This window comes from Pinus tabuliformis, chromosome 8, assembly GCF_031772625.1.
Source record: "Pinus tabuliformis cultivar Carrire ecotype Pingquan chromosome 8, CPIR1, whole genome shotgun sequence".
In the NCBI taxonomy this organism is placed as follows: Eukaryota; Viridiplantae; Streptophyta; class Pinopsida; order Pinales; family Pinaceae; genus Pinus; species Pinus tabuliformis.
In genome coordinates this window covers 1,080,604,692-1,080,676,780 of record NC_142294.1, presented here as the reverse complement: position 1 = coordinate 1,080,676,780, position 72,089 = coordinate 1,080,604,692, and the positions used below count along the sequence as shown (strand labels likewise).

At 35.7% G+C, this 72,089-nt stretch overlaps 2 long non-coding RNA genes across 2 annotated transcripts; one reads left to right on the top strand and one right to left on the bottom strand.

Annotated features, from left to right (window-relative positions):
• Positions 1 to 22,989: 22,989 nt before the first annotated feature.
• LOC149239078 (uncharacterized) lies at positions 22,990 to 24,913 on the bottom strand. Its single transcript, XR_016245429.1, has 3 exons — positions 24,769 to 24,913; positions 24,193 to 24,264; positions 22,990 to 24,062 (listed from the first exon to the last, which is right to left on the bottom strand). It is a non-coding gene; the product is annotated as an uncharacterized LOC149239078 (long non-coding RNA).
• Positions 24,914 to 33,921: 9,008 nt separating this feature from the next.
• On the top strand, positions 33,922 to 49,848 carry LOC149239077 (uncharacterized). The gene is made up of 3 exons (XR_016245428.1): positions 33,922 to 34,229; positions 49,151 to 49,238; positions 49,552 to 49,848. It is a non-coding gene; the product is annotated as an uncharacterized LOC149239077 (long non-coding RNA).
• The last annotated feature ends 22,241 nt before the right edge of the window (positions 49,849 to 72,089 follow it).

Genomic DNA, 72,089 nt, shown 5'->3' with positions numbered 1-72,089 from the left:
CATAAGTTGTAGGTCTGGGGACATGTACATTTCTGATGGTAATTCGACAAAGAAGTTCAATCTGTATCCTCCAGCAAAAGCAATCACAGAAATAGGAGATAATGAGTGGGTTGATGATGAAGATACTATACAACCTGTCTTTACCATTTCTGAGATTAGTGAAGATAGTCAAATTCTGAATACATTAGAAAATTTTGAACCATCTTCAGAATATGACTCTACACAATTTCAGTTGGATTCTGACATAGAGTGTCTTTCATCTAGACAAATGTCTCTTTTCTCTATGGAAGAATTTGGTAGTTCTGCCATTGAGATCTTTCCAGGAAAAACATTAAACATTAACAAAAACTTGGAAAAATCTCAACAGGAAGAGCTAACCAAAGTCTTGCAAAGACATTCTACTGCATTTGCATGGGAGTATACCGATATGAAAGGTATTGATCCTAAGACTTGCATTCATCACATCTACATTGACGGAAACAGTAGACCAATCAGACAACCTCAAAGAAGGATGAATCCAAATCTTAGGGAGATAGTGAAAGAAGAGCTCCAAAAGTTACTCAATGTAAACTTCATTTACCCTATTTCAGATAGCCGGTGGGTTTCCCCTTTGGTTATAGTACATAAAAAGAATGGTAAATGGAGGGTTTGCATTGATTACAAAGAATTGAACAAAGCAACCTTGAAGGACCACTTTCCTTTACCCTTTATTGATCAAGTATTAGATACTCTAGCAGGCAAAAAGTATTTCTCATTCTTGGATGGTTTTAGTGGTTACAATCAAATTCAGGTAGCACCTGAAGATCAGGATAAAACCACATTTACCTGTCTATGGGGGACTTTTGCTTACCGAGTACTTCCTTTTGGGTTATGTAATGCACCCGCAACATTTCAAAGGGCGGTATTAGGAATCTTTTCCGATCTAATTCATGATTGTGTAGAGGTCTATATGGATGATTTTACAGTTTATGGTAACTCATTTGAAGAAGCATTAGAAAATTTGGAAAAAGTCCTTATTAGATGTAAAGAAACAAATCTTTCATTAAGTCATGAAAAATGTTTTATGATGTTTACTGAAGGGATTGTTTTAGGACATCATATTTCAGGAGATGGAATCAAAGTTGATAGATCAAAAGTCGAAGTCATCTCCAAGCTACCTATTCCAAATTGTCAGAAAGATGTTAGAAGTTTTCTTGGGTTTACTGGGTATTATAGAAGATTTATTGAAAACTTCACCAAAATAGCATCTCCACTCTTCAAATTACTTACCAAAGATTGTGAATTCAAGTGGGATCCCGACTGTCAATCTGCATTTGAAACTTTAAAAACTAGAATATCTGAAGCACCCATTTTGAGAGGGCCAAATTGGAAACTCCCTTTCCACATTTCTACAGATGCTTCAGATACAGCTCTAGGAGCTGTGTTGGGTCAAAAGGATTTAGTTCCTTATGCCATTTATTACACCAGTAAAAATTTGACTCCCACTGAGTTAAATTATACTGTGACTGAAAAAGAATTCTTAGCCGTTGTTCATGCAATCAACAAGTTTAGACATTATATAACCGGCTATGAAACTTTTGTCCATACTGATCATTCTGCAATTAGATATCTTATGAACAAACCCGTTACTAATGGCAGAGTTACAAGATGGATTTTACTTTTACAAGAATTCAATATTACTGTGTTAGATAGACCAGGGAAACAAAACACAGTAGCTGATTTCTTGTCTAGAATCCAAAACACTAACGAAGATTCTCCTGTAGAGGATAAGTTTCCAGATGAATACTTGTTTGCAGTAACTACTAAAACCCCTTGGTATGCAGATATTGCTAATTATTTAGTTACAGGGAAGCTTCCTCCACACTTATTTCCTAATGAGAAAAGGAAAATCATTCAGGAGAGTTCACATTATTCATGGATTTCTAATGAATTGTTCAAAACAGGGCCAGATTATATGATCAGAAGATGTGTTCGGGAAGATGAAATGCCTGACATCCTTAAGGCATGTCATGATGAACCATGCGGCGGACACTTTGCTGACAAGAGGACGGCCTATAAAATCCTTTCTTTAGGATATTATTGGCCTTCTCTCTTCAAAGATGCAAAACAATATGTTAGAAGGTGTGACAGCTGCCAAAGAGTTGGGAGACCAACTCCTTCAAATGAAATGCCACTACAGCCACAGGTATGCATCGAACCCTTTGAGAAATGGGCTTTAGATTTCGTTGGACCTATTAATCCACCATCTAAGCAAAAGAAGTATATATTGGTTTGCACTGATTATGTTACTAAGTGGGTAGAAGCCAAGGCATTGCCTTCTGCCACTGAAAATTCAGTTGTTCAATTTCTTTTTGAGGATATTTTTACTCGTTTTGGTGTCCCAAGAGAAATTGTGACAGATCAGGGAAGTCAATTTACATCTAAATTGATGGAAAAGCTGATGGAGGAATACAAAATCAAGCACAGAACATCTACTCCATACCATCCGCAAGCAAATGGTCAAGTGGAATCTACAAATAAAGTTCTTGAAAGCATCATCACCAAGACTGTTCATCTCCACAGAAGAGATTGGGCAGAAAGGCTTCCTGAAGCCTTATGGGCCTATAGAACTACATGGAGGAACACAACAGGACATTCTCCCTATGAACTTGTTTATGGGAAAGAAGTCCTGCTCCCCATTGAGTTCCAAGTCAAGACCTTCAAGATGGCAGTTCAATTGGGGATGAACCTATCAGAAGCCCAAAAGCACAGAATGGACCAGCTAAATGAGCTAGATGAAATAAGACAAGATGCAATTTTAAGGACTGATCTAGTTCAGCACCAAAGAACTAAGTGGCATGATCGACACATCAAAGAAAGAAAGTTTCAGAAGGGAGATTGGGCACTATTGTTTGATTCCAAGTTTAAGGACTTCAAGGGAAAATTTCAAACTCATTGGCTTGGACCATATGAGATTGATGAAGTCTTTAACAATGAAGCAGTTCGAATAAAGACCATTGATGAGCTTCAGACTCCTCTCATTGTGAATGGCCACCGATTGAAAGTCTACCAAAAGCCACTCTCAAAGGAGGAATTTGTTAAAATGTTCCAAGAAGATTTTGCAATGAGGCTGGTGGAGAAGAATTCTTCTTCTCCATCAGCCTAGTCTTTGTTTCTTTCAATTGAAAAAAAAAAAAAAAAAAAAAAAAAAAAAAAAAGAAAAAAAGAAAAAAAAAGGGTCTCTTGTATAAGCCTGAAAACCAATCTTGGATTGGCGGTCTTATGCAGAAAATATAAGGTGAAAATCAGGGGCACCTGACACTTTATATTTTCCAAATAAAAAAAAATCTCTCTCTCTTTCCATCTCATTCGCCATTTCATTCCACTTCATCTCCATTCCATTTCATTTTCATTCCACTTCATTTTCATTTCATTTCATTCATCTCACTCCATTTCATCAATAAAAGTCCCTCTCAGGACTATTTCATTTAGTTAAGTCTTCTCTAACTACTTTTGTATAGACAGAAGGGTGTTGTTTCAGTTTCTGCAGCTGAGAACTGTTTCCGCAGCTCGCACCAGATTCCGCAGCCAGCACACTCTGTCTCCACAGCAGCAGTACTCTGTTTTCAAAAAAAATCACAGTCAGAGGGCAACAAGGATGGAAGGCACCTGAAGGATCAAAAGGCAATCATGGATCAACAACCTTAATCAACAGATGGTAAACCCATAAAGGTATGATCAAAATTTTTCTCCAAACAACCATTTGAATGTCATGTTGTGCATAATTATTAATCGTGGACAGAGTCACTAAATGCAATGATTAAGCAAAGATCATCCCACTTCTCCGCCGTGATCATCCTTCATCCACCTCAGATCCTCATAACGGTCTCATAATCACCCTTAGTTTAAACTCAAATCGAGACTGCGCTTTCATTAATTAGCCGTACGAGGAAGAAGAGACCTATCGTACTACGTCTCTTTTCCACCACGATCTCCGCAGCCAAAAACTGAAACGTGTATGAAAGCCGTCCGACTCCAAGGGATCTGGCCGTTATTTCATTCCCTTATCACTCCATTTTCGCACGCATTTGAACTCATTCCCGTGCTTGTCTTCCACTCCTTTACCTTCACACCATTTCCGCTCTCGTTTTCGCTGTAAACTCCACGGCTTCGTTTCAAACCCCGCAACTCTGTTTTAAACTCCACGTCTCTGTTTTAAACCCCGCAGCTCTGTTTCAAGCTCCACAGTTCCGTTTTCATACTGTATTACCTCGCATTACAGTGCGGCTATTTCACCTACAGCCGTGGTCTATCTATCTTTCCCGTGAGCATCCTCCTTGAGTATCCATATACAGTCAAAGCTTCAGCCGAAGTTGAGATGGGGAAATTGCTTCGAGCTGAGCCTGAAGGTTCAAAGTATCTAGAAGGATACCCACAGACAAAAGAAGCGTTAAAAAAGGCAAAATGGTTGAAGTTCATTCAGAAATTCAAAGGATATGATAAGGAGGTAACAAAAACGTTTGCTCGTTCATTCAATGGAAATACTGTGGAAATAGGAGATCTGAAATTCACAGTCACAGAAAACTCTATAGCAACAGCAACTAATTTACCTGTGGTGGGAGACCGATGGTTCAAGAACAGAGGGGTTGAAGATCAAGAATGGAAAAATATGCTTAAAAATCCAGGTATGGACACTTCAGTTTTCACAAAAGGGATTCCTGTACATGTTATAAAAGAAGAATGGACTGCATTGTTGTTATTAGTTCAAAAATTTATAACATGTGAAGGCCGCTTTGGCACTATGTATATGTACCATGCTAGAATTATGATGAACTTCATGGAGGGCCATGCCATCAATTTGCCCTATTTTCTGTTAAGAAGCCTAACAAAAATGAGTTTTAGTGTCCAAAAGAATATAGGCAATATTGAACCTCACTTGTATCATCATGGGTTCATTAAAATTCTTATAGAGGACCAATTGAAAAACAACAATGATACATGGGAAAAGTTTTTAGTCAGGAATCATTTTCAAGAGGTAACTGAAGCTTCCGCTAGCAGCTCTCCTAGAGTCCCAAAAAGAAGTAGAAGAATAAAAAAGGATGTTGTAGCCCAAGATCCTCCCATTATAGAAACTCAGGAGACTACTCAAGAAGAAGAAGTGGAGAGAGAGAAAACTAAGAAACAGAAAAAGGATAAAGGGAAAGCAGTTGTCCAAGAATCATATTTATCCCCTGAACCTTCAATAGAAGAGGACTATCAAACCTTGGCTGATATACTAGTAGAACTCCAAGCTACTGCCCTCTCAAAGAAGAAACAAAAAGAAAAACAAAGCAGTCAGCAAAAGAGTACTAGTGTACAAGTGAGAAGGAGCAGTAGACTTATAGAAAAGAAGAGTGTGACTAAAGAAAAGCAGTCAGATTTCATTGATTTGGGCACACCTGAAAAGACTCCAATCCAGCTAGATATTGAGCCAAGTCCTCCACGAGAGGAAAGCCCCTTCCAGCAAGAAAGAGAAAGCAGTCTTCAAGAATTTGAATTTAGGCCAAGACAAACACCTGACATTGACCCTGACCAGCAGGAGGCATATAATTATTTGGAGACCTTGGAGCAATCTGTTGCCGGTCCAAGCATTATATTACCTCTTGAGGAACAGGTCCACTCTCTAAAACAAGAGGTATTTGAGCTAGAAATTCTGAACCGGCATGTTAAACAGGAGAATGAAGCATTGAAAGAACAAAGCAAGGTGGACAAGATTGTCCATGACAACACCATGCTTCACCTTGGCCTTTGGCAGAAGAAGAACAGGAAATTGAAGAGAAAATGCAAGAAACTGAGCAGGGCCTTGATCAATTTGAAATTCAAGTGTTTAGTCAGAAAACCAAGGACAATTTTGGCAACAAGGAGAAAGAGGAGAAGGCTGGATGTTTTGGCAGAAGCATCTGAGCAGATGGACTGAAAAACACTAACAAAGTTTTGGTTGCATGAGGACATGCAACATCCTCACAGTGGGGGTATGTTGAGCCTCAGACCTGCACTCCTTTTCACATCCTCTCAGCCTCCTTTTCCATTCATTTCCTTCCTTTATCACTCATTTCCTTCATCAATTTGCTTAAATCATTGTATTATAGGACTTTTACATGGTTTATTAATTATGCTAATGACTGTGTTGTTGGATTAGAATTTTGGTTCAAAACCTGCAGTTTCCGCAGCTGATCCCAGTTTCCGCAGCTGATCCCAGTTTCCGCAGCTGATCCCAGTTTCCACAGCTGATCCCAGTTTCCGCAGCTGTTTTCTTAAACGGCATGATCCAGGTGTCCTCTGGTCAGAAGGGCCACATGGGCAAGTGCGTGGCACCAAGGACATGGTGTGTGTCCTTCCAGCTCAGCCATAACAGTCGTAAACACCCATGGTCAACGAGGGGGCAACTTCGGTCAAACGAAGGTAATTGACGGTGGCACGGCTCTGCGTGTTCGGTTTAGAGCACGTGAAGCACAGCTGGCCTCTTCCTCAACCACGCAGATGATGGGGAACACGAATCCAACCAGAGATTTAATACCCACCTCGACCGTTGCCTAAATCCGTGGACTGTGCTAGATTACGTGTTCTTCACACAACTGTTAGAATAGCGTAGTTTGTGATTAAGTTAGTTTGGTTTTTCTGCTATAAATAAAGCGTATTTGAACGCTGATTAGCTAGCTGCTGTTATGTAATATTGAACCCCACTGTAACTTTTACTTTTGCTACGTAATATATGAGAAGATTGTTCTCCATTTGAGCGTTTAAGTGATCTTTTGAGCCGGCTGGAGTAGGCAGAGGGCCCCTGTTTACTTAAGGCCTGTACAGTGTTTTTCATTTCATGCATTTCTTCTTATCAGCTTTTGTATAATAGTTGTACATAATGCTTTTGTTTGCTATGCTTTGATCATGTACAATAGCTGTATATAATTTTGAGTTCTGTCCATTTATATTTCTGCACTTTTCCATGACTGATCAGTGTGTTTTTGCAGATTGCTTAGGTGCCCGGGACAGTTTCTTTTCTTTCTTTTTCACAGCTAGTGATACTTGTGATCATCTTGTCTAATGGTGCTGACCTTCTTTGTTTGCAGCCTTTATTTCTTTGTTATCATTTCTTTAAAGTTGCATAATTGTTTACTAATCAAGTTGTTTACTTGTTGATGGTCTCTTCTTTATAATTCAATATCTTTATCGAAGACCAAAATATCACTAACACAGGTTGGTTATTTTGTTTAAGACTCACATTGCTAATTCACTCATAACTCTTTCTTATATGATCAATCCATCTAAAGGCAGAAAGGTTAAGGGAAAATTAAGTAGTGTGATTTGTCACTTAGATTGTACATTGCTTGAGATTTCATTGAAGAATTAAAGTAGTTTCTCTTGTTTTAAGTTAATGTAGATGTCATTTTCAACTTCATTTTCTTGCAGCAACATAGACACTGGGCCAAGGTCATTAGTCTTTTATTTGATGCTTTCATTTTTCCTTTAAGAGTAATTTCATTTCAGTTGTTGTTCAAAGCTTTCTTATAGATTACTTTTTGAGCTTTAAGAAATCATCTAGAACTCATCACAATCACACACACCTCACTCACTTTATTTCATTTCCATCACATCACTGTAGGAGAAATAGACTTGAAAACAAACTTAAAAAGTTAAAAACGACAAAAACTTAAGAAATAGTTGCCTAAGTACATACAGTACACATCACTTCATCAGCTTACGAGCCCCGGGTTGACATTTAAAAGTTGCAATTTAGACTTCACTAAATTGACCAAACAACAGCCAGGGGCCGGACGGCCAACAACTTTGCGCAGCGCCGGCTAGGTCAGGGCCGCAGCAAGCCCTAGGTGAAACCAAACCCCTCCCTTATTTTCATCCAAGGGTTGAATGCGATTAAAATATCCTTTTAAGATCGAGAGAGATTCCAAGATTTAATTGTTGTGCACCTTGATAGTCTCCAAAAAAGCCAATCTATCTCCTACAATTGAAGGACCATACACCGTCGTGAGGCTTACAACTTCTTTGGATCCAATATATCAAAATATACTAGTCGCAATTCATGGATTGGCTAACCAGTCTAGAAAAATAACTTCCAACGTATTCTACAAAATTTCCAATCCACCTGCGTTGCCTTGGGCATCAAGTGCCAAAAGTTCGCAACCCCTCCAACATTAAACACTTATTTCACACAATTTTTTCATTGAAAGCTTAGTTTCTTGCATTTTAGGATTTTCAGCCTTGATCCTATCCCGCAAATAACATTGCTTCCCCTTACTATTTAAACCTCTAATGTTCTAGGTTATGATTTTCATTGTGATACTTTTTGAGAAGGATAAAAAAACTTTGAAATCACTGTAGTTTGTCCTGAATTTATTAGCTCATACTTGGTATCTGAAGCAGTTCACGCATCAACTTTATGCCTTTTCACTTTGTATCCTTAACAAGAAACTCTTTACCTTTCTCCTTTGGTGCTTTCCTTGCTTGGATCTCATTACCCCCTTCTGCAATTTGTCGATGTTTATTCTTCCAATCAAGATATGCCTTCGGATAACACTCCTTTTTCTCATTGCATAATTCCACCAAATCTTCCATATGCTAATCATTTAGAAGATTAGCTAAATTCTTTTCAAAATTTACCTTCTATGTTATAATTTCTTCAATACGACGAATATTGAAGAAAAAATCAGTCGTCATTTCCTCGAAGTCCGTGTCTGGTAACTTTCTCTTTTGCACATGTGTCTCACTTGCAAGTTCCGTACCTATTTCTAGCATTTTTACATCATCTAGCAAGGCTTCTCGTTCCTCCATCTCTTTTAGAACCACAAAAGTATTTTTATCTTCCATTGATTTCATAGGCTTAGCACCTCTACCTCGATTAGACCCTATTCTAGAGGAAACCTTTGTAAAACCCTCATTTAAATCCAAACCAAAACCATGTTATTCTTTCTTATGAGCTAAATAATCTCTATATAGATGTCCATGCTCATGACAATGGTGACACGAAAAAGGAATGTGTTCATAATCTAAAGATTGCGTCCAGATTTCCTCTTAGTAGTCAAGGTCAATTGACTCTGACAAAGGATTTGAAATATTCATATGCACATAAAGTCACACATAACACATATTCCTCCCCCGCTTAGTGACCCTTGATACTTTAACAAATTTACCTAATATTGTTCCTATAGCCTCCAAAATTTATGAAATCCAAAAATCCATGGGGAGAGAATAAATTCTTACCCAAACAAGTGTTGCCAAAAACTCTTTCTTATCGGGATTGAAGCATTCTTTTGAGTGCCTCATGTATAGTCCTGCATTATTAAAAAAATAGGGACTGCCCTCAAAAGCCCTTTTTTTATACTTTAGTTTGGAGAAAATCACTGAGAAAAACCTCTTTGCTCTTAACCTCAAATATATTTCTCCTTTAGGTTGCCATTTTTGTTGAATCCACCACTCGAGCTCTTTATCTGTAGGCCATCCTCCAAAAAACTTGCAAATGAAGGCATGGTCCTTTATATGTTGGTGATGAGCTTCCAAACTGTTTGGAGGAATTATGAACTTATGGTTTTCAACCACCTTTGGTATACATTTACTCCACAACCCAACTTGCCACTATACGCCCATAATTGAGAAGTCATTTTTCGTACCACTACCTTCAGGTATATTTGTACGATCAAAATTCTGCTTTAAATTTCCTATCATAGCGTTCTTGAAGCAGGGGCGACCAACCCCCCCACCGGGGTACACATCGTTAATCCTTAAGACCTCACAGAGTGTTAAATTGACCTAAAATCCTTACAAAATCAAGCAGAATCGCAAAACTCCTTAGAAAATTGGTGATGAAACCCTTGACCCAACATCGACTCCCATCCCTCACGTACCTTTTCTGACCCAACACTTTAAATTTGATCTTAATTTTTTTATTCATACAATACACTTCTAATTATACAAATTTATTTATATATTTATAAGAGTTATAATAAAATTTTATTATTTTATTAAAATATAAAAATTAAATATAGAAAAGAAACATATATATATATATATATATATATAGACGCGAAAGATATGAAAGGATTTTATGTCATCTCATGTTCTTGTGGAACTCCTTACATTAGTGAGATGCTGAATAAATCAAAGGATTCATGAGCCACAACCGACATCAAATATGGGAGGACTCGCTCCCGAGCTCTTGCAAAACATGCGGAAAAGACTAAACATCACATCTACATTGAAGAGGCCCATGTCATTGCAGGATTAGTCATTTCCATCACCACAAGTTTAGGGAAGCCATAGAAATCGAAAGAGGCCTAGTATGGGAGGACCCGCTCCTGAGCTCTTGCAGAACATGCATAAAAGACTAAACATCACATCTACATTGAAGAGTCCCATGTCATTGCTAGGATTAGTCATTTCCATCACCACAAGTTTAGGGAAGCCATAAAAATCGAAAGAGGTCTAGTAATCTAAACAAAGACGATGGCTAAAAAATTAACAATTGCTGGGTTCGAACCCTGTCTTCTTAATAATTTACTAATTTATTCTCTCTCTCTCTCTCTCTCTCTCTATATATATATATATATATATATATATATATAGTAACCTTGGTAGGACTACATCTTCAACATGTCCAATATATCACCCCGATTAGGCAGGGAATCGAACTAGTGACTTCACGTCAGGGAGTGCCTTAACAGAATACCCAATCACCTTCTATCCAAGGCCTTGTGGACTCTCTCTTGCTCTCTCTATATATGAATTGCTATTTATTTCTTTCTTTTATTTTTCTTATTTTATAACTTCATTTTAATTTACTTTTATTGTTGGTTGATTTATTTAGTATTTTTTTTTTTTTTCCGAAGGTGGTAAAACCTATCAACTCAGGTGTCAAACCAACAGTGAGGACAGCCATCTCTGGCTGCTATCCGCGAATGCTGGGTTGACTCATCACTGTTAAATAGGAAAACCACGCCACCTGGCATAACCCTGCTGGTGGTCTGTAATCGGGAGCAGGCTCTCACTCCTGCCAGATGCCTCTGGGTCTTGGGCCGTTAACCTGTTTCCTTACGTCCGAGGAAGACGAGCTCTTAGCCAAGCAGAAGCAGTTTTACGGCATACTCCAGGCCGAATTTATTTAGTATTATTATTTTTTTGATATATAAAAAAAATTGGTGTTATTATTTTTATTGGTTGATTTAATAATTTTAGTTTGACTTAATATGATATTATATTATTAAATAATAAATAGATAAAACAAAAATGGTTTTACTTAACAATCAGATTTAACATTTAACATGTGAAATATATTATTAATAAATAATATTTTAACATTTAACATTTTAAATATTTTATTAATAAATAATATTTTTTCAAAATGAACTGTTATATTTTAACGGTTTACAATTAATGGTTCTCTATAATGATTTCCACCCCATTTTTACTTCCCGACCCCATTAAAATGAGAGGAGCACCCCAATTATACAATTATGTGAAATACGAGCAATACCCAGATCGAAATACCAGCAACAACCAATACCAGGTTACCAATCTAAATCAACAACTAAAATAACACCAAACCACAACGGAATACAGACTCACCAAAACATTCATCAAATGTTTGTAGGCACCAAGGAAACACCCAAATAATCTACGGAGTCACAAACCAATATAGAGGTTTCCCAGATCGCAACTCCACGCACGAAGGCCTAACCTTACTTGGCAAGCATGAAGGCGTCAAATAAGTAACCAAGAACATGATAACCAAATATCTAGCCGATATAGAAGATCCAAAATCCTGCCTATCCCAACCCTGATGAACATGAAACATCATAACCATTATCACATAGTAGGAGTAAGGTAAATGTCATGCATGTAGTAAACTTAGATGTGAATATCCATACCAACAAAAGCATTGTATCATTTGCATCAATTTTATTCACAAAGATAGTTTTTTTAGTGTGGTTTTTTTTGAATTAAATGATTCAAAGTGTATTTTCATTTTGTTGTAAAAATATATTGGTTTATTATACTTGCAAAAATAATCAGTCTAGATCCATCTTAATTTTGGATTTATTAAGTGCCCAAAGGGATCAAATTTCTAGAGGTGCAAACTTTTTTTCTTAGTGCAAAAATTGAAAAAAAGTTTGCATCTTGAAAGATTTGATCCCTCACGGAGCATGATAGATTCCCACGAATCTAGGATGGTTTAATTATTAATTTTAATTTTTTTCATTTAATTTTTATTTTTATGTAATTTCACTAAGTCAAAATGTTTTAATTAATTATCTTTTTTTATTTTTTTCATTTTTTAATGTAATTTGACTCGGTAAAAATGTTTAGATAGCATAATATAACATGAGATTGCAACTTCTCTTCCATACTGGGATGCAGAGTGTCTCTCCACCCAAAAATGTGTAACGTCGTCCATTTGTCATCAAAATTGAATTGAAATTTTGCATATTAGATGCCAAATAAAAATGATGAAAAATCTAAAAATAAAAAAAAATTAACTATACAAAACATTTAAATAATGTTGGCTCATAAAAAAATTCAGACGTGAATAAATTTGATTCCTCTTGGTTCATGTTAGATCTGTATTTAAGACGGATCTATGTTGGGATCGAGAGTGAGTTGTGTTGGGTTATGCCTATGGAGGTGGATATTAATAAGTAGGGAATTATTGTTTGTGCATTGATTAGCTTATAGTCTTACTTTTCACAACCATTATCACATAGCAGGAGTAAGGTAAATGTCATGCATGTAGTAAACTGAGATGTGAATATCCATACTAGCAAAAGCAGTGCATCATTTGCATCAATTTCATTCGCATTGATAGTTTTTCATTATGGTTTTTAGAAGTGATTTTCTTTGAACTATATGATTAAAAGTGTATTTTCATTTATAATGTTTGGTTATAAAAATATATTGGTTTATTATACTTGCAAAAATAATGAGTCTAGATCCATCTTAACTTTGGATTTATTAAGCGTCCAAAGGGATCGAATCTCTTGAGGTGCAAACCTCTTTTCCGAGTGCAAAAATTGAAGAAAAGTTTGTATCTCGAAATATTTGATCCCTCTCGGAGCATGATAGATTTTAATGAATCTAGGCTGGTTTAATTATTAATTTTATTTTTTTCATTTAATTTTTATTTTTATGTAATTTCACTAAGTCAAAATGTTTTAATTAATTATATTATATTCTTTTTTTCATTTGTTGTTTGTTTGTTTGTTTGTTTGTTTGTTTTTTTTGTTTGTTTTTTTTGTTTGTTTTTTTTTGTTTTTTTGTTTTTGTTTTTTTGTTTTTGTTTTTGTTTTTTTTTTTTTTTTTTTTTATGTAATTTGGTTGGGTCAAGATGTTTAGATAACATAATATAATAGGAAATTGCAACTGTAACACCCTCCTCCCACACCCCCCCAAGTAACCATGCCAACTGGGGCAAACATGAGACGAAAGGCTACTATGATCAAATTCGACCTCCTAGGTAACCTTAAGGAAGTGGAATCGATGGAACATCACACACAACCATCCAACATCATCAACAAAACCCTCGAGAGACAAGTCAACCACTCAAACAACCTGTCCCTTGGTCCCACTGTTGTTTTGGACAATTTAAGGCTTTGTCGCTCTCATGCTATGGGCAAGGGAGCGACCAGAGACCTAAAGTCACTCTTATAGGCCTGCATACCAGTGACTGTGGACGAAACCTGCTAGTTATGTGCTAACGACTCCAGGATTTGAGCCACTTTTTCAGGCCCAGAGCCCAGACCACTGCCCATAATGGAATGAAAGCTCAAAATTTAGTAAAGTACAAGGAAACAATGATGCAAAAGCTAACAGTTGCTCAAGGCCTTAACTAGACCCCTACTAGCCATGACAAGCATTTCATCAAACATATCATCGACATAAAACCTACTGGTGTAAACAATAGAGTTAAGTGTAGGGATCTCTTACTTATCTGAGAATCGCCATGAATCATTGTTTCTTCATGTCATTTGCTAACTTATCACTTATTAGGTCATAAATACAATATCCATTCAAATACAAGTGAAAACATGCTGAGAGTCAAACATATTTGCTACTATAAAATGAACATATAACCAACATAATAGGAACATAATTATAATAAACATATCAGCCATCAAAATCCATATATACACCAGTACATTTACACATGAAAATCGATAGAATGAATTTCTTATTAATCAATGTAATGAATCGACCGGAGATGAGACTACCGCGTTCCACTCGACATAGATTGGCTGAGCCAAGTCTCTCTTCAGCCAATCACCCCTGTGCCATATTCCAGGCATGAATGTGGGACACAAACCAAAAGAACTCAACCAGGGAATACCGAGGCTAAACCACCTCACCCTTATCAATAGAAACCAGGCTTTATCGTAATCCATCTCGGATCACTATGCCAACATAATGAACACATCATAACAAGCTTTACCGTGATATCCACCTAATCACTAGGCCAAACAAGCATGGATGCCACCAGATTTCTCCACCTACACCGTGAGAAATTTTCTTGTCTCTTAGTCTCTCAGGATTTACCGCAATCCAAACCCAGTTCACTAGGCCCTAAACCGAGACCCACTCTCTAGGCTTTACCACACATCCTATACTCGGGATTACTAGGCCCAATGGAGAGAAAACCACCTCTGGGCTTTACTGTATATCTTGCCATTCACCAGAAAGGATTTCTAGGCCATCCAAGGCAACACAAAATCCGACTTTACCACAACCCACAGTCTGGTTCAAGGGTTACTAGGCCATGTGTTCTATCATTTCGGAGATCTAACTCACTCAACTTTGAATCCATCCGACAATCTAACTCAACCAAACATGAGAACCCCATCACACCATGGCTATCCAGAAATGAGAAGGCTAGGCTGAAAAACGTTGTTACACCTCGAACAACCCATGCCATGATAGAAAAGAACCACATGCATGCCGAATCTAGCAAGGAAAATACACATGCATGTCGATACCTGCATAAATCCTGTTGTAGTTGCTTGATACTGCCTTTCCCTGCTTGATCTTTGCTTCCTCTTACCTTCTTTGCCTTTCTTGCTCCAATGCCAAAGTGCTCCAAGAAAAAAATCTAAGTATCCAAGAGTATGAGAGAGAGATAATAATGAGAATGCTCCAAAACTGAACTGGAAAAAGGTTACGAACTGATCCTCATAAGCCTTTTTATGAATGAGGGCTCTATTTTCTTCATTTTCCTCCTCACATGCAACATGTGACCTTTCACCTCATTTTTCTCCTAATTTCCATTATTTTCGTAAATAATTGTGCCAAAATGTCATTTTGCCTTTCCAAAGCCTTAGCCATTGTATTTGCCAATTTCCTTAGCCATAAACAACCAAATGAACACCCCCCTAGGATGTCTTGCCCAACATTCAGCTTGGAATAAGTGTCCCAGTCACCCATGGTTATTGTTTTTAACATTTATTACATGGAATTTTCACCAGGGTTGTTACAGGAACCAAAATTTCACGCTTATTTAGAAGCAAAATTTTACATGTGTAAAGTTACTAGTGGTTATTACCCACCAAAATTTATGGTACAAGTCCTTGTGCATGAGGAACAATTAATTTATCCACTTTCCATCTCAATTTATTAGTTTGTGACAAAGCAATACTATAGGATTCAATTTACCTATTGACCACTATTAATTTAGCATTCACCAATATAAGTTATAATTTTTTATGCAATTTTTCCCGTAACATAATGTGTGACGGGGATTAAGCGACCCCGAGCACTAATGAGGTAGATGGTTGTTAGGTCCCTATACTACTAGTGTAACCCCTTCTTGTTATTAGTGCAACCCCCTTATTGTATTGTTGTGCCCATGCAGTCCCCATATTGTTATTATTGTGCCCCATAGAAGCCCACTATTGTTATTGTTGTGCCCTTGCATTATTATTGTTATGTCAGTCTTGATTATATTGTGACCCCTTAGACTCCTATATATAGAAATGAGGTCTTACCATTTGTATCATCCAATAATTGTTCATTTATATAATGTAAAGGAGGTTTCCCCCTCAAAGAGGCTTATTTTGAAGTCTTTGATCTATTTATTCTTTTATTTTGTGAGCTGGTTCGTAACATTTGGTATCAGAGCTTTGGATTCTAGGGTTTCGTTGCTTCAAACAGACCATCATGGAATTTTTGCTATAACTTTTTTTCTACATAGTTTCAGAAGTTGAAATTAAAACTCATTTGAGCCGAAAGCTTGATGAACCTCGTGTCAGAATTTCAAATGTTGTGTCACTATATTTTCGAATATATGAGTTGAGGAAGTTAGAGTTTTTGCAGGCTCCAAAATTCCATCTCAAACAGGTCATCCTGACATTTTCACTATAATTTTTTTCTACAAAACTTCAGAAGCAGAAATTAAAACCCATTTGAGATGAAATCGTATTGAATCTTGTGTACAAATTTTAGATCTTGGTTCACTATATTTTCTTATATTGGAGCCAAGGAAGTTAGGGTTTTTGCAGGCTCCCAAATTCCATCTCAAATAGGTGACCTTGATAAAATAGTCATAACTTTCTCTCTGAGCATCAGATTCAAATTTTGTAAAAAGTATTAGAAAGATGACAGACTGTAGTTTGTTGGTTATCATTTTCAGGGCCGAAGGTGGAAATAGTGACACATGGCACTTCATACAAGTTCGCTTTACTGAAACTGTCTATAATTAGGTCATTGTGGGAGATTAGGCATAAATCTTTCTTGGAGAATCCAATCTTGATCATACTTGTGGGGTCGAAAAGAGGACTCAAAGTTCTACCACAGGACTAAATTTCAGAACTTGGAGATCTGAAATTACAGAGTTACAATCATTTCATTATCGAGCTCTTAAAATAAAGAAAAAGAATGACTTGAATTAAGAAAATAGAAACATCTAGTAAGCAAAATTGGATGGATGATTTGAATAATGCGATCGAAGCTAGGATAAATGTCTTTATCTATGGCATGGAAGCTAAGATCAATGGTTTAGAAGAAAAAATTTAAAGCAACATGGAATATTTCAAGAAATACATGGAAGCTTTGAAGGAAGGTGGGACAAAGTTGCTACAAGAAAGACTTCTTGATGGCAAAAAGGGAGTAGAGGAAACTCATGATGAGGAAAAAAGAAATGTTAATCATAATTTCATAGAATCTAACGTTGGATTAAATATCCACGATATTACAAAGATGGATATGAGTAAGTTTGATGGAAGGATCCGGTAACTTGGAAACTATAGATGGAGCAATATATTGATCTACATGATGTGCAACCACCACAAAAGGTACGTATTACAATCTTTATATTTAGAACCAAATAATTTTTTATGGTATAAAGGGAATTTTTCTCGTAAACCACTTATCACCTGGTCAATTTTCACGGAGGAAATGATAGCACATTATCAGGATACAATGAACAACACCGTCTTTAGTCAATTGATAAATCTCAAACAAAAGGGTTCAATGGCAGAGCACATTGAGGACTTCCAAAAATTGAATATAAGAGTAAATGATATTCTAGAGAAGAAGAGGATTGATGTCTTCATAGGGACTTTAAAGGATAACATCCAACACAAGGTTTGTCTTTGGGAACCTGATTCATTGGAGAAGGCATTCAGGTTGGCAAGAAAAATTGAAAAAAAAAAATTATGGCAACAAGGAATCCTACCACTCACAACTGTAAAGATGGAAGTGTTGTCGCTCCTCGATTTCCACAATGTACAAGGTTGACACCACGAAAATTGGAAGAAAAAGGAGAAAAAGAGCTTTGTTATAGTTGTGATAGCAAATACACTAAAGATCATAAGTGTGTTGAGAAGAAATTAATTTACATAGATTGGGAAGAGGAGGAAGAAAATGAACAAGAAATGACAAAAGAAGAGGACATACACTAGGAACCAACCCTAGAGAAATAAGAAATGAATCTGACCATATCATGTAATGCATTGACATGAATTACCACTCCTCAAACTCTCAAGATAGAAGGACATAACAAGAAGAAAAGGTAATAATGTTGATTGATTAGGGTAGTATCCATAATTTTTTCATTGTAAGATAGCCAAGGAATTGAATTGCTTCTTATCTCCAGCACCAGAGTGTCATGTAATGGTTGCAAATGGAGGAACCATAAATTTCTCTGGAAAGTGCCCTAATATCAATCTATCCATAGGAGAATATGTCTTGAATAGTCCAATGCTTTCCATTCCAATGGGTGGTGTTGATGTTGTATTATCTAACGGTTACAATCTTTGGGGATGATAGCTTTCAATTTTCAAGAACTTTTCTTGAATTTTTTTTAGGAAGGAAAGGAAGTTGAATTAAGGGGTATCAGAGGGAAACTAGGAAAGATAATTAACTCTAATAGCATGACAAAGCTTCTAAAGATAGAACAACGGGGCATAATATGTTCACTATAGGTTCAAACATCGAAATCATCTATTTCTCCAGATATCCAAAAATTCTTTGACAATCATTCTAAGGTTCAAGCAGTAGAAAATCACATCAATCATCAACAACAAGTTCTCCAACTCTTAAAGGATAAGCTCACTTTGGCGCATAATCGAATTAAACAACAAGAAAATCAACATCGCACCGAAAGAAGTTTTGATGTAGGCGACTGGGTATTTTTATGTCTACAACCATACAAACAAATGTCCCTCAAGCAAGCTAGGAAGGACAATAAATTATCACCAAAGTACTATGGTCCTTACAAGGTGTTGCAAAAGATTGGTACTATGACATACAAATTGGAGTTTCATGCATCTTCCCAAGTGCACCCAGTTTTCCATGTTTCATGCTTAAAGAAGGTTATAGGTGACAAGCTCCTAGTTCAAACAATATTGCCGAACTTGACGAGGAAGGAAAAATCATATTGGAACCTGAATTAGTCATAGAAATAGAACCTTGACAGCTTTGAAATCGATCAATTTCAAAGTATCTCATCAAGTGGAGGAACTTAACCGCTGAAGATTCTGCATGGTAGGATGAGAATTTTACACAGAAGCATCCAAAACTACTCAAGCGTTGAGGAAAACACTTTTTGAAGGAGAGGGCATGTTAGGTCACTATACTACTGGTGTAGACCCTTATTGTTATTAGTGCAACCCCCTTATTGTATTGTTGTGCCCATGTAGTCCCCATATTCTTATTATTGTGCCTCATGTAAGCCCATTATTGTTATTGTTATGCTCTTACATTATTATTGTTATGTCGGCTTTGATTATATTGTGACCCCTTAGACTCCTATATAAAGAAAGGAGGTCTTGTGAGGCTTATTTTGAAGTCATTGATCTATTTCTTCTTCTATTTTGTGAGCTCGTTGTATAACAATGGTAGAGATTTAACCTCCATAAAGTATTCTAGAATATTTTTAGAATATTCTTAGTAGTATACACAAATCATACGCTGAAATTTATTTCCAAAGTCGTTATGTATTTTTTATCTTTTTATTTAATTTCAATAATAAAAAATGTAATAAACAAATGCCATATGAAATGAGTGATGATTTTTTGGGCATATGGTATTGAGAGTCTTGGTATTGGCCCATGGTATTGTAATAAAGTATATTTATAGATTAAGAGTCTCCATAATAAAGTGAAGGTGAATCTCCATAGTTAAGAATCTTGTTGCATGTTTTTTTTTTAAATGTATATATGTTTAACTTATATATTAATTTGTTTTGTCTAAGGATGATAACTTTGTTATCTGAATCAAATGTTTTTTATTTTGTAAAATCTTGATTTAGAAGTGTTCCAAAAACGTGTCGCAAAATTCTCCCCTAAATAGACATTCTCGTTTTTCATTAATAATAATAATTATTATTTTAAATAAAATTATAATTTAGTTAATTCTTATATTTTTTAAAATTTTAGCAATTTGAGATATATAATGAAATAAGTATTTGGATGTTTATTATAAATTAATGTTTATGAATATTTACGAGCCATTTAACTCATTTATCACATATTTAACTTATATAGTTGCGCTAGTTTATATATACTACTCTGTGATTAATCTAAGATCAAATGTACCACAATGTCCCCATACTTCAAAATCACAATCTTACCTTCATCGTCAATAATAACTTTGACAATAACTTTAACACTAATAATATAATTAATTTTTAATATAATATTTAACATTAATAATATAATTATTTTTTAATATAATATTTAGCATTTCAAATACCAACCAAAAGACTAAAAACCACTTAACAAAAATGCTTTAATCTATAATTAAATCCTAAAGTAAACATAGTACCAAGTAACCAACCAAAAGACTAAAAGCCACTTAACAAAAGTGCTTAAGTCTAAAAGCAAATCTGGGAGTAAGCATGGGAACAAAAATCTATAAATAAACACAATAATTTTACTAATTAAATGAGTAGTTTTTAAGTGTGATTTTTTGGAAAGTTTTCTGGTTTATTTTCCAATTTAATTTGTCTAGAATTTGGTATGGATTCATTGAAATCATAAGTTTGACAAGTAAACTCTTCACAATCTAAAAGCCCCAAGGACTTTTGAGGGTGTTGAATCTATATATATAGTCAAAAAACCAGTTTTAACAACACAAATCAAAATTTGGCCACAATATTTTTCACCAATAAATCTCCTAAAATTTTAAAAAAATCACATCTATAAATTATCCTTAATTAAAAATGTAAATGATATATATATAAATAATAATGTAAAAATTCTCTTAAAAAAATCCATTTTATTTATATTTCCAATATTTGAAAAAATAGCAACTTTAAACTAAATTTATATAAAGATTTTCAACAATTAAAGATTGCATTTAATTACAATAAAGGCCACTTTAACAACCCAGATTTTCCCATTGCATTTAATTCTTTGAAATAAGAATCTTACTTTCATGGTGGCAAAACAACTTTATATAAAGGCATTCATGTCAAAAGATTATTTACTTTCTTTTAAAGTGTGGTTAAATAAATTTGCATTGCATTTTGGATATCCATCCCTTTTTCAGTGTAAATATAAATTGAAATTAACTAGCAATTGTCCCAAAAGGTACAAAGAGAGGCCGATAGGATTATTAAATTGGAATTGTTGAATTTTTATAGAAGAGTTAAGTGTTTTGTGGAAAATCTTATTTTCTTGTACTGAATCATTGTGCAATTACCCTTTTAAACGCTTTTTGTTGTTTGATAAAATAATCAAAATATTGTTTTCAAATTTCCATAGATTTTCTCTTACAGTAAATTTCAAATACAAAATCAAATTACAAAGTATTATTTTGTATGGGGCACAACTCTTCTACATTTTGGTCATTCATGGCGGATATTCCAGACAATAGAAGATAAGCTATGAACAAATTAATGAAGAGCAATGAAGAGCATTTTTTAAAAAGGGAGGGGCTAGTTCCCAATCAGAAGCATCATAGGGTCCTCTTTTTTAATTACAATATATGCATATCAGCCAAGCTGACAGCTGTCACATCAAAGTCAACAAGCTGTCACATCCACATTCGCATAATATGCTGCTGCGCAGCTACACCATGGGGGTCGAACGCGGGCGGGTGCGAAGTACCGACTTCCTCGACTGCTGCGTCATGCACTTGCGTGCAAGAGCAATGAAGAGCATATTATTCATGAGGAAAAGTTGTGTTTGCTTATCCATGGAAAAGAACGAAAATATCTGGAGCTTTGACATTGTTGAGGATCAGACTGTTGTTACAAGATTTCACTCCACAAAGAAAGTTGAAATGTAATTGAAATGTAATATAGAGGCAAGTAAAAGAGGAATTTCCCTCAAATAATCACGATCAGCTCTGGAACCCTATTAAACAATGCATCCTTCTCATGCCCTGAATATAATTAAATAAGAACACAATTTCCTGAAACTCGTGGCATGCTTTTAGGGCTACGCTAATCCCAAGAACTCCACCAGTTCATCAGTTAATCCAATCCTGTAATAATTTACTTCATTAACCTAATTAAATTAGATTAGTGACTACCCACATTGAATCTTTAATTTTTACAATTCACTATTATGCTACTGCATTTCAATGAATTTGAGTTCATGGTCTAAAAATTCTTGCAATATTTGAGTTCATGGTCTAAAAATTCTTGCAATATCAGAGATATGACATCTCTTGTTCGAGTCACATACTTCCGTCATAAATAGACATGCCCAATGGTCTCAATAGATTTTTCATTTCACAGAATTTTGCTTGGGAATTTCCATCAACAGGTTCTTTGGAATTCATACCCCTTGATGATGATGCAACAAATATTCCACTGGCCAAGCCGTCCGCAATTGTTCGCCATCTCTATTACGATGTTCAACTGGTTCCAACAAGCTGAACATCTGTTGGCATCTGCTGGCCAGCTTACAGGTTACTCGTCAATGAAAATCGGCTCCAGATCTACAAATACAGCAGGGGGGACATGCTTTCGACTCTAGTTTTGCTGAAGAAAGTGTTGAAGGCATCATCTCCGCGACCAACGGTCTTCTCACTGGGCATCTGGCCATCAAGATGAATGTACCAAGACACTAGAATAACTAAAACTCACAATCTGTCTAAATTTATAATATGCCCCAGCTCTACACGAATTGTTCCCGTGATATTGTTGGAGGACAGATTTCTGTAAAAGCAGCAACGTTATCCGTTAGTCACATTGAATATGCTTAATGCAATTCAACAACTCATTATGTTATAGGTCAATTTAGAATATGGCCCAGGATTACTTACAGATAAGTTAGCCTTTTAAGTTTTTGAAATTCCAAAGGAATAGTTCCATTCAAACGGTTGCCATGCATATTGCTATAGGACAAAGGACAATGAAGGCATATTGCTATAGGACAAAGGACAATGTAGGACAAAGGACAATGAAGGCACAACATTAACATTGTTAGCCAGTGGGAAATTATGCTCCGCAAATTCATCACATCTCATAGCTTATGCTCTTCTTGACGAAGTTGACTTGGCATTCATTATTCCCAAGTCGACCCACTTCAATGCCTTCGACATTATTGCAAAACCAGTTTCATACCTTCATTATTATCGCCCATTCTTGCATCAACCACTCTCATAGCAGTTGATATTATAATTGTTAGCATTCATTACCCGTATCCTTGTTCACTTACATTGATGGAGGAATAATCTACCGCTCCATAAGCCATTTCGCTCATGGAGTTGTTGATCGGTGCAAAGGCGGTTACAGACTTGACAACTAAAACATATACAAGATTTGATGGCCACGTTAATAAGCACCATCGATTAAGAGAAGTCAGACCACATATCCACACAGCTTAAATGAGGAAGAGAAGCCACATTAGTCCAAAAGATTTTGTAATCATCATGTTTCATAATTTCTAATTTATTGCATCAAGCTCTTAAAGAGAGGGTAGATTTCGAAATGTCAACTATTTTATGCAAAATGAGCAAGTGCCCTGGTAAACGAGGCAACCATTTTCATTGATATGGAATGTGCATTACAAAATGTAATAAATGTTCTAGAACATCAAATAGTAAATGCTTACAACATACTACATTTGGATGCGACAAAGATAAACTTTAGTAAATATAGCTTGACTCTTTGTTTGATTAGTAAAATAATGTATTTTCCTCCCTCCCTTTCAATTGGTGTGTGTTTTCTCGGTGAATATCTACATAAACAAAAACGTCAAACAACACACGGGTTCAGGCACCAAGTATGGCTCTAATGCCAGTGAAAACCAACACCAGAGCAAGGGTGGAATTATATTGTAGGAGCTGTTGTATCTCAAAAAGTATTTATCTAGCTTTAATTGACCACTTGTGGCATTTCTGCAACATTGCATGAGGCTGTGAAGTGCTTCGTGTGAAAAATTTGAGTCACCTTGCTCAGATATGTCCCCTGAGCACTGGAGGAAATGATACTCCTCCAGAATCCAGAGTTTACACATCCTATGCAGTTCTTTGACAAGTAAAGGGCAGCAAAGAGAGTAGAATCCAAAATAGTATTCCCAACCTACATTTTCTTCAAGTTTGGAATCTGAGACAACGTTGAAGGTATAGGCCCCATTAACTGGTTATTCTTCACAATCCTGTAAATTTGATCAATGTGTCAAAAGGAGCTTTCACTCCCTTCTAAGACAGGGCAAAATACAAAAACATCCACAAATTAAGCTAAATTCTTTACAATAGCGAGCAAGTGCAGAATGTTAGGATACTTACAGTTGTTATAGTTGTTTCAACTTCGATATTGAAAAGGGAATGTCTCCATATAAATAATTTAAAGAGACATCTCTGCAGCAACATTGAAGATCAAATCAAGTCAGCGGTTTCTACGAAATATAAACCATGAGAATGATGACTTGTAGATTTGACTAGAGGGACGTTTAGACGCACACAGCAGCTTGGTTCAGCATCAGATATCTTCTCAAAAGAGAGTTGTTTTCAGCGTAATACTTAACAATTATCTATAGTAAAGTAATATATGCATCTTGAACCAGACTACGAGTGTTGCATATGGTGAGATCTGCTTTAACCAACTTGTAGTTGAACAGTCATTTTTGTTTGGACAGATAAACGCTTGAAAAGAGACTTTCCTAGATAGGTGGGGTGAACATTTCTTTAAAGGGATTTTCAAGGGTTTTTCATGAGCCGTTCTGTAACACTCCTAACCGATATAACTACATAGTAAAAAAAAAATTAAAGAACTGAGACCGAGAACAGGAAAAGTTCGAGCTGTACAATACAAAAAGAAAAAGAAAAAGTATGAATGACCGTCAACAGAAAAGAAACGTTCACCTGGTGTAGAACCGAGCCATCCAGGCGCCTAGGAAGGATTTAAACTGCAACAAAACCCCACTGGTTGTCATTCGGCCACATGAAGCGCTCACTGTGTAAAAGAGAAACCAGAGAGCTGAATCCAATGTAAAAGGCAAGGGAGAGACCATTTCCTTTAATGTCACTGCATGCAGAACACTGAATCAACTATGAACAACATATATATTATAAATAGCTGCTCCATTAAGACTATCAGTTTAATTGCAATAAACCCAAAGTGCTTAAAAGTAATATATAGTGAGTGAACTTCTGAATTCACGTACATTGACTCTGAGTTTTTTAGATTTCCAATCACTGGGGAAATTTCTCCTCCGAGGTTCAGATGAGAGAGATTCCTGCACAACACAAACCAGAGCAAATACAAACATATGAGCTTAAAGTAAGCATATAATCAAAACTCAAATAACGACAGACTGCCCAGCAAACATTCTTAATGAGTCCCAATATAACATATTCAGAGTATATGCTCCATCTTACATCAATTCCAGTGGAAAAGTGATATATAAACTTACAATTCAACCTATAAACTTAGTGTGATAAATTTGCATTGCATTTTGGATATCCGCCCCTTTTTCAGTATAAATATAAATTGAAATTAATTATATATATATATATATATATATATATATATATATATATGGAATTTATTTGTCAATTTATTTATAAATATTTAACTAGTATAACTACATTAATATTTTTAATATGGTTGATATAGTTAAAGACTTCATTTATATTTATCATTGATAAATATATAACCAAAAAAATTATTGCAACAAAAATATTATTATTAACTATTACAACAAAAATATTATTATTAACTTTGATTTTACTTAATCTAGTTCTTGATAAAAAAAACAGAGGCGTTGAAGAGTTTCTATCTTTACAACCAAGATATGAGACAATTTTTCTAAAATTAGGTATACTTTAAAAATCCCTAGAAAATTGATGGGCATTCTCACATCAAATTTTTAAATTTATTAAAAGTCAATGCACTCTAACAAACTCTCCAACACACTACATCAGTTGATAAGCATTCAGACGAAGCATAAGCTAAGCATATTCCCTTAAGAATCAATCTCGGCCCTAAATTAAAAAATAAAAGATAAAAATCCACAAATCCTCATCCACCATAAGTTGAAATAAAAAACCTTCAGCTAAAAATACATATAGCTAAATATTAGTTAAGTTGTAAGGTCAATTGTGCAGAATAGGGTTTCTCTTGCATGGATGGGTTTCTTTTGCAAGGATTTGTGCATCCTTGTTCAACAACCGTAAGTGAGGTCATGGGCTAACTTCATTCTCTTAATCGCCCCACTTGATTGATGCTAACCATAGGTGTAGGCTAGGTGGCTCCTACTTTCAACGAGAAGCACCAACAACAGTGCAAACTTGAACTAGTGGCCAAAGCTAAAGCAAGTCCAAAGTTAAGGGCAAATAAACTAAGATTTGCATTTGCTAGCAGGTGATGAGGGTTTAGAGGTAAGTAACTATTTCTAGAAGGTTTTTTCTTTTTCTTTTAAAGGCTCTCTATCCCTAATGGAAATATAGTTCAGTTGTTTGCGATAAATAGAGTTAGGACACACAGTATTTTATTTTATTCTTGAACTCAATGTTCCGTCCAGAGATTTTGTAAGACTGACTTTATTTTGAGTCTAACTCCAAATTTTGTAGGAATAAACCATGAAATATCTATTTGCATATTACCAGAATGGGCACTAAGAGGTTAACCCCTGAGGTTAATTGCCAACAACAACATTGCTTAGTAATGGAAAGAATACCACGACAAATGCTTGACAGTTGAGCAAACACCACTCATACGATTTGAATAAGGTTGCGAGTATTCTTCTAGGTGGGGTTGAAGGCCTTCTCGCATGCTGTACAAAGCAATTGTCCAACACCAGAACATCACCAACTTCCCACGTGATGTCCACACACTCTTCTTGAGTTAAATCCACAAACCTGCCTCCATTATCTCAATATCTCTTCTCTCACTCACAATCTGAATATTGAAAAAAATTGAAGAGAACAAAATGATGGAGCATAGGACTTGCTCTTCTCAGTGTTACAAGTCACTTAAATAAGATTACATTGGAAACATCACTAATAAATGACTCGAGTGAAACTTGACTTAAACTGGACTAAGTGAAAATGAACTAGGACACTTGGAGGGACAGTTTTGACACCTAATAGGTGGTTGGGATTAGATTCTCCAACAGTCCCCCTTAATTACAACCACATAGAAAATTCAATTAAGATACCTGCTGGTCTATGTCAGCTAGGTTTACAATTTAAAAATTGACTTCAACTTTTCTTCTTCTCTTTTTCCAGATCCTATAGCCTCTAAATTGTTTCAACTTTTTCTCTTTGTTGTATCCTTCAAACCTCAGTTTCTTCATTTGTTGGTGCAGGTCTTCCATTCTTCCAGGTTGTCTAAGCATATCTTGGACTTCTTCAAAAAACAACTTGTATGTGGGCTACTACCACATATTATCTTATGTAGTGTTTTTTTCATCATCGATCTGCTACAACATAAGATTATAATAAAATAATGTTTCTTCAGGACTCCAATACCTGAAAATTTCATTAATTTCTTTATCATGCATGATGTCTTCAACATTCGTTTTTGCAACTTCTATGCAAACTTTTCTAGACATGGTGTTGCAAGCCATGCTTTAAGGAAATTTAATTGTTCTTCAACATCATTCTGTGTACCTGCACATTGGAAATCAATATCAGAATTAAAAATATTTGCATAATCACATTGGTTTTGTTCCTTCTGCTCTGTAATGAGAGCTTCCTTTTGTTGCACTTCCAACTCTCCTTCTGCGTTTGTCTCTATTTTCTCTTTGTGGGCTTCCTTTTCTGCCTCTTCCTTAGTCTCTGTTTCTGTCTCTTCGACTTCTTTACTAACTTGTGTTGTTGCAAATAGGTTGTCTTCCACTGACTCAATTAGACTTTTATCACTGGATAACATCATGTCTATATGATGTTCTTGCTACATCACTTGCAACCATTCATCATTAGCCAACAATTCTTCATCAAATTTTACTTCAAAGATATTATTTGTTGGATTCACCATAGTATCAACTGCTCTAATGGTAGTTTCATTGTCATCAACAAGCTCTGTTGCTAGATTCACCAAACTTTCATTAGCAATATATGTTGTTGGATTCACCAAATTTTCATCAAGAAGCTCTGTTGCTGGAATCACCAAATTTTCACAGTGGGGTTCACAAGCATCTATTTGCTCCTTCTCTACTACTTCTACAACTTCTTCACAGACATCATCCACTTGTGGCCGAGCATAGTGGGATTCAACAAACCTTTCATCTGAATGTAGATCTACAGCTATAGATCCAGCTTCATCTTCAACTTCAGTGCTCCTCTTTACACCAAAACATCTCTCAAGAGTATCCCATGCCTCCTTGGTCGTCTTGAGTTCTGAAATCAGGGGAAGAATGTTGTCATGAACATATTCTTTTATGCATTTCAATGCAAAGGCATCTTTTTGCCTCTTCACTTCTAGATATTTGGTCATGTACCTTGACTCTTTCCAGTGAATCACACTCCCAATCCACTTCGTGCCTCACCTTTGTCCTCTCATGCCTTGTGGACTTTTTTTTTTAAATATCATGGGTAACGCTAACACTCGGTGGGACGAGCAGAGTCCGCGTGCTAACTCTTCTGTCGACCTTGTAGGGCAGCGTTAGTGCTCTAATGCACTGTCCATCACAACTAACTTGGATGTAGGGAAATTTGATTAACGCGTTTTCTCCTCTGATTGCTCAGCGTTAGTGCACTAGTTTGACTAATGGAAAGCGTTAATCTCCAAAAAAAAATCTTCAATGCAGATTTCGTAGTAACCTTCGTCTCATAGCTGCTTCACTTTGCTACAATCTATGTAGTGAATCTCTGTTCTTTTTTTGTGAATACACACACATATGAAATGTTGCTCATAATGAGTCTTACACTCTCTTCGCTCACATTTCTGCTCTCTTAAGGAGTCTTATGCAAACTGACCTATCTCTTTTGCTTATCTCAAGGAGTCTCATGCAGGGTAAGCTCTGACACCATGACAAAAATTGAAGAGAACAAAATGATGGAGCATAGGACTTTCTTTTCTCAGTATTACAAAAACATCACTAATAAATGAATCGAGCGAAATTCGACTTAAACAGGACTAAGTGAAACTGAACTAAGACACTTGGAGGGACGGTTTTGACACCTAACATGTGGTCGGGATTAGATTCTCCAACAAATATGTCTTAATAACCTAATCATAAGGCTAAGGATTATATAATTTTTCAAATCTGTTCAACCACTAGTAAAGTAGATATGTTAGAAATGTTTCATTTTCCACCCACGGTCAATTTCACTAACACCGTGACAACGGACGCACGGATATGTTGCTCTAAGTCGCCCCGACATCATCACCCGACACGTTAAGTGACGTGTTATTGGCAGAAAATCCTCTTAATTTGAATTAAGATAGAGACGAAATAGACTGGCCAAATGGTTTTAGTAACAACTTGACTATGTTAGAGGGGCATTTCATAGATTGCGCATACAACCATGCGCACATTCTGCAACATGTTTGTTGTCAATGAATGCATTGACAAGAAACGATTATCGAAAAGTGCCCCTCTGCTCGATTATGGAAAGTTGTCTCTCTGTTCGATTGGGACGTTAATGGAATCTACGTCTCCTGATTTAAATTTAAGTAACTTGCACCTTAATTAATGGAGAGCTTTCTGAAAATCTTGTCCTCACTGGGATCTCACCTTTCATGTAGTTGAGGGCCTTTGAAAGCTTGTCCCCACTGAGATCTCGCCTTTCCTGTAGTTGACACCTCCAAACAAACATGTATCAACAAAGCTGCACCTATATTTAGATGATTCTAATATATTTTATCAAATAAATAATTTTGAAATATTTTTTTTTTTTAATTTAGCACATTGCGTTATTGCAATAATAATAGAATACTTTTTATTTATTCCACATGTTAAATGTTTAGTTTTTGTTTTTGAATAATCAACTCTTCATATTGTTTAGCAGTATTCTTTTTTGAATGTATGATAATATGGTTTTTATCAAAATCTAGTTGGTAAAAGTGATATGATCTATTCAAGCGATCATAATAAAAATATTTTATATATTTTATTATAACCTTTCATTAGATTTTGATTATTTTATGTATTATTAATTTGATTTTTCTTTCAAAATAAATTCTTATTACAAGTTTGCACATCATAGATATATGACCTAATATATGTATATACCTTTTATGGCTGAACTATGGTGTTGAGTAGTCACCATCCCCTCTTCCCCTCTTGCCTGCCTTAACAATTTAAATATTTATGTGATTTCTTCTATTACAATTAGTATAATATTTATTTATGTGATTTTTTATATTATAATTAGTATGATATTTGATAATGGTATTAATAAATATTTATAATAATGATGATGAAATATCAATAATTATTGGATCATCATTGATGGGTTACCTAGATTAGTTTTTAATGATATGGTTAAGATTATATGTATATATTTATTGTTCAACATACTTATACTTATTAATGTTTCAATGTTATGGATATGATGATAATAATTCACATTCTTGATGATGGGAAGGTAGGTGTGGTATTCTTTGATGACTATTAACATGATATATCACATTACAGTGACATGATTCACCTTTGTATTGGATCATAACTTATTACAAGACTTTGAGTTTTTTATATTATTAGTGGGACTTCTATTTCAAAATAGTTTGTTTTTGTTTGTTTGTTTGTTTTATGAAGATTTTATATATCATAATTTAAATGTATGGTTTAATGAATGTATATATATCTTTGATGGTTGAAGCTGAGTAATCCTTATTTACTATTATGTTTATATGAAGATATGTTGATGTTTGAATTATGACGATTAGAAAATGGTGTTTGCATGCATTAATACTTGAGCTCTTAAAATTTTTAGTGATTTACAAGATTATAATTAATACTACAATTTCCTAATGATATCATTAAATATTCTTAACAATGAATAAGAAGCATTGGTAACTATTGACCTAATGATATCATAAAACATTCTTGATAATGATAATGACTAGGAAGTACCGATAACTGTTCAAAGGATTATCCCTTAACGATATGGTTAGGATTATATACACACACACACACACAACATACTTATTCATGTTTGAATTATATTGATATGGATGCTAATTTTTCATATTCTCAATGGTAGGTAGTTGTGATAACTTTTAATGACAATTAGTATGATCTATCACATTTCTATGACATGATTCACCATTGTATGGTGCTTGTATATCGGGATCTCCCATTCACTGCCTTGCTAGAAAGATATTTCAACATATGTATGCACATGTGTTGGATACATTGTCATTGATTAGTTTCATATTATAATCGGCGATGTATTAATATATTAGATACCTTTTATTCATGGTTTCAGATGATGTATATATATGTTAAATAAATTTTCATTGATGGATTTTATATTATGATTGATAATGTGTACATGTGTTTGATAATTTTCTATGAAGTGGTTTCATATTATGATTGAGGATATGTACACATAGTAGGATGCATTTTCATTGGCAGGTCATTTATAGGTTTCATATTGTGATGTGATTATTATAATGATGATAATTGCTATTTTGGATTCACTAACTTATATTATGGTAGGATTATTATAATTATGGTAATTGGTATTTTGGATGGACTAAATCATTATAGTTTGAGACATAGGTGGATGAAAAGGAAAATGCACTCAATGGAAGGGTTCTTGTCTCATTAAAGTTGATTATATAGTCCTAGGAACCTTGGAAAATAGGAAAAGGCTTGTGAAAATATCCTCCAAAGTTAACTTGAGTAAATGGGTAGAAGGGAAGACCTTTTATTTTATTTTTACCTTATTTTAAATAGTTATAATTTCACCTTCAAGCCCAAATTCACCCTTGCATGAAAAAATGGAAGGCAAAGAGACAAATCTAGTGGGGGAAGTTACAATAATATGAATTATAAAAGAAGTGGCATGCCCATTGTTGGGGGAACTCATGAGGAAATTATTTGTGGAACTAAATATGATTGATGAAATTCTACATGAGGATGATGGTTTGGGTAGAATTATTCCTATGCCAACCAAGTCTATATGGTTTAAGGGGTTGGAAGTGTACCTACATCATGAAGAGGTAGTAAATATTTCTATACCTACCTACTTATAGTTTTTATTTGGGATTAAATTGGAGGATTTCAATATTGTGTAATCGTAATCACCCACTATGGTGGTAGTAAGGTCATTGTAGAGAACAAAAAAAATGTTGTGGTTGCAATTACCAACTAAAGAAGGTAGTAATACCCTTGATGGAATGAGGCTACAACTACTATGTGGTTGTGATGACTAACTAAAAATGTGTAGAATGATACAATGATTGCACCACTATTGTAGTTGTTTCAACAAGTCTAATGGTTGATGGTTGGAGGAAGAAACCATGAACAACTACAATAGATAAAAATGAACAAACATCGCATAATGAGTTTCATATCATAAACTTAGATTCATTCATTTTTTCAAGAAGGAGACGTAAATAAGACAAGTTTTTTTTTTTTCTAAAAAATCTTCAAATATGCTACTTATAGACAAATAAGTAATTCGACTCTTGGAGAGGATAAAGAGAGTAATTATAATGTTCTGACATCCTCCCTTAGTTATGATTGCTAAAGATTCTAATACTGACCAATCAATAATGCCTCTATAAACTTACAAAATTCATAACATGATTGCCTATTGGTTGAAGTCTCAACTAGGCTTACAACACTTGAGATCAATTCAGAAAATTTGTTTTTCTTTACATCTACATGATAATGTAACTTATCCTTAGCTCTATGCTTTACAATTTTTTCCTTCATTTTCTTTCAAACTTTATATTATGTATCCCTTTTTATTTTTCTTTTTCTTTATTGTTACTTTGTCTTCTTCTTCAATATTTCCTCATCTTCTTTATCTTCTTCATTTGGTTCCTCTTTTGCATATACTTATTCTTTAGCTACTAATAATTGAATAATTCTATTAACCTCTATAATATTAATGGCATCTTCATTTTCTTTAATCTCTTCTTCCATTGCCACAACATCTTTAATAAATTTGTTGGTTCCTCCCTTTTTTCCTATTCATTTTCCTCCTATAACTATAACATCTTTTCCATAACCAATTTCATCTTCATCATACTTGGGCTATGAAATCCATTCTACAAGAAATTTTAATTCAACACCATAATTAAATTTAATATTTAGTATAGCACATTCATGTCTTCAATAACATCCATGGCTAGATTCTCCTTACATTTTTCTATCAATACAAAGGTAGTTTCAATTTCATCTTCATCTTTGACTTCATCATCCACATGTATACATTTTTTTTAAAATGAGGGGGGGTAAGACCCTCTGAAGAAGCATTATATTAACCCCAGAATACATACATACTGTAATGCCCCACTTAAATCTTATCCTACAAATTGTGTTAATATTTACATTATCTGAAAATATTGAGAAATATTGGTCTAAAATAAATTTATGATTTCCATTATTCAAATTCCCCACTTACCTTCTCAATTTGAATATTGTGTAGGATATGGTCTCCTTCCATTAATTCAAAATATATTTATTCATTCACACACCTCAATGTACCCTCACATTTAATAAGGAGAAGACAAAGTCCTCTCCATCTTATCATCAATATATATATTTATTCATTTCACATTCCTCAATGTACCCTCACATTTAATAAGGAGAAGACAAAGTCCTCTCCATCTTATCATCAATATATATTTATTCATTTCACATTCCCCAATGTACCTTCACATTTACTAAGGAGGAGACATGGTCCTCCCCATGTAATTACACTTCACATTCCCAAATGTACTTCCCCATTAAATTCTCAATTTTAAATTCATATCACAATTCCAAATGTACTCTAGCTTGGAAGAGAAGTCAACCAAGGATGGGTGAGAGTTAATGACATTAATGAGAGGTGGTTGAGGAAAGAGGGTATAAAAGGGAAGGAGGAAGGAAGAAGAGGGGGAGGGGGAGTCTTGCTTAGGATTGTGGGGGTTGGTTGTGATTGTTTGGCCTTGTTATGATTTTGGGAGACCTTGGAAACCTGTGGAGGTTTCTTGGGTTTGAGAGGAGGAAATATCATTATCTAGTTTTGCACATTCTTCTTGAGGACACACTATATCTGGTTGGACTTGGGCACGGAGGGCTAGGGAACCTGTGGAGGTTTCCTGGGCTAGGAATTTGTTTCCTAGTTGGCTGGGAGGTAAATCCGGTTGGGTCGGCCAGAAGGAGCGTTCAGCTGGAGCTATCAGACAAAGGTATCATCATCAACCGCCGGAACAGGTATTTTTCCATGGACTACTCTTGTTAAGTTGATATCAATGGAATGCTCACCTTAATTTATGTTGCTTATGATAAAATGATTAGATGTTAAATGTTTAAAGCTATGTGAAAAGGTCAGCAAGCTCCTTTTATTATTTATAAATTAACAAGAAAATAGATCTGTTAGTGTATAATAGATTGAGGCTCTAATAATAGGAATCAGGCCCTTACACATGGTATCAGAGCTTTGGTTCAAAATCTGGACCCAAAGCCTACTAAACCCGCAATTCATACTTTCCACAAGCCTCCTTGTCGTTTGATGTGAATCCCCGCCCATGGCTACTGGCCTTTACTTATGACAGGAATCCGTATTCCATTCGCATTTGGTTTGACTCTGACATTTCTTCCACTAGCAAAAAGCCTGATTGGTTTGGCCATATTTTCAAAGGCGCGGTGTCAATACATCTCAGGATCGAGTCATTCATCGATGCAAATCGTAGTGCCAACCAACATCTCCGGGCACATGAAAGATTTTGGTTTGGAGCCCTTGGAGATGTGCTCGGATCCAGAAATTCAATCAGACTGAAGAGCAACCAGGGAAAAATTATTGCTTCAACCCTGTATTAGTCAGCAACTATTATTTAGTTCAGAATGATCAATCTGATTTTCATCGCACTATTATACTTCTCACTACAACATTAAAATGGAATGCGAGATTCTTAACTTGGATTTGGTCCATGAATAGATGCATTCACTGAAACAACGACAATTAGACGGAATACTGGCAAATCAACAGAAATTTAGTTATTCACTGTAAAGGCCATCTCTTACTCTTGGGCTTTTAAATTGATCTATGGAGATGCACTTGAGCATTTCATTTGCAAACAAACAAGGACAGTTGACCCAATACGATAGCAATTCAAATTAAAATACAATTCTCTGCAATATGATTTGGTTTTCAATTTATATTTATAATGAATCCGTTTGTCTTGAATTCGAAGATGATTTCTGCTTACCACTTTCTTGCATTCATTCTCTTTTCACTCTTATTGGTAACGAAGGATCCCTCGCATAACACATTGCTTCGAGTTATGCCTTTGAGAATGCAGTCCTGTTGTTGATGATGGATATTAAAAAAAAAACCAATATCTTCAGTAATTTAAAACAAGCTGTGCTGTAAAATCCAAGAACAGAGTACATAGGTGTAATTCAAACCAACGACACTTTTACACAGTCAATCCTGTCATGGTTGAAAGTTTCTCTGTTCGGACTGGTGCTTTCCAGATTTGCGTGATAACACGTCCCTATCCAATCTGTTTGTATTTTGCTTCAAATGCTCAATTAAATTTTGTGAAGCCGTTGATTGTGAAGATGCTCCAAAAATGAAGATTTATAAATGCTTCAAGTGCATGATCTCCAATTCCTGTCTAAGTCTGCCTGCCTGTTCTGAAAATATAACAAGCTTTATCTGAGAGAAACAGACTTAAGCTCAAAATACGATAAGTAAGCCCTTTGTAAAGAAGAAATTTACAAATCAATGGCAAGGACAAATGTTATACCACTATAAACGTCTAATTCCAGACATGCTTCAGACGCATGCCCTGTGCTTCCTATGCATGCATCAGTCTACTGGCTTTCAACCATGGAAGCTATATTTCAAAATTCACATTGAAATAAGGTAGGAATGCAGTTAAACAACATCTCTTTGTCCTGTGATCCTAAGGTATTTACAGATTGTCCCTGCGGCCTTAGTCTAATCATTAAGAGTAATTTGGTGACAAACATGTGAAACATACGCAACCCCTTGATTTATCTATCCTGCGGCCTAGGTCTTGTTCTAAAATACTCCTGTGGTCTTGTTTTACTAAACCTGGGCATGATTTCTGAATCACCTTAAAGTAAATCGCATGATTGATGTTTATACTTCAGCAACCTTGATCTACTCCTAAGGCATCCTTATATATGCGGTCTCATTTTTGGACAATTTAGATGTTACAATGGCTTGATGGTCGCATCGTTTGGATCTTTTCTCAGTGCCTCGTAGGCCAGCAAAGGAGGTGAAGTTCGTGCATGATCCATAGCATAATTGCGATCTGTTTGAACTCCATAAAAGAGCAGAGACTTATCTCGCATTCCTGGATGAATTTTGTGGACAATCTCTGAAATTGAAGTGTTGTCTGAGGCTCAGTTTAAGAATAGCTTCTGTGATAGCATTTAAGGCTTGCGACCTTGACCGGTTGGCATTGGTCCCTCATAAATCACTCGCTGGTTGGACCTTGCGTGACAATTCTTATATAGCGAATTTGATTCTCGGCCTATTCTGAAAAGGTATCACTCCTGTAGCAATGTGTTTTCTCTTCAACAGTGAAAGGTTGTGCCTTATCTACAACGATATGGATATGAAGTGTCTTGTATATATATTCTTGTTTTGTGTCTGCCCAAAGAAGTCGAACTGTGCAAATTCTATGCTTTCATCTTATTCTTCAGATCGGCCTATGAACAAGGAAGTTTGCACATTTACCTATTGTCTAATTACACTCTAATCATTTCAAGCGAGAGTTGATTCTTGTGATCTAGATTCAAATCTAATATATTCTTGTGGCCACATTCCAATCTATGATATATCACATGTACACATTAATGGCATGCCCGTAGGCAGCGCTGAATGTGTGCACTGCACCAGCCTACAGTCTGATCATCCAATCATCAGCATTAATTTTGTCTCCCAGCAAAGCGGAAGGTGTCACTTGCCAGATCGAGTCCCATCGTTACCTTGCAGCAGCACTAGGGTTATATATATACCTGACAGGCATCAATTCTGAGTGAAAATTCAAAAGACAGATCAATAATAAGGATGTCAGCAGTCGGGCCTTCACCATTTCACTATATCATTGTTATAAGTCATTCTCATCAAAGAATAGGCAGAGAAGGTATGCTTGAATGTTGCTTGTTGAATTGTTTCAGTTTCAGTCCCGTAATTGAAAGATGCCTTCCTGTAGATGTGCAAATTTGTGGACAGATTGTGATATATGCGTAGACCTGCAGTTAACCTTATCACGATAAAGTGACCGAAACTTTTCATAAATAACAGTGACATATCTCCTTGAAGAAATGATTGTTATAAGGTATATAAAACCTATTCTCGTGATTCAAGTATGAGAAGGCGTCCTAGTGATATACTTAAGAGTAACATCAGCTAAGACATATTACCTTGCTGTGACAAGATTAAAATCCAGTTCAAGCAACAAAATTTGAGTCACTTTGTTGTGGTATATATATACATCAAGGAAGGGACCAGAACTATGAAGGCCGAGATCTTGACTAGGTAATGAACACTATGGCTACATCAACCAATGGCAAGTATCAGATCCTTGAGGCAGAAGTCAGTTTGTACTTTGTCCTATTTCGGGAATCTGGTACATCGACTATTATATATATCTCAAGCATATTGACAACTTTTTTTAGAGTTTTGTCGAGTTTTGCTGAGTTGATGCTCATGATTTTTTTTAGTATGTGTTCCTTCATTTCTCTTATAAGTTGAGTTATTGATTTATTTTGCACCCAAATATTGTTGAGTTTGCCTTGAGTTGATATTTCATTTTGTATTCACTGAGTTTTGAGTCCGTGACATTGAAATTAACAAAAGAGTGAACAGTTTCCTTGGATAAGGTGGGATCCATGGACGTAAAAGTGGATGTAAAGATTCCCTGTCTGCAAATCCACCTGTTAAGAACCTGTATGGCTTTTAACTTTTCTTAACAATTATATTTCAATTGAGAAATATGTATATGATACATTTTCCCAAGGAAATAATGGTAGTTTTTGTCAGTCTTTTTAAAAATTTATAGATCTATGAATGAATAGTGAATGTCCTACGAGCAATTGCATATTCCATCATTGGGATAAACAATACTTGAGCTTATACACACAAATTTTATAGGGATGGATATGTCATGATCATTGCTTGTTAGTTGTTATGCCCCTGAACTTTACAGCCATAACTTTGGCCACCTGTTTTGCCAGTCAACACAAGTGTCTCAAAGCAAGATATATTCTATGTTTTTACATTATATATATATATATATATATATATATATATATATATTCTCTCCAAAGAGAGATCCACAGTTCAGATGGCCACTATCAGTTGCTTTCACTTTGAAGAGCAAAATTTGCAAAATATACAAAATTTACCATGATAACCCCATGGAGCTTAGAACAGTGCCTAGTCCTAAGTACTATCACAGTTGAACATAGAAAGCTATCTATTGCTATGACTTTTGGCCACACAATTCCCCAATACAAAAATTAAGTAAACCATTGCAACAGATATTGAAACAAAAGATTTGCCTCAAGCTTATCCATATGGTCTTCAAGTAAGGGTCCTGCTTCATCTGCCCGTTTGTTGCTAGCTGTGTCTTCTATAAAGGGGTTCCTCTTAAATAATGGTAGGTGGATGTCTGTCGTTCACATCATCCATTACCACAGCCAGGCATGAGCACCTTCCTCATGAAGCCCTTGTCCTCTTTCCATGAATGGCTAATGTCAGCTGTCTGAATGCCAGCATTCAGTAGGTAAAGAGTGTGAGCTTCCTGCTTGAACTGGGTACAAGCATCCCCTTTCCGCATGCCACAGGATTATAACTATCCTACCACATCCATAATTTATTGATTTGATACCTTGCTGCCTGGGTATCTGTGAAGGGTTGAAGGCACTGATTCTGGGTCATGCTGCGACATGTAATCATTAAACCAAGCTCGAGTATTAAAGGGGAATGTGGGACTGCTACCAACTATTGAGAAATGTAGCTCGAGTTGGAACTTCATGCAGAGGTTTGAGTGTGAACATGCAGGAAGTGGTTCGAGATGCTTAATGTTTTAGGTTAACTTAGTGGTGGACATTTTGCAGCCACAAGAACTGCTAAGAAAGTACTCTCCACAGGTTTTTATTGACCAACATTGCATAAGGATGCAAAGGAATATGTGAGGTATTGTGATGAATGCCAAAGAAGGGGCCAACCAACTAAATCAGAGGAAATGCCTATCCAACCATTAATTTTTCTGGAGCCATTTGAAAATAGGGGATTTGAACATAAGACCTTTGTATTCACATTTACTTTACATTTTACAAGCTTGGTAAGTGAACAGCTAACAGTGTTTACGAATGAAGAATTCCAAGAGTGAACCTTTTCTTTTGTCTAAGCCATCCTTGACCTTGTTGGTTCAATTAATATTTCATGGTTTGCTTTTCTGTACCAATTTCTAGTTGTATTGGTATCAACTTAATTTCATCCATAATAGTGCCTTAGGTACGCATGTAGTTGAGATTGTGAGTGATCAAACAATAATCATGCCCTTAAAGTATAACATGAAAAACTACAACCAACAGTTAATATATCTCCCCTACAGATATAATGTGGTTGGAGGGATCTTCTTTAGGTTTACCATTAGTTTTAGGAATGATTAAGGGTAGATTAGTTGGCATATTGGCCAATTTGGATAATTATGGATAGAAACCTTAATATTATTTGAGGAGATTCAAACCTGCCATATATGTAGAAGGCATTGGTTGGCATTGTAGTATTCAAAGGATGGGGTTGAGGAGATTAGTTCACTATATCATGTTATCAAAGTAGGATCAGACTTTCTAGGTTCAATTCAGTGGACCACTCGAATGCTTGCACACTGGTTGGTTTAATACTCAATTGTAAACTGTCAATTACAGAACCATCACAGTTAAGGTCCTTTCAGGAATATCAAAATTTTGGGTTTATTTCATTGCAATTTGAATCATGTGTGTTTTTAAGTTCCTCAAGTATGATTCTACCCAATAACAAATTTTCATTGAAGGATTTCACAATCTCAATGGATACTTATAGTTAACAATGATAACATCTACACAATGTTCCCTAGGTTATGCTGATTTTGAACTAAGAGATTACTGGAACGCTTACATACGTATCATGCATATCACCACTTTTTTCTCCCCAAACCACAATGAAACAATAACAACAACCTCCATGACAAATGCAACGATCGTTCATTGAAGGAGGATATGGATATTTTGTATGACAAGAGCTATCGAGGTTTACTAATTGACCCTGATGCTGCTCTATTGCAAGCCTATGCTGATATCCGTGCGCCTTGAGAGAGCTAAAAACATCATACCCAAATAGTTATAAGTGGCCTTTAACAAATCCATTGTGAGATAACAACATTGTAAGCATGTATGCCAAGTATGGCAGTCCAGGAGATGACCGACTATTTTATGATAAAATTCTAGGAAAAATATTAACCCATGGAATGTAATTATGAGAGTTTGCCACAAACCGGCTGAGCGGGCAAACACCTACACTGTAGTACCAAATGTAAAATGAAGGCATATTCCCAATTGACTTTACGTTCCCATTGGTACTAGGATTTTAGTGACATATCAACTTTGCAATAGGGCAAGAAGTTCATTATCATATAGGCATAAATGGGTTCAATTCCAACGTTTTGTGGTGGATGAAATCATTTCTATCCTAAATTTGGATCTGTCGAGGTTCATGTCAAATGTTGAGAAAACATCTAAATTGAGTGTGGTTTAATGCTCTACAATGCTTCTCGGTTATGCACTGAGAAATCATAGATCATATAAGGAGGTATTCGCATTCTTTCATCAGCTGTAGCTGGTGGGTGTGATTCTGGACTCAGTTACAGTGGTAGGTGTGCTCTAAGCTTGTGATCATTTAGAAACTCTAGAAGAAGGTAAATTGATTCATAGTTATGTAACTAGGAATGAATTTCAGTCAGATGCTTTTGTAAAGGTTGCTCTTATGAAAATGTAGTGTGGTGTTTTGGAATGCCATGATCTTTGTGTATGTTGTTGAGGTAATTCTGGATCTTGAAAAATAGAGCGGACTGCGCAGAAGTGCTGGGAGGTTTCCAGGAAGAGTTGCAGCCTCAACAGGAAGAAAAATATTTCTTATATTTTCTGTGAAATAGAAATATTGTAGCAATGGAAGCTGAAATATGGCAAAGGATCCCAAAAGAGTTGTTGCATATGATTTTAGCGAGGCTGCCCATTAGGGTTCTTGGCAAAATGAGGACTGTGTGCAAACAGTGGAAACATCTACTGTCTTCCCGTGATGCCTTCGAAGGACTTGTTCCAATTTGGTCGTTGTACTCCACCCTTGGGTTTTTTATTCAGATCCATTGGAATCCAAAAGATGACGTGGATTCTTGGGTTATAGAAGAACGCAGTTCAGACATGTACAAAGTTCCTTTGCTCAATCACGTCGTTGTCGTTGTGAATACTTGCAAGGGCATCTTCTGTTGTCATAGAAAAGGGGATATGTTGATCTTTCCATAGGCATTCCCAGTACCAGGAATTGGGTACAGCTGCCTCGTCCTCCAATACCTGCTTTCGTTTTCAATGGATTGGCTTTCGATTATTCCACAAGGCGTTGCACTCTCCTGCTGGGCAGATATTCTAGTAGCAGGAGAAGAATTGTGATGTGTATTTATGATTCAGAATCCAACGCCTGGACTCAAGTTTCCATGATGGTCCCGGACCATATTCGGCCTACTGGAAAGGGTATCTTCTGTAATGGCAAGTTTTACTGGGTGTCTCTGCCTCCCAATCCCCCGAATCCCATCCCTAATCTCATGGTAGCCTTCAATATTGCCGACGGGCTGTGGACAGAAATCCCGTTGCCACAGAGATGCAAAAGGATTAGTCCTGAAAATTTAGGGGATTACAATGGGCAAGAGGTGCTAGTGGAGCACAAGGGCCATGACTCTGTTCGCATATGGAAGTTGAATGAAGCAGAAGTATGGTGTGATGTAAAAAAAGAACCGTTTGGCAAAATGCAGCATTCCATTATTGGATTCAGTAGCAGTTAATAGCAGTGGGTTGGTAATGGTAATGGATCGGAAAATGAATATATCGATATATAACTGGAATGGGAAATTGATAGTCTGGCGATTGAGATTCCCTTGGCCTCGCATGTCTCAACGACCAATTCGAGTATCGATATCAGCCTTCGAATCTAACAACTTATGGTGGCCTCAACCATGATTTATATACTGATCCATTATTTAGGAAATTTTAGATGGTTGTGTTTTATTTCTCCTAGTTCTTTTTCTAAATTTCGATGATAATTGAAGTGCTGGGTTTATGAATATATTCTTTCTTTTTATCATATATTACCAGCGTAACATTTTTCATTTACTCAAACTATGGATCCTGAAACTTTATTGACAATTAAATTAGAATTGTGGAAGTTAGTTTCTAAACTTGCAGAGCTGTTTTATCTATATATGTAAAAGAGAAGTAAAAGGTATGAATAGAGAAGAAGATTATTCATCGTTATATGCAAAAGAGAAGTAAAAGGTATGAATGGAGAAGAAGATTTGGAGGCTTTTTGGTGTTTATTTTGCAGTTTTGAGATGGCTAGTAGTGTACCATAGCTTGATGAGAAAATGGTATCTGGTGCATCAAGATGAAGACTCTTTTCTACTTGTAAGAAATATATGAGATATCCAAGTGTGAAGATGATGATAATGACTTTGTGAGTTTTGCTATATTTTTTTTAATCTGATTCTATTTATTTTGAGAATGTAGTAAAAGAAAGAAAATGGTGTGATGACATGGATGAAGAAATCCAAACAATTGAGAAAAATGAGACCTGAGAGATAGTAAATCTTCTAGCAGAAAAAGGAGTTATTAGTGTGAGGTGAGTTTATAAACCCATGAATGATGTATAATGCATAATTGAAAGGCACAAAGCACAACTTGTAGTCAAGGGTACAAACGACAATATGGAAGAGAATATAATCAAACCTTTGCTCTTGTACGAAGAATGGAAACCGTTACAGTTGTCATGGCAATAGTAGCTCAATACAAATGATAAGTCCATCAAATGGATGTAAAATCAACTTTTCCCAATGACGTATAAGTTAAGAAAAGCATTGTGTGGGTTCAAGCAATTGCCAAATGCTTGGTATAGCTGCATTGACTCGTAACTATTGAGCAATGGTTTTAGTAAAAGTAGCAGGAAGCCAAACATTTTACATCAAAGTTAGCAATGAAGGTGAAATTATCAAAGTTAGCAATGAAGGTGAAATTATAATTATTTGCTTGTATGTAGATGATTTTATTTTTACAGGAAATAATCTATCCATAGAAGAATCTAGATTAGCAGTCGAGAAAGAAATTGTAATAACAAAAATGGGCTTATTGAGATATTTTTTGGTATTAAAGTCGAACAAACAAATGAAAGTATCTTTATATCTCGAACCAAGTATGCAGGGGTTATCTTGGAAAGATTTAGGAAGTTGAATAGCAAGCTAATGCCAACAATTATTGCATGGTGCATAACAGATGGAGGCCTTACAAAGATGGTCTAGTGGGGTAGAATTTTCTAGTGAAAATATTAGGATACACATTTACCCTTATTCTAGTGTTGAATAAAAATATCGTGAAAAGTAATGTGTTGCTAGTTTTGGATAAAAAGACCCTCAACTTTCTTCGCAACTTTGTGGTCACTGGCCACTTATGAAAGGAGTAGGCATCTTTAGAAATGCGGTGCCATTTAGAGGAAATACTAATAGCAACAGGGAAAAGGAAATTATTCCGTTCATTTAATTATTTTTCAATTGTCTGGTCATATTGTGAGCTGCAATATATATCACAAGATTGTTTTAGTACTAGTAAACAATGATTAAATATATAATAAATTTGAACCTTTTGACATTTACAGGACATTCCTCTCAATTTACAAAAAAATAAAGTATGAAAATCATGTTGGAAACAGTTCTGAAGTTTGGAGTTTTTATTTTATTTTCAAGATTAATTAAATGGGTTTGGAAGATTGGGACTTATCTATTCACTAAGGTTTTAAATAAATTATATGCATAAAACTTATACTAACACCTCCTAGTGGAATTGATAGTGCACTAATTTGTTGCTTGCTATTATCTTGGTTTTGGTACCACCATATAGCATATACGGGTTCAAATTCTATTTTCCATGATGGACAGTTGAATCTGTTTCAACTCTAATTGTTATTGAGGGGTTCCACAAGGATGTCACATGAGCATTTATGATGCCCATTTTAACATAGATAGCCACCTATGTTAAGGTTCTATTTTGCAGTTCCATGTTATTTATGAACATTATATACATTTGGTTGGACACGTGAAAATCGATTGATGGATTGGATATTGATGATGGACATGTTGGATGTATGACCAAATGTATGACTTACTTGGTTACAATTTATCTAGTGCATGACTTGTCAAAGTTATTGTTGCATCGTATAGGCTTATATAGATATGATTTATCTAATCAATGACTTAGTGAAATTATGATTTATCTAATGTAAGATTTATTTCCAGTAGGAACAACAAAAATTGACACGTGGACACTGGGCTTAATAAACATGATGTTTAAGATCATGTACCTATATCTATTTTGTGGTTGTATATATGCATGGATGAGAACTAAACTATAGGTTGGAAAGAACCATATGATAACCAAGATATACTATTCCATTGGGGAAGGTCGAGATGACCAATGAGGAAAGGTACGATGTACATTGTTCTATTACATTTGGTATCTACTTGATATGCACTCTTATGACATGAGTAAAATGCAAATGACAGGTGGCAAGACGACCTGACTGGATTATTCGATGACAAGTCCAACCAGCTCTGTAGTGTGGTCCGTGCTCTGAAGGAGGGGTGGAGGTGTTTCCCACCGTGTATCCTCCGAAACCTGGAATCGTGGGGAGGACAGCTGAACGCTCCCCCTAGACGTGTGATGACGATTGCCAGATGCCTGCTGGGGAAAGTTCGGTCGAGGTATTCGATGCTTCCACCATGTCGGTTTTATCAGTGGTTAGTATGGCCGTTGCCACTGATAGAGCAGCAGAGGATGGATAGGGTGGGAACGGAAGTAGGTCAAGATGGATAGGAAGCTATAGATCAGTTGGAGACTCTTGATGGGAAGTAATGCCATTATCTGACTCATCAAATTTTAATGCTATAACTCTTTCTGGTTTGCTATGCTTTCAAACTCCTTGTATCTTTTCATTCTAACTTCGGGACGAAGTTTTCTGAAGGAGGGGTGTATGTAATGCCCCACTTAAATCTTATCCTACAAATTGTGTTAATATTTACATTATCTGAAAATATTGAGAAATATTGGTCTAAAATAAATTTATGATTTCCATTATTCAAATTCCCCACTTACCTTCTCAATTTGAATATTGTGTAGGATATGGTCTCCTTCCATTAATTCAAAATATATTTATTCATTCACACACCTCAATGTACCCTCACATTTAATAAGGAGAAGACAAAGTCCTCTCCATCTTATCATCAATATATATATTTATTCATTTCACATTCCTCAATGTACCCTCACATTTAATAAGGAGAAGACAAAGTCCTCTCCATCTTATCATCAATATATATTTATTCATTTCACATTCCCCAATGTACCTTCACATTTACTAAGGAGGAGACATGGTCCTCCCCATGTAATTACACTTCACATTCCCAAATGTACTTCCCCATTAAATTCTCAATTTTAAATTCATATCACAATTCCAAATGTACTCTAGCTTGGAAGAGAAGTCAACCAAGGATGGGTGAGAGTTAATGACATTAATGAGAGGTGGTTGAGGAAAGAGGGTATAAAAGGGAAGGAGGAAGGAAGAAGAGGGGGAGGGGGAGTCTTGCTTAGGATTGTGGGGGTTGGTTGTGATTGTTTGGCCTTGTTATGATTTTGGGAGACCTTGGAAACCTGTGGAGGTTTCTTGGGTTTGAGAGGAGGAAATATCATTATCTAGTTTTGCACATTCTTCTTGAGGACACACTATATCTGGTTGGACTTGGGCACGGAGGGCTAGGGAACCTGTGGAGGTTTCTTGGGCTAGGAATTTGTTTCCTAGTTGGCTGGGAGGTAAATCCGGTTGGGTCGGCCAGAAGGAGCGTTCAGCTGGAGCTATCAGACAAAGGTATCATCATCAACCGCCGGAACATGTATTTTTCCATGGACTACTCTTGTTAAGTTGATATCAATGGAATGCTCACCTTAATTTATGTTGCTTATGATAAAATGATTAGATGTTAAATGTTTAAAGCTATGTGAAAAGGTCAGCAAGCTCCTTTTATTATTTATAAATTAACAAGAAAATAGATCTGTTAGTGTATAATAGATTGAGGCTCTAATAATAGGAATCAGGCCCTTACACATACATAGTGGGATTCACTTTTTTCACCATGTTTATGTTGTCCATCTTATGCATAGTCTCTCTTGTCTTCAAAAAATTATTCAATATACTTCTCTATAGTGTTCAAGCCAATTGTAGTCCCCATGTATTTTTTTATCCTCTTATACTTCAATAGGCTCTTCCACACATTCTCCAATTATTTCTACAATATCATAATCTTTTTCTTATTCTATTACAATAGTCACTTATCAACATCTGCAGTGATCTACAACTCAACTTAATGCTCATTGGTGTTTCCCTAACTCCACCCACTGCACTTTTCAGTACATGCCATCTCCAAAATATCCAAATAAATTTTTGACTTCGTTTCCACTACAATTTTGAGAAGAATGTCCTAATCCAAGCCTTGTAGAATGAGATAAAAGTTTTTGGATCATCCATCTTGTTTTCTATGAGATGCTCCTTGTAATCCTAAATCATGGCCTCATATGTTGCTTGATTTGGGGTCTTCCAATCCCTTCAAATCAATTTCCCATAAATATTTTACACATAATCTATTTCTTATCTTAATTGTCTAAAAATCATAATTTTTACCAGAGAAAACAAGAGATGGTTGCAAATAGGAAATGTTGAGAAAATTTGAATTGGTAACTCTAAATTTAGTTTGATTCACTAGAAACTATCAATCAATAATTATTCTCCTAATTGTATTATTCGAGTGAAACAATTAAAAAAAAAATCTTTACCTTTAGGAAAACTTTTTGGTAGAAATACCCTAAATTGATTATGATCTTAGATAATATGTGGAAGAATGATTTAAAACATTTCACCCAATAGAGTCTGGAAATCCTCAATCATAATATGTAGAAATGATGATAACTAGATATAGAGGCCCAAAAAAACCTCAATTTGAATCAAAATGCACCAAAATTTTATAAAAATAGGAGAATACAAAATGACAATTTGAAAACTTACTAACAATCCATAGACGTTGTCACTACTTTTCCTATCAGAACATATACCTGACTTTTCCTGGGCACATTGAGGCTTTTGATAACCATAAAGGAACATGACCCTCATCTATATAAAGCCCTATTCCCTTGAAAAACTTAATTCTAGGCTCCTTTTATTTGTGGTTTGGAAATTCCACCTCAAATGGTGGCTTCACATTCAAACTCTTTAGATGGTGTCTTTTGCATCAATAACTATCGTAATGGAAACTGTTACCACACCATGCACACCTTTATTATCTTAATTTGGCCTTTTCAATGAAAATGTATCAAATGCTTTCTAACTACTCCCTTGAAGTGACTAGATAGTGTCTTTGGTTGTACTTCCTTAGTGATGGCTATGCTCCTTCATCGAGAAATTCTCACAATGGGGAGTTACTTGTACTCTCAATACTTCACTCTCTATAGAGATATCTCCTCTCAAAACCATAATTAGACTAGACTAAGAAAATAAAAAACCCAACCCTTGAAAAAGGAGAAGTATTTTTTGAGAGAGTTGTTGGCATTCTAACCTTGTTGGGCATAGTGATGATGAATAGAGAGCATATTGAATTCAAATCTATGATACCAAAATTATTGTTGTTGACATGCCTTCGAGAGGATAATATATAATGCTTTAGAAGTACATTCATAAAGTTGTTTCCCTATATTATCTGAGTTCATTGAGTTATGTTCTATTACTCCTTCCCTGTAGTGCCAACATCGTGGAAACTTCAGAAATGTCCCTTTCAATGGAAAACCTTGGATTCTTGAATGAATCTATTCAACCCCTCAAACTCCATGACCAAAGAATTTGGAATGAATTTGTTCAACCACTCAAAATCCGTCGCCACCAACTCTGGCCTTGATAGCATCCTTAGCATATATAAAGAAAGCAGTTATAATTGGTAATCAAGACAATTATGATTTCCTTGAAACCCTCATCAAAGTTCTATATAATGAAACAACTTCCAAGGCATTATTTATTACAACAATAAAGCAATCCAAGGTAGATTTTTCAACTACCGAATCTGGCATAGCTCTAGTATAGTTACCTTTTTAGAGTAGATCAAGTATGGCACAAATGAGTTTCTAAACAATAGAAATACCTACATATTTCTCAATTAGAGTCCATTATTAATCTTCTCTTTGCTTATTAACTGGCTGGAGAATACACAACTCCTCTTGAACATAGACTTGAAGAAAGAATTAATCACTGAGATACCTGAACAGATAGTCATAAAGTAAAATTCTTCGTTGTGATATGTTAAGGTTATTAGAACATTAGCAATGAAGGTAATAATATAAGTAGTATTAATTATGGTTGGAATTTTTTGGAGTGCTTGGAAATGATAATATCTTAATTGAATAAGATCTGAAGAAATTTATGCTGAAGAATTAGTTCGTTATTTTGATGAGTTGGAGGCTACTTTTGAAAAATACATAGGGCATATAAGTTACATCTTAAGAAGTAAAATTACATTGGGCATGGAAAATTAATAACATAATGATTTCCATTGAAAGAGGAAAGAAGAATGATCAAGCTAGAGAATGGGGCGAGGAAATCACTTTTTATGAATATGAATTTCAACAAGTAAATATAGAATAGGGCCATGCAATTTAAGAGCATAGTAAACATTCATGATTCAAGTCTGAGTTTTTTTTTTTTTAATTAAGCTTTACTCTACATCTGATTTTTTCTAAAATATTAATTTCTTTTAAATGTACAGGGTCACTTAGCTCCAAACCTCAAGTTTGATTTAAGAAATATATCAAGAGATCTTTGGATGATGACTTGAAGAGCGTGGTTGGAATCAGGTTAGTAATGTTTTTTGTGTGCACAAAAACTTTGGTCTCAGAAAGAATTATGTATACAATATTTCCCTTGTCTGACCTTGCTTTGTCATACTCCATTGTTTTTTTGAAAACCTATTCTTGAATTATAATTAATACACACCCTTGATGCATTATCTATAGTCCTCCTTTGTGGGCTTTTGCTATAGTCTTTATGCTTCTTAATGTGAATGGTAACTCTACAGTACTCTAACCTTCTTCCAAAGTCTTCATTCTACATATCCACAATTGTTTAAACTAACATTCTCCTTCTGATTTGATGTATTCTTATGAATAGGGTGGTATACATAAGAAGAACATGGAGACTATTGCGAGAGATGTATTGGAGATGCATAGAGGAGTGACTTACGATAGCCATCTCACGATGGAATTTGATGGGTTGATACGGAGGAGTTGTTCGCATTGTAAAACCTTCCTTCAGCCCTGGTCCTTGAAGCTAAGGTCAGATATGGATGTTCTTCCCATCCAAATGCTTCAACAACTGCATTGAAATATGATGTACTTCTCATTTCTTATTAATATAATTAGGTACAGGTTAAGCACTACGTAGAAAATTTTTACTATTATTTGCACATCCGGATAATTTGTACTAATTTTTCTTTTAAATTGTTAATAATATTTCTAAATGTTTTTATTGCGTTAGAAAGCATTGGTTGACAGGTTAATCTACTTGGTTTTCCATTTATACACCTCTTCATTTTTGCAGCGTCATTGTTTCTCATAGTTGTATTGATAATTTTTCATGGTTTGGAACTTCCTTAGATTTTTAGTAGTTATTGTAGTATAGTCATGTTTGGTTAAGGGCACTGATTGCTTGGTATAGAAATTTTCTAACATATTTAATATTCCAGTATCACTTCTTCTTGATTGTGACAAGTAAGAGAGGGAGGATATGATGTTTAATACAATGTGTTGTTAAAATGTTGGTTTGAATGGTTTATAATTGTAAGTTCCATTTTTAGATGATTTTAAATGAAAAGAAGTAATATGGAAAAATTAGTGATTGTTATTATAAGAAAAGTAGAATAAAATACATGGAGATTCTAAACTATGTTGCATTGATTACATTTTTGTTATTCATATTTTTCATTATTTAACATTGAACTATTTTATTTCTATTCAACTTTTTTTTCATGCAATTGTTGAATTATACTTCTAAATAACATTTTGTATAAATTTAAAACAATGACATTGAATTATCATCAAGTCTAAATCATTGGATTAGTTGCACATGATCTTCTATATGTCATGATTCTTCTCAAATTTATGCCTTACGGCGTTTCCTTTGCAACATCTCGTGCAATTGCTAGTTAAAAACCAAACAACTTATCTAGATTTTTCAACTTTCATGCACTTAGATAATAATAATGAAAAAAAAAACCACGGGAGTTGAAGCACATAGTGACTATATATATATATATATATATATATATATATATATAAGGTACTCTGATTGGCGATTAAATATAGGAACACTTGATTTAGGTTAACGGTTTATATATATATATCTATATATATATATATATATATATATATATATATATATATATATATATATATATATATATATATATATATATATATATATATATATATATATATATATATATATATATATATAGATATATATATATGGAAACCGTTAACCTAAATCAAGTGTTCCTATATTTGGAATCGCCAATCAGAGTACCTTCCACCATACTTGTTATTGTGCCCAACTCTCCTTTGGGGTCCATTTCTTGGTAATTTTCATTGCAAACCGAAATCAAGTGTTCTTATTGTAGAAATTCCCACTGTAGATCAACAGATTATGTAATATACTAAAACACAATACAAGATCTAATTCTATAACACTTTACGGAAACTTAATCGAATTGAGCAAGATCAAGAGAACACATATAACTGAGAATGAGAAATCAATCACACATAACATAGAAGAAATATCCTGGGGAAAGCCTCAACCTAAAACCCCAACTTTGTATTATCATAGAAGTGAAAAATAGTCATAGAATTACACAAAGCCTTAGCTTGGAAGCCAACCAACTCTCAGTATAATCCCTCTGCTACTCATAATCAGTAAAAGGCCTCTCACAAACCTTCTCCTTTTCCCTCCAAGCCTCCTATTTCCTTGCACAATTTTTCTTGGTGTCCAATGCTTCCACACATGTGAATTCCCACCTCACACTGCTCACTTAGCCCAGTAGTAACTGCGCAATCCTGAAGGAGATGAATCCTTCTGCATAGATGAGTTTCCTTTATAGGAAAAATCCATCTAACTGATAGTACACTGTCCCTCCTCTGATCTCAACTGGGTCTCTGTTTGAATTGACATGCATGAGTTATTTATGAGAGAATACTTAATTATCTGAAGTGCAGTTGTTACATGCATGCAAGCATTAACTAACTGAACTTACATTAATTCAACAAACTGTTTGAATTAATCTAACTGGACTTGACTTAGTCAACTAATTACAACTCATCCTTATCTCTTTAACTGATGGATAAATTCCTCAATTAATGGAGAAACTGTTGCATGTCCCCACATAGACTTCGTGTTTGATTTTCCTTAACTAATTAACTCAAGATGAATTAATTAATTATTTTACAAACAACTGCTAAGATCAAATTCGAATTTTACTTCACTATTTTAGTTCAGGGACTGACTAAAATAGGAATCTATCCCGAACTGCTAAAAATAGCAATGCTATTTTTAACACTTCCATTTTTCATTCCTTGTTGCTCAGTCCAGCACAGGTACCTAAACTACTATTTATAGCAGTCCTTATTTAGCATTTCTTGTTGCCATTTTCAACACTTATATTTGGACTCGTCAATTAGAATACCCTCCACCAGACTTTTTATTGTGCTCAACCCTCCTTTGGGACCCATTTCTTAGTAATTTTCACTGCAAACTTGTTCCTTTCGATTTTGGCCTCTTATTCTTTGCTCAAGTACTCGCTTATGTTCAACGGACAACCATGGACACCTCCCTACAGTGGGTTGGCTGCCTTCTTACAATACCATTGTAGAGTAGTTCCAATCAAATTCAAAAATTCCTAGGAAAATAATAATACCAATAACAATATTGAAAATATATTATATAACGTCTCCAGGAAAATTTAAAGCTTACAAATGTCAAAATTAATCGAAATAGTAAATCAAAGCTCAAACTTGTCTAAATAAAACTCAAATAAGGGTATTGGAATCTTCTATTTCATCATGATTGATCTAAATACTAACCCCCAGCCACCCATATCAATCTAGGTTAGTCGAAAGGAATGGGATTATGGGAAAGAACTATAAACCTTGAGGAGGAAGCTTCCTTTTTTATATGAATACTATAGGAAGCTTCTTTCTTCATATGAATGAAAATGTTGGATTTACTATTTGAATGATGAATTGGGTGAGGCAAAAGAGAGAGATGAATCATGTCATGGCTTATATTCTTTCTTGAGTAGCAGTGGGAAGTTTCATTCATGTCATGCAAAAATGGCGGGGAAGAAAAAAAGCACCCTCGAGTACCGGAAATTAAGAGGGATCTCATAATTCATAATCTTATTGAAAACTAGGCATGTTATACCGATAATGAACCTTAACCTCATATAACCAATAGGATGCCATCACCCAACAAAGGAGGGTGAGCAATAAATTCCTTGACTCCAAATGCCTTTTCTTGGGGGGGAGGAATAAGTGGATTTCTCTAGCCTTAGGGAAACATGGGTATGGGAAATCTAACAAAAAAAAATAACATGTTTCCATTTGTGTTAACATTATGCATGCATATCATTCATTAACACTTAGGAGCCTGCATAGTGAGAATTTCTAGCCCTTAAACTTTCCTTCCCACACGAACAACATTTGATGTGTTCACATAGAGTACAAGGTCAGTAAGAGGTGGTATTGAGAGAAAAATCCATGGAGAGTTGAGAGTAGAGTTGGGGGGACAAACTGACATGCCTAATTGGAATAAATACCTGGGATTGGGTGCCAAAATAGAACAACATTAGGCAAGGAAATAAGTATGTGTAACGTACCCCCTACTATCCCCAACCCCAACTAAAGATAGAACAACGTAGTCACTATGATGACCCGATCTCCAAGGTCAAGTTATGGAAATGGGGTCCAAAATTTTCACCCTTTCCAACTCTCTTAAAACCTAAAAAAAGGATGTCATCATTGTGTCAATCTCAGTGAGACATTTCCAATGATATAAATTTTTTCTCCATTTTGACCCCCAAATCAAAAGATGTGGCCATTCAAAGTTTAGCCATTTATTTAGCGCTGATTCACCATCCCGCCACATGGCTATCCCATTCAACCACATCAATGCCACATGGAAGTGTTGCCTGAGTTGTCGACCCATTCATATTGGTCATGTAGTAATCCCACTATATAGCAGGCATGACCCAACCCATCACACATGTGTTGAATGAAAGGTATTGTGGATGTGGTCCCCTCGAATGCCACTTCACCTTGTAAATAATTTTCTTGGAAATAACTTATGTCACCCCTCATTGTTTCTTCTAGGGACGACCCTTTCGAGATTACGTGGAGCCCTAGGGTCCCTTATTCATCATGTCCTCGTAGTACTCGTAGTAGTAGCATGCACTTGAGGCATGCCTACCAAAACCTCTTGGAGATTAAATCTCAGGATTTACTTGTGCAGTCCCTCGCTATTCCTTTTGAGAATAAAATGTTGAGCTACATTGAGCTTTCCATACCTTGTTGCCACCTCAACATAGCTCACCCAACTATGTTACATTTTTTTCCACCTATGCCTATGGGATCCATTACACCACATCATCTCAGGGATAAAATCTTGGTAGGGTTGCACCCGATTGCTCAAGAAATCGTTTAGGGATGAAATTTTGGTGACGTCATCTGCCATGTTAGGCTTGGGTCTTGCCTAGTTCTCAAGGAAAGGTGAAAATCAAGTCCCATGTTAAAATTATTTCGTGTTTCCTCCATTGTGGCTCTCAAATAAAATCTTAGAGGTTACTCTTTGGGGAGAGAGAGAGAGAGAGAGAGAGAGAGAGAGAGAGAGAGAGAGAGAGAGAGAGAGAGAGATGACTGTGAATCCTCCCTAAGTTTGCAATTTATAAACCAAGGCTTATTGGCCTTATCATTTCCATGTTGTCATGCATTTAATTAACATAGGTTGATTACCTTTTTACGCATAGGTCATCTAGACCAATCCACAACTTGAGATAATTAACAGATATAAAACATCTTTGAAAGACATTCCAGAGCATCTATATGCATGAATTCCACATTCCTTATTATTAACATGCGTCAATCCTTACATAATAACCAGATATACCAATAGCTCACTAACAGATATTTCTATCTCTTCATGCTTTAGCAGTCTTAAGCTAATTTAAGCTCAGAGTAACCACAAGAATGACCATTTCATAAGATATTCACACAAAACATTGACATTCCACATTCATACAATACACAACATTTAAGTATTTACATGTCATTGATTCAACACAATAACCAGAAAATATGACAAATTCATACACAAAGACACAAGAGTATACTTATCTTATAAAATATTTGGCAACTGAGAGTGGGGTTTCAACTCTCCACCCAACCATGGACAAGCTACAACCACAATTACTTGTATTTGTCACCCCCGAGCCAGATTCCAGTGCTTGAGGTGGAGTGCTTTTGTAATGTACCTCACACACACTCACAATTTTTTTTTAAGTAATAAACAATAATCTTTGTTTCGCTAAGATATTCTTAATTTTCCTAATAACCCCTTATCTTTATTATTGATGGAACTGAGCATTTTGAATTTCTCATATATCAATGTTTTACGACCAATTGAACTATAAATATTATAACACCCCATCTCACATTTACCCACTTTTATAAGCTTACCAGGGTAAACATGAGCTGGGAGTTATAATGCATGACCCAACCAATGGGGTCCACTTATCCAGACTTACTACAACACTCAGAGACACATAATCATCCAGATGTCAAATAATTTTCACTGGTGACATTTTCCCTGAGTTGGAACCACTTTCTGACCTAGCTTGCATCCCAGTCACACACAAGCAAGCCTATTATAGTGGCTAGAGACCTCAAACCGCACACATAACCCATCCTTTGTGTGGCTATGGCTGAAATTTCCTCTTTCTGTGCATGCAAACACAAATTCAGTTCCATAATTTTAGGCCTAGCCTACCAGCCAACTACCCATAATTCTCCAGAACTCTGTCAATGATAAGTACAACTCTTCATGCTCTGTTTCTAAGTTTTTTTTCTTATGCAAGCTTTCCAAACATATATTAATCATTTATACAAACACATTGTAAATATATTATTTGTAGACTTGAATGCATAATTTCTTCATCGTATACCTTAGTTTCATCATATGTTCATAAAAAAGGTTTACTTCCCTCTCATACTAGTTTTTACAACCACATATTAGCTTATGCACTCATATAATAACAAGATAACTTCATATAACAAGATATATACCATGCATGTAACCAACATTTAATGAGAATGAAGCCATGACAAACTAGTCATATATTCACACGATAAACCAAAAATTGTGCTCATTGATCTCATTAAAGTATAACACATAATAACATATGCATAGTACCAACCAAGTCAGGTACTTCCATGTACCCCTCGACTATATATTAGGATGAACCAAATCTTTCTTCCATCCAATCACCCCCATGACATATTCCAAGCATGAATGTGGGATTGCATGGGATAAACCAAAACATAACCATATAGGGAATCCAGAGGAAACCACCTCCACTCTCACACCACAGTGATTTCACCCAATACTGGGTCCAAACTTCACCAAAACCAATACAAGGTTGGATGCCTAAAATTTCTTCACCATAGCCAGAGGAATTTTCTTGTCTCCACCCACTTGTCAAGAGCTTCCTAGAGAAAACCATCTCCACCCTCAACCCTTGGGATTTTCCTGAGACCATCTTAACCAGGATCCAAAATCTATCAGCAATCCAAAGAAACCATCTCCACCCTCAACCCTTGGGATTTTCCTGAGACCATCTCAACCTGGATCCAAAATCTATCGGCAATCCAAAGGTAAACTAAACAAGCAACTCCCTACATCATGGCTATCCAAGAAATGTCATAAGGAAAGGTTGTAAATGATTGTCAATCTAGGCAAATCCCATGCCAATGACAACAAAAATGGGTAACAAACCAATGCATGAACCATGCATTCGAATTCCAGCAAGATAATCAAGCATGCACAATGTTACCTACAAATCCATAATTATTTTTTGCCCTTGCTTGTTGTTGTCCAAATATTCTTCTTGGCTGCCCACAAATTCCTCTTATGCTCCTTGCTTTCCTTGCTTGTTCCTTGCTTGTGTCCAAGTGCTCTAGTGTTCTCTTCCCTTCCTTGTTGCAATATTCTCTCTCATTTTTTTCCTCTCTTTTCCTCCAAGGCAATGCTAGAATGTTGTCTCTCCAATTTCTTTTTCTTTTCTTTTCCTTTTCCTTTATTTTCCCTTGCATGGATATTTTTTCATTTTCCTTTATTTATTTTGCGTCATTGCCACATGTTCCTTGCTAGCCTATAATAAATAATTTGTCATTTATTACCTTTTGCCTCTTGTCAATGCCAATGCTAATTTCCATATCCAATAATAAATATTTAGCCATAAGTGGATCCCAATGTAATGTTTTCCCCTCATTCAACTTGAAATATGTGTCCCGTGACCTTAGTTTTAATTTTGCTTTTATAATGTCCATTTATTTACATGGAAACTTAACCCAGTGTTGTTACATATATCATGCACTACTCCTTATTTCTCATATTCCCATATAGGTGGTTCTTCTTCAATCTAACATTTAATCTTTATCCTCTTTAAAAAGGGCTTGTATGTATTGTTCATTATTTTACATAGGATTCAAAATATCCACTATATAATTTGTAACTCATTACACTAATCTATTACTAAACTAATGTATCTACCCTAATTTCTTTTCAATAAAATATGGTTCTTGTACCATTTCATTATCAATATTTGCATATAAACATCCTTCTTACCATTATTACCATTATTATTAACTTTTAACCAGACTATAGTAATGAACTTGTATTATAACCAAATCTTATTTACAATAATGTGGATCATATTACACACATAATATTAGTTGCATCGGATAAGCAACACTTTACCATATAAATGGTTTGTTCTGTTCTCTTGTTTTGAATGTGGAATTAAGTTTTATGTTTGGCTCACTCTCTATTGTAAAGTTTATGCTTTTAATGATGAAATCTCTAGTTTATTCTACACATATGCGTGGCACTTACCAGTGTATCCATGTGTAGTACCTTTGACCTATCAAATCAACGCTTGAGATTGAATCTCGTGTAATCAATGATGGAAATTGACTTAAGGTTTTTCGAAATCTTAATGACTACTTTTTCATTTACCAAACTCCATTCATTTCCCCTTGTTTCTTCCGCTACTTATGCTACTCTACAACTAGTGTTTCCAGGGTTAGTTTTCTTTGGTGGTTTTGCACAATACATGTATATTTCTTGCATGAGAGTTTGAATTTAACATCATTCTTTTTTACTTTTCGATGACTTCGACAAAGGGAATTGGGGTTGAAACCCTTTGTTGTCTCACATGTCACTTACATTACATCATTTATAATTTATATATCATCCCCCTTAGATAGTCTTTGACATTTTATCCATTTATGTTCACAGGGTAGCAAAGACATCTCTCTGCATTGAATGTCCTTTTGAATGCCTCTCCTTAAAACCCTTGCAGTAGGTTTTGCTTTGGATAATATTCTGCTCTAACTCGAATGGAGATTGGTTACATGAGTTACAATTCTCTTCAATCTCCATGCATCAATAACCTCAAGTGAAATTTCACTCATTAGATAATTTTACTGTTGATAAAACTTGATCTCGATGTTTCAAGGTAATGGCGGTATGGAGCCATTTCACAATTCACGATTTCTATAGTTGATTTGCTGCTTTTGTTAATAAACATGGGTTGCAAAAATGCTAAAAGCTTTACTTCTTGTCTCTTGGATTTCAATTCTTCGATTTAGATTTTCAGAATTTACATAAGTATGTTGTTACAGATGGAAAAAGGGTCTCGTAACCCTTAGTGGTATATCTTCTTTGTTGTTTATTTGAATTTCTTTGAACCCATTTGGGACTTTTGTCAGCTAATGTTTTATGAAGAAAATCATGTTGAATTTAGGGTTCTTGGGATTACAACCCAAGTTATTTTCATTTTGTTAACTATTAATCACTCTTTGGCCTTAACAACTCTCAATAGAGTATTGTTATGTGAGAGTAGTCTCGATGGTGTTTTTTGTAGATTTATTTTAGCAATCATTGTGTTAGGGTTTATACCCTTTAATATATTTTTCTATTCTTTTCAATACAAATTCTTGCGTGGAAATAGATAGTTGTAAGAAGCCACTTCTCTATCCAGTTAATTATAATTATATTATTTTGTAGAGAATTACAATAGGGTTTTGGTACATCCACCTGTTATTTCTTCCATAGCCTAATTGGGTTTTTGTCTAGTGTTTAACTTATATAATGGCATTGTTTGTAACTTGTTGTAGTATGGGTTTTTTCTTCCAAACCCTAAGTTCCAAGTCACAACAACTGTATCTTCGATAATTCTCATATTTCTGAGTAATGTCACATGTATGTAGATTCATTCATAATGTTCATTTTTAAGTATAAACAATCGAGAGTACTCATTTTTAATGTATTTGCAGACATATTTTAAATGTCGAGATGCAGGGTATCATTTTATTTTTATTATTCTGTCATGGGTAGCATGAGATATGCATATTTATTTTTTATTATTTGTTTGTATAGTATTACTCGTTTATTGGAAAATTTTGCCTATATAAAATTAGATATTTACCTTATTTAACTCTTGCATAGATAAAAGGAGTTTAATGCGGACCTTAACCTTTCCAAGGTAATTTTCTCTTAAAACCCTCTTTCTTTTTACTTTGTTTACTCCTACTTTTCCTTCCATAGTTTCTAACTATTATTCAATTGCAACTAAAACATTATATATATGTATTTTTTTCAAGTAATATCAATGGGATTTTTCCTTCGTTGTTTTCCATGTTCAACCAGATTTTGAATCAATCGTTTCATCTTTCCACCAAGTCAGATATTTCCACCTTTTTGGCTCATTGTTGTTCCTGGTGTGGTTGTTGTGTTTGAAACAACTTTTCCAGACTTAATTAACTCTGTTACTACCTTTTTACATGCCATTTTGTCACATTTGGTCAATAGGCCTACAAATCAGATCAATCAACATCCTTGAACACTTTGTCATAATCCCTTTGCAAATCCCTAAGCATCACTTCTCCAAAAAGTCTGAGTTTCTCGGAAAAATTGCTCAAAAACACTATTTTAAGACTTAACTCACATTGCATGCTTGGCCACATGCATTAAATGCATGTTTCATTCTTGTTCACCAACGTTGGTCAACACATGTTGCTCCCTGCTGCAGGTGCATTGATTCTAGAAATTCAAGAAAGAAAAAAAAAAAATTCTCTGAAGCTTCCTCTTCCAGAAGCTTCCAAGGTAGTTTTAACCATTTACCACAAATAGAGATTTCGAATTCCTGTATGATCTTATATTGGAGACCCTATCTATTATCCCTTAATATCATCCCCCCATCATATCTGGACCTCAATCCTAGAATGGTAAATCCTAAACTACCACACTCATCCTATAAATTCACTGCCTCCCATAAGTTCTGGGTTGAATTTTGGAGATTGCTAGTGCCCTCATGTTGTTGCTTTGACCCTAGAGGAATCATTATATTCATGCATTAGGGTTGATGTTGAGGTGTGCTTTGTGACAAGGAAGGACAAGTCTACTTGGGGAGAAATCTACAAAGTTAGCTACTATTTATGGTTGTAAACTCTCTCCTATATTTGTTTATACAAGGAGTATCACGTTTTCCTATATTTGTTGTGTTATGTTTACACTCATGTATTTCATTGCCATGTTGATTCATTGAATATAGATTTTAGATTATGATATGTGGAAGTTGTGGATCCTTTGCTTGTTTTAGTTGTGTGTGGAGGTTCTAATTATAACGCTTGGAGCTAGAATTAGAGCTTACAAGTGAGGAAGAAAGAAAGGTTTGCTACAAGTTCCAAATAGGCTTCTTTCCCATACTCTAATTTCTCTAAGGAAAACTTCATGCTTTTTGTCTTCTGTTGTTCTATATTAGACCATTAGATTTATGGAATTCACCTTGTTTGAAATTGTGAAAATTTTGCATAACAAATTGGCCACCAGACAAGGGATTGATTCGTGCCTTAGTGGTTTCCTTTACCTTAGCATATTTTTCACCTCTTAAAACGACCTTAATTGACTCACTCAGACATAGATTGACCTTAGGAAAACACCTTTTTGAGGTTGGTTGGGTTTATTTTGACGTGTTTTGACCGAAACAGTCCTAAGTGCATTCCCTTTTTTGAGATAGAGTGCTTTAGCACAACTGTCCCTTCTTTGTTCCTGTGTTGCAGTGCACTGGTGTTTGTTCTACACTTGCGTTGATTCCTATAGGATGCAAAAATTTACATTCCTTGGCCTTGCTCCTCATTTTGCTTGAGTTCAGAAAGTTTTATTTGTGTCTTTGAGTTTGTCTATGTCTCTAAAATGTCAATCCCTTGTGTGTGATTGTGTGTTTTTGCTTGTATTTTGCAAAAACAAATCCTCCTCAATCACCGGTGAGGCTAAAATTGTGTGTGAGTGTTAATCACCTCTGAGTGTCATCACCTTTTTTATAAGATTTTGTTTCGTTCTTTCTTTCTTCTTGTCAATTAGGGTTTGTATGCATAGATTGATTGTTGAATTTGAAAATTCACTTTTACATTATAGTCAAAGTTTGTGTGGTTTTTTTTTGTCAGCGATAAAGTTGCATTGATATGTTTCTTTGCATTTGAAACACTAAAAGAGAAGAAAATAAAAATGATTATTTGCATTGAATATAGGGCTTTGATTTTGATTGGAATAGTGAAGTTGAGGAGATCAATTGTTGCATCACTTGTTTCTTGCATTGTTGATTGATTTCTTCTTCCCCTACATAGTTAGGCCTTTCATTGTTAAAGGAAAATGAAAAGAGTTATTTTTGTCATATTACTTGCATCACATGTGTGTTTAGGTGACATCAATTTGTGAGCCTTGAAATCAAAACATAATTCAAGATAAACTCTAAAATTCACTTAATTAACCTAAGGAGCATTTGAATCTTAACGAAAAATTTAGAGGTCTAGGCTAGAGACGTGTTTTGGTGTCTTTAAATGTAGGAGTTGTCGTTATTTGTCAAAAATACATTCTGAGGGTGTTACCCTATTCCACGTATGTAAGTATATAGTATCATTGTCCATGTACCTTTGGGTATATTGGATGATGCTCCACGGATGATAAGTATATGGGAACGCTCTCATCGAACAGTTACACATTAGACATCACTACTACATACTGCACTTCCATGTACCTCCAGGTATATTTTGGAAGTACCCTATAGGTTTCTATCCCACCATAGGTAACTGAGTCAACCACCTTGCACACTGTGATACACCAAACAGAATATTCAAGGAGATTGCCTGCCCATATGTAAATCCTTGGTTTACCAAGGTGGTATATCACAGTCCACAGTGACTTGGTAATCCTTATTTGCCTAGTTACCCCTTTTGTTTTTTTATATTGTGTCTTTAATTTATAAAATCAATTAATTGACCGTGGAATAACATCCTTACCGTGGGACAACTCCTTAGTGTATTTTAGGTTGTGACTAATAGCAACAGTTCTGGAGTCTACCAGTCAAGGAAACCCCTATGACGAGAATCTTGGTCCTTTTCCTTCTTTTGGAAATATTGGTGTGCCTTATATGGAAAATTTGTCCCTTCCCATATTTACCATTGGTTTGCCAGTTTGATTGTTTTCGACCGCTATGGTTCTGAATGTCCAAATTGCTCCTCAGCCAAGTTATCCTCCACCTGAACAACATCAACCTCAAGTTGATCCTAAAGTTGACCCTTTTCCTTCTTCACCCATTGTTTCTTCATCCATTTTTTCCCCCTTGCCTAGTGAAAGCATTGATTCAAGTAACCAAGAAGCTAAGGAAAAGAAGAAAATGATTAAGAAGAAGAAGAAAAATAAGCAGGAGGGAAACCAAGCAACAATTTATACCCATGCAACTAGTATGGAGAAACCTTCCAATCATCCCCACAAAGTTAAATTCCCTTGCATGTTATTTAAGGGTGACCACCTTCTTAGAAATTGTCCTTGTATTCCCAAGGTATCAGAAGTGTGGTCCACATACTCACATTAGTCTTTGTCATCAGCCTTTGGAGATCATGTTGGTGGTAAACCTTCAACTAGTGATGGTAAGTTCCATGGGAAAAAGGGTAAAGTTAAGTTTCCATGTAAGTTATGTGAAGAGAATCATCCAATTCACCTTTGAAATTATATGGATGAAGCATCCAAATTATGGGGAAACCTTACTATTTCTTAACTGCAACTTCTGGTTGGCTACTAGAACCTTTCCCCTAATCTTCCACTAGTTGATCAAGTGATTGATCAGAATTCATCTCGAGTCAATTCCACTCTCTAAAAATGAATCCCATTAGTCCATTCCTGACCAACCATTAGTAGATAAAATGGCTGACTCGATTCCACGTTCAGTTTATCGTACCTTTCTTGTAGAGAGTAAAGTTGATACCGCTCATGTTCTTCTCGTTTCTTCAGGTTCCAATGAACTGGGGGGGAAATCCTCCCATTCCAATGGCATAGTGGGGACAATCCTCCTATTCCCACGGCACATGGGGGAAATCCTCTCATTCCCACAACACATGGCAATAGTTCTCCCATTCCCATAGCACAAGGGGGTATTTCTCCCATTCCCACAACACCCCCTCCAAGTAGTATGGTCACTTCCTTTGATAGGAGTCTACTGGCAAGATATCATCTTCCTCTGTACGTGCCCTTCCAGATCATAGTACATGATTATAATATGGTCGTACTTGGAACAATTGCGCATCTATTAGTATTATGTCCTCAACTGCTTGGTAAGATTTAGGTTATAAGAAGGAAAAAAAGTGGTACTAATCACATCAATAAATATTTGTGGACGCAATTCGAACCAACCAGTGTGGTTCATCATCAAGACAATATGAAGAATCAGATCATTGAAGCGGGTTAAATAGATAGATAGATCATTCCAACGGCTATAAGGAAATGACTACTTTTGACTGGGTCAAAAAATAGGCGAAGAAATTTTTTTTTTTTCCATAATTTAAATTAAGTCAAACATATATAACTAAATACTAATATTATTTTTCTTTTACAACTAAATTTGAATTTTTTTTTACTAAACTAAGAAAATTAAACTTCTAATGGTAATATAAATATATAAATTAAAATCCTAGATTCCAAAATAACATTTGACTAGAGTAAGAATTAGGAGAAAATTAATTTTCTTTTATGATTTAATATATATATAAAATATTGAATAAATAAATTGATGAAATATTTTAACCCCTTCCATATAATGAGGTCAATGAAACATTATTAAAATAATGGGAAATATTATTCTTATTACAAAGCTTAATAAATAAGAGATTAAAAACTACCAAAGTCAAAGGTAGAATATAAAAATAAGTAACAAAAATAAAATATGTAAAAATATAAAATATAAAAAGGCGGAAATAAATCGACAAAGGGAAACAAAGAGGAACCAATAAACTCAAGGGGGTTTAGGTTCTCCGCAACTTGTTCCCGTTACCCAAAATTTGTTGGTTTTTAACAGAGGAATCAATCAACCATTAGGGATCATTCGTCAGTTTCCTATTATTTTGGGAGGAAAGAATTTCTATATCATTATGATGGTATTCAAAGGCCATTTGGATTTTAATTTACTCCTTGGGCATGACTATGTTTATGACATGGGAGCTCTTCTCTCTTCTCTCCTTCATGTGATGTGTTTCCCGCATGAAGGAAGAATCATGACCAGTGATCATATTTCACTTGTTCGTTTGAATCCCAATCAACCAACTTCCCTAAATGGTCCTTATATGCAAGTGGTATCTCCCCCATGACAAGTTAATTATGGGGCAACTTGTTCCATGCCCGCATCTACTGATGATTTAGTAGGTGATGTAGTGCATCATGTACTGGAAGCACTAATGCCTGACCTTTCTGTTGGATACTTTGATCTGTATCCCTTCCAGAACATTGCTCTCCCATCTTATGAGAGCCTCTTGGAAGCCATGATTAATATAACTAGATATCACAGAGCAGAGTTACTTTTATTGTTTCAAACTCCTTGAAAAATGAAGCAAGGTCCTCGGAGCAGAGTTCCTTTTCTTTTGTCAAGCTCCTTTAAAAATGAAACAACGTCCCGAGAGAAAAAGTTCCTTTTCTTGTGTCAAGCTCGTTAAAAAATGAAATAAGGTTCCATGAGAAGAGTTCCTTTTCTTTTGTCAATCTCATTAAACAATGAAACAAGGTCTATGAGCATAGTTCTTTTCCATTGTCAAGCTCGTTAAAAAATGAAACAAAATCCCCTTCCTATTTGAGTCTTCGATTAGATCTCGTAAATTCCCAGTCAAGTCTTTCACTTTATCTCGTAAATGAACCTTCATTCCATCCACCTGTTAGTAACAAATAGTCTACTTAGGTGAATGAAATAAAGCTTGGGGGGCATGTGCGTAGAATTGAGTCATTATGTCAGGGGCATGCAAACTTATTTCAAGCATATTTTTTCTCTGTATCAATCTTATGTAAAAATGAAACCACTCTCAAGCATAGTTTTTCTCATGTTTCTAGCTTGTGAAAAATGGAAACCATATTATAGTATTTTCAAGCATAGTTTCCACACGTTTCAAGCTTGTGGGGCGGGTTACCGAGTCAGATAAACCTCCTTACATTTAATGGCTTGGTCATGTTGTGTTTACACAATGTTTTTTTTAGCTTCTTCTAGTTTTGGGGTTGTATTGGACTTCGTTGGTGCCTATTATCTTCGTTTATATATGTATTTATCTCTTGTTTTTGTTTACGGATACCAGTTGTTGTTGAAAAATCTGAACTATCTATGTATATCTTTTGATTGACGGGTTATTTTCTCGGATTGTTCGAAGAGACCCGGGTTTATGGACTTTTCTTATAGTACTTTTTATGGTTACTAATATTGAATAGGTGTTATTTTTCTCACTTTCCTCAGTATGTTGTGTCTTCACTCTCTACGTATTATGGATTCATAGTCTAGTTCAAGAATGCGTCATTGCATCTAATATGTAATTTTTATTCCCTTAATAAAAAATTTGATTTTTCCTTTGGGAAAAAAAATATGTTTCAAGCTTGTGTAAAAATGAAACCATTTTCATCCTACCTCTGGTGATTTCCATTTATATTATCTTATTTCTACTAGATGAGCCTTTGTTTTCTCATTCCATTGTCACCATCTGCTTAGCCGATCATATGCTTTCACTTAGTTGTTTTACCATTTCCTGAGGAACAGTTTCAATGAGTGGTCTTGTTAACGAGTCTCTTTACCTTTGTGTGTTTTTGCAGTTCCATCATGACGGGAACCAGTTGCTACCATTTATACCAATCATTACTCCAGGAGGAGTCCTCTTTTAGCTCTTTGCAGACTCCCAAAACTTGAAAAGATCGTCGAGCACTTGTCTTTTAGAACTTGTTAAAGTAAATGAAATGACATTTTCCTAGTACAACTTTAACCCTTTTCCGAATGGGATAGATTATTTACGAAAAAGGAATACCTTAGCAGAACATGGCTAAGAGGTTATCCTGAGTATTGTTTTATGCCTTTTCGGACTCAAGAGACAAATTTACGAAAAGGAACCTCTGGAGTTTTATTTTTTTCCTCTTTTTCAATCCCTCTAAACATGAAAAAGGGGTCGAGTTACCCCTTCACTGCACTCGTAAAAACATCAAACAACATTGGACTCATCAAACATGATGGAATCGAATCGATCCTTCTCAAGATCAAGCATATGTTATCCTCCTTAATGTTGTAAAAAATAAAGAGGTATTGACCAAAAATGGCTGGGGAAATTGGGAAAACATGTTACTTAACTTTTTAATGGTGGCGAGTCACTTTTGAACATGGCACTCTTTCACTTCATCTTCGTGACTGTTGGGTTGGGAAATATGCTTGCCTATTTGGTTAATCACACCATATCAAAAATCCTTTGCATTCGGTTTTGAGTCAATGGTACCGACTCCATAAAAGTGGCATTCAAGAGAAGTCCTTCAGTTGATATATGCTACAATACCTTTAAGCCTTTGTTCATGTTTATCATTCCTGAATTAGTTCTACATCAACATCATTCTGTCTCAAATCTTGATACTCGTTTTGTCTCATTGATGGGGGATACATCAGGCCCTCCTGCGACGGGTCGCTTCATGTCGACATCAAATCATTATTCAGGAAGTTGACTTAGAAACTCCATTTGGTACCTTAGAGCTTGCAAACATCAATGAAAAGTTTCCTCGCTTTCGGAGACATGTTTTCATCATTGGCCTTCGACCATAATATTTTGTGTGGTGTTCTACTTCACCTCATCTATTCACACCACATAGATTGTACTATAGTACCTTGAGAGCCATGAACATCATCGATGTTTTCTCTCGAATATGTTAAAGGATTACATCATTGGCTGGTAATCAGATGGTGTCTGCCATGTTCGACTTCAACTCATTTATTCGCATGGTTAGAATCATACATCAAGCGATTGAGTGAACGAGATAGAAGACCCCAGATCTAGTTCCATCCATATGGGTTGCAATTTCAGGATTAATATAAGATTACAAAGTATGATGGTTATGATCATTTAGACAGACATCCAAGAATGGGTCTAGACTTTGTCCTCAATGGACGAGACTTCTTGATCATTGTACATGTAATATTGGCTTATATGTTGAGCATGGGTATACCTCCCTCAACAATGATATCATGATAAAAATGTATTGTAACAAATGATGATCACAACCAGTTGTTCTTGATCCAAACTTGTCACAAGGTAAAGAACTTCAGTCCTTAACCATTTCTTCTGACTTTGTACTTTAGGGAGAAATTTGTTACAAGCCATTTTATCACATTTAGTCAATAGGCCTGCAAACTAGATCAATCAACATCATTGAACACTTTGTCATAATCCCTTTGCAAAGCCCTAAGCATCACTTCTCCAAAAAGTCTTGAGTTTCTCGGAAAAATTGCTCAAAAACATTGCTTTTAGCTCCAGCACACATTGCCTACTTGGTCACATGCGTTCAATGCATTTTGCATGCTTGTTCACCAATGCTATTCAAGACTTGTTTCTCCCTTTTGTAGGTGCATTGATTCTAGAAATTCTGGAAAAATAAAAAAATATCCTCGAAGCTTCCTCTTCCAGATGCTTCCAAGGTAGTTTTAATTATTTACCACGGATAGAGATCTTGAATTCCTATATGATCCTATCTTGGAGACCCTATCTTGTATCCCTTGCGCCCATCCTCCCATCATATGTGGATCTCAAGCCTAAAATGGTAGATCCTAAACTACCACTCATCCTATAAATTTGCTGCATCCCATAAGGTATGGGTTGGCTTTCGGAGATTGTTAGTGCCCTCATGTTGTTTCTTTGAGCCTAAAGGAGTCATTGTATTCATGCATATGTTGGGTTGATTTATATTCTTTCCACGAATAACCTACGTAATGAACCGGGGGGTTAGAGGGGGGCAGGTAGCCCCCCTGTACGGGGTTCGAGGCAACTCCCCGGGAAATTTTTTTTTGGACCCTATATTAGGTTGGGCGGACATACCTATGGTTTTCGGTCCATGGTATTGTATTCTTCGGCACATATAAATATGTATTGTAATATTGAAAGGAATATAATGAAAAATCAAGCTGATAGTCTCGGTTTTTGGATCCAGGGGAAAATCTCTGTGTATATGTGTTTTATGTGTTATGCTCTCGCATTTTTTATTTTCTTTGTTTTTAGAATTCGTATGCAGGTAATTTCTGTACGGGGTTAAAACCCACATTTGGTATCAGAGTTGTTTTGGCTTCAAGGGGACACCTTTGTTGTTGAGGGGTTTCGCTCGGGCCTATGGTAGATCCTATTTAGTGGGAGATCTGCGGGATCGATTCGGGTGGTGAAAGAAGATGGCGAGCAGTGGAAAGATAGAGATTGAAAAAATTAATGGTCAGAGTTTTGAGTTGTGGAAACTCAAGATGGAGGATCTGTTGGTGGATAAAGATCAGTGGATCACGGTAGATCCGGGTACTAAACCAATGGGAGTGTCCGATGAAGAATGGAAGAAGTTGGATCCGAAGGAAAAGAGCGAAATACGATTGTGTGTCTTAGATTCAGTATTGTTGAATGTATCAGGGGAAGTTATGGCTAAGGCTTTGTGGGACAAGTTAGGGGCTTTGTACCAATCTAAGTATCTGGTGAATAAATTGTTCCTACGGAAAAATTTGTACAACCTGAGGATGAAAGATGGAGACTCGGTGACAGAGCACCCGAACGCATTTAATACTGTGGTAAGTCAGTGATTATCTGTTGATATTAAAATTTCAGATGAAGATAAGTGCTTCAGTTTGTTGTGTTCTCTACCAGATTCATGGGATAGTCAGGTTATTACAATAGGTAGCAATGCAACTGCCTTGTAGTTTGATGAAATAGTCTCATCCTTGCTGACGGAGGAGATGAGATGGAAAAATATAGAGAGCCAGAATGGTTATGCCTTGTCTGTATGAGGACGGTCTCAGAACAGAAACAAAAATAAGTCATCGAGTGGGAGATCTAAATCTAGAGGGAGATCTAAATCTCCAGGAAAACCTATAAAGGTGGTGTGTTAGAAATGCGGAAAGGAAGGGCGCTACAAAAGGGACTATAAATCTAAAGCTCCCGATAAAGGAAAGGGATCTGATGATGTTGCTTCTACAGAGTCGAAAACCACCTCAGATGAAGGTGGGGATGTGTACTTGGCTTCTTCAAGTACACATGTAGATCATGAGGCATGGTTGATTGACTCAGGTGCATCCTTTCACTTCACTCCCCATAGAGAGTGGTTCTGTGAGTATGATAAATACGATGGTGGTGATGTCTTCTTAGGGGATGATAGGAAGGATAGAATCGTTGGTCACAGAAAAGTAAAGTTGAAGTTACAAGGTGGAAGGGTTAGAATACTTCCGGGTGTTATGCATATTCCTACATTAGAAAAAAATCTGATTTCTGTAAGCAAACTAGATGATGCAGGTTTAAAAACAATGTTCGAGAAGGATACCTGCAAGATGGTTCAGGGAGCACTGGTATTGATGCGGGGAGTTTGGACTGGAACTTTATACAATCTGCAAGGTAGCACTGTTGTTGATGGGTGCAACAGTTCTGTGGTTCCTGAAAGTGGAGCAGAAAATCTAGTGGTCTTTGGAGAGAAGACCATGTTGTGGCATTAAAGGCTTGGACATATTGGAGAGAAGGGATTTCTAATACTTCATGGTAAAGGTATAGTAGAAGGTTGAGTAATAGCTCTCTGGATTTTGATTTCTGTGAAAATTGTGTATATGGGAAGCAAAATCAGGTGAGTTTCCCCTCTGGTGGTAAGAGGGCGAAACAGATATTAGAGCTTGTGCACAGTGATGTGTTTGGACTTGTGAAGGTTCCATCACTGGGTAATTATGTGTACTATGTATCATTTATAGATGACTTCTCAAGGAATACATGGATATATTTCCTTAAGAAGAAATCTGAAGTCTTTGACAGGTTTAAAGAATTTAAGGCTCTGGTGGAAAACCAGACAGAGAAGAAGATAAAGGTGTTGAGGACAGATAACAGTGGAGAGTTTTGCAGTAAGGAATTTGAAGAATTCTGTAAGAAGTGTGGTATAGCACGGTAGAAGACTACTCCATATACACCTCAGCAAAATGGAGTTGCAGAAAGAATGAACAAGACATTGATGGAAAGGGCAAGAAGCATGCTCAGTGGTGCCGGGTTAGGACAAGAATTCTGGGCAGAGGCGGTGGAGACAACATGTTACCTGGTCAATAGATCACCTTCATCAGTGTTGGAGGATAAGACTCCACAAGAGATATGGACTGGTAAGAAACCCTCTCTTTCACATCTGAGGGTATTTGGATGTGATGCATATGTACATGTTCCAAAGGAGAAACGAACCAAGTTGGATAGTAAATCTGAAAAGTGCATCTTTATTGGGTATAAGGATGGTTTAAAGGGTTATAAGCTTTGGAACCCAGCAATAAGGAAGGTTGTGTACAACCGAGATGTGGTGTTTAGAGAGGTGAAAGATGTTATTAAACATGAAGTCCAACCAAAGGAACCTGAGAAGATAGAGTTTGAGCTAAAGGAGGAAGAATCAGACTCTACAACAGAGGAGGAATCAGAAGATGAAGAGCCACAAAATCCGGGTGTAAGAAGATCAGTTCGAGAAAGAAGGTAGCCAAAAAGGTATAGTCCATATGCTTTCTGTTCAAATTTTTCTTTATCTATTGCTGATGATGATCCCAGAACTGTGAAGGAAGCAGTAGATTCAAAGGATGGAAAACTCTGGAAAGAGGCCATGGTTGATGAAATGGCATCTTTACACAAAATGAGGCTTGGGATCTGATGGAGTTTCTGGCTGGAAGGAAACCCATTGGTAGCAAATGGGTGTTCAAGAAGAAGACAAATGCAAAAGGAAAGGTGGAGAAATACAAAGCTCGGTTGGTAGCAAAAGGTTATTCCCAGGTGCTAGGAATTGATTTTGGTGATATTTTTTCTCCTGTTGCCAAGGTAACTTCTATTGGATTACTTTTATCTTTTGCTGCTGATTTTGATTTTGAGGTAGAACAGATGGATGTGAAGACAACATTTCTTCACGGGGATCTGGAAGAGGAGATCTACATGAAGAAACCTGAAGGCTTTGCGGTGAAGGGTAAGAAAGAACTGGTATGCAAGTTAAAGAAGTCTATGTATGGGTTAAAACAGTCACCAAGGATGTGGTATCAGAAATTTGATACATTTATAAAGGGACTTGGCTTCACGAGAAGCAAAGCAGATCACTGTGTGTATTTTAAATTAATTGGTGACCGTGTTATTTATCTGGTCTTGTATGTGGATGATATGTTGCTGGTTGGAAATGAAAAAGAAATTATCCAAGATTTGAAGACCCAATTGTCCTCCAAATTCGACATGAAAGATCTTGGTGCTACAAACTATATTTTGGGCATGGAAATTAAAAGAGATCGGGCAAAGAGGAAGCTCTGGTTAAACTAGAGGAATTATGTCGAGACAATATTGCATAGGTTTAATATGTAGGATAGTAAACCGGTGAAGGTTCCTATTCATGTAGGTGTAAAGTTATCTGTTGAACAGTGTCCTAATCCACAAGAAGAGGAAGAGGATATGTCCCATGTTCCATATGCAAGTGCAGTCGGTAGCCTGATGTATGCAATGGTCTGTACTAGACCAGACATTGCACATGCAGTGGGAGTATTGAGCAGGTTTATGTCAAAACCAGGGAAGGAGCATTGGACAACAGTGAAGCAGGTTTTCAGGTATTTGTGTGGCACTAGTGATTATGGTTTGTGCTACCAAGGAAGACTAGGATTGGACAGAGTTTTGGATATCCGTGGCTTTGTTGATGCAGACTAGGTTGGAGATTTGGATCAGAGAAGATCTACAAGTGGGTATGTGTTTAACCTATTTGGAGGTGCAGTCAGTTGGATGAATAAGAAACAATTTGTAGTGGCACTATCAACTACAGAGGCATAATACATG